The sequence below is a fragment of the Nerophis lumbriciformis genome, linkage group LG07, assembly GCF_033978685.3.
Source record: "Nerophis lumbriciformis linkage group LG07, RoL_Nlum_v2.1, whole genome shotgun sequence".
NCBI lineage: Eukaryota > Metazoa > Chordata > Actinopteri > Syngnathiformes > Syngnathidae > Nerophis > Nerophis lumbriciformis.
Genome location: NC_084554.2, coordinates 44,869,937 through 44,942,025, shown reverse-complemented (window position 1 = coordinate 44,942,025; position 72,089 = coordinate 44,869,937). Strand labels below are relative to the sequence as shown.

At 38.0% G+C, this 72,089-nt stretch overlaps 5 protein-coding genes across 5 annotated transcripts in view; 4 read left to right on the top strand and 1 right to left on the bottom strand.

The window, feature by feature from the left end:
• flt3 (fms related receptor tyrosine kinase 3) overlaps nt 1–12,265 on the top strand; it is a 24,705-nt gene extending 12,440 nt beyond the window's left edge. Inside the window, 15 exon segments of the mRNA XM_072913524.1 lie at nt 1,488–1,588; nt 1,659–1,773; nt 1,841–2,046; nt 2,117–2,229; nt 2,296–2,428; nt 2,502–2,606; nt 2,688–2,798; nt 2,955–3,111; nt 5,722–5,834; nt 5,913–6,022; nt 7,797–7,967; nt 7,970–8,093; nt 8,166–8,265; nt 8,328–8,433; nt 8,539–12,265. Coding sequence (XP_072769625.1) covers nt 1,488–1,588; nt 1,659–1,773; nt 1,841–2,046; nt 2,117–2,229; nt 2,296–2,428; nt 2,502–2,606; nt 2,688–2,798; nt 2,955–3,111; nt 5,722–5,834; nt 5,913–6,022; nt 7,797–7,967; nt 7,970–8,093; nt 8,166–8,265; nt 8,328–8,433; nt 8,539–8,715 — 1,942 coding nt within the window. The 3' untranslated portion in view covers nt 8,716–12,265.
• A 3,575-nt stretch (nt 12,266–15,840) lies between these two features.
• mos (v-mos Moloney murine sarcoma viral oncogene homolog) lies at nt 15,841–19,321 on the top strand. Its single transcript, XM_061964718.2, has 2 exons — nt 15,841–16,379; nt 18,461–19,321. Exons 1-2 carry the CDS (start codon nt 15,928–15,930, stop codon nt 19,029–19,031), a joined length of 1,023 nt encoding a protein of 340 aa, XP_061820702.1. The 5' UTR covers nt 15,841–15,927; the 3' UTR covers nt 19,032–19,321.
• A 5,353-nt stretch (nt 19,322–24,674) lies between these two features.
• On the bottom strand, nt 24,675–44,707 carry steap2 (STEAP family member 2, metalloreductase). Its single transcript, XM_061965087.1, has 6 exons — nt 44,562–44,707; nt 41,627–42,015; nt 34,147–34,313; nt 31,271–31,798; nt 28,630–28,794; nt 24,675–25,730 (listed from the first exon to the last, which is right to left on the bottom strand). Exons 2-6 carry the CDS (start codon nt 41,967–41,969, stop codon nt 25,437–25,439), a joined length of 1,497 nt encoding a protein of 498 aa, XP_061821071.1. The 5' UTR covers nt 41,970–42,015; nt 44,562–44,707; the 3' UTR covers nt 24,675–25,436.
• A 10,115-nt stretch (nt 44,708–54,822) lies between these two features.
• Nucleotides 54,823–60,720, top strand: alg14 (ALG14 UDP-N-acetylglucosaminyltransferase subunit). Its single transcript, XM_061964719.1, has 4 exons — nt 54,823–55,017; nt 55,462–55,613; nt 57,230–57,352; nt 60,459–60,720. Exons 1-4 carry the CDS (start codon nt 54,873–54,875, stop codon nt 60,687–60,689), a joined length of 651 nt encoding a protein of 216 aa, XP_061820703.1. The 5' UTR covers nt 54,823–54,872; the 3' UTR covers nt 60,690–60,720.
• A 5,664-nt stretch (nt 60,721–66,384) lies between these two features.
• f3a (coagulation factor III, tissue factor a) overlaps nt 66,385–72,089 on the top strand; it is a 15,393-nt gene continuing 9,688 nt past the window's right edge. Inside the window, exons 1-2 of the mRNA XM_061965089.1 lie at nt 66,385–66,549; nt 68,358–68,466. Of these exons, the coding sequence (XP_061821073.1) occupies nt 66,477–66,549; nt 68,358–68,466 (182 nt within the window). The 5' untranslated portion in view covers nt 66,385–66,476. The remainder of the gene's footprint in view (nt 66,550–68,357; nt 68,467–72,089) is intronic.

Genomic DNA, 72,089 nt, shown 5'->3' with positions numbered 1-72,089 from the left:
GCAATGTTCATAGTATAGTGCAGTTTTACTAAATTTCGGGAATGTGGAAAAAAACTATACATTGTTCACTCGATTATTTATGTACCAGACCCTCGGGTAGCTTAATTTTTGCCAAGTATGGACACTAATTTAAGCTACGTCCTTTCGTGTGTGTGGAAAAATTTCCGGTGCATCACTCGTCAATAGTGCGCAAATAATAGACTATATGTCTATACCAGTGGTTCTCAACCTTTTTTCAGTGATGTACCCCCTTTGAACATTTTTTTAATTCAAGTACCCCCTAATTAGAGCAAAGCATTTTTGGTTGAAAAAAAGAGATAAAGAAGTAAAATACAGCACTATGTCATCAGTTTCTGATTTATTAAATTGTATAACAGTGCAAAATATTGCTAATTTGTAGTGGTCTTTCTTGAACTATTTGGAAAAAAAGATATCAAAATAACTAAAAACTTGTTGAAAAATAAACAAGTGATTGAATTATAAATAAAGATTTCTACACATAGAAGTAATCATCAACTTAAAGTGGCCTCTTTGGGGATTGTAATAGAGATACATCTGGATTCAGGAACTTAATTCTAAACATTTCTTCACAAAAAACGAAATCTTTAACATCAATATTTATGGAATATGTCCACAAAAAATCTAGCTGTCAACACTGAATATTGCATTGTAATGAATGGAATAGCCTACTTGATTTGATGTTCAGTTTATGAACTTAAATTCATATTTTGTTGAAGTATTATTCAATAAATATATTTATAAAGGATTTTTGAATAGTTGCTATTTTTAGAATATTTAAAAAAAATCTCACGTACCCCTTGGCATACGTTCAAGTACCCCCAGGGGTACGCGTACCCCCATTTGAGAACCACTGGTCTATACTATATACTTTGATTCCAAACAAATAGCGATTGTTGAAGGACCGGAATTGATGTGTACGCTGTCCCGTATTTGCTTATAGGTTGCGCAAATTGCCTACGTTTTTTTACGTAAGTGGGTCAAAAATAAAGCTAACGTAGATCCACGCTGATGTCTGTGACGCCTCTACTTAAAAGCCATAAAAAGATTAGAACACTCCAAAATATATTACACTAGATTTATATTTATTTATACATTATATAACTTTAATTTATTTTCACTTAAAAAACACACATTTTTAAAGGTGTGGCAACTTTTATATTATTTTGTAGTAGCAGTAGCGACTTCCTTGTTTATTTACAGGATCCGGTCAAATTTCTTTGTTGTCACTTTATCAAACTGCGGATGCAAGGGAAGTCAAAGCCACATTGGGGCCTGTGTGCGTTGATACTGTAGTCTGATAAAGATCTCATTTTACTTGCAGTCAGCTGGGGAAAAAAAATCAGATTTGGTCACTTTGGCCTGTAGAGTAAACATAGTCTTAGTAAGTGACCCGCCAAGTGGTGAGGGAACACTGTATATGCTCCTTGGTGGAGGTAATCAGTTATGAGTATTAAAGTTTTTTTCAGGACGGTGAAGCTGTGCGGTGAACTAAAATCAGGAGAGTACAAGCTACACCTGAAGGCAGGCGGACAAAACCAGAGCAAGTCTGTGTCTGTGTGTGTTGTCGGTAAGACACCGGACTCATTTCAGCGTCATAATTCCGGACATCAAGCTTCACCGTATTCTCTTTATCGCAGATGACCCCAAGTTCAGATTCAGCCTTGACAGGGACAACAACATCTTCCGGATTGAAACGGCGAGCACGGTGCCGGCAAATTACACGTGGATGTCGTGTTTCCCTGCCAACGAAAGGTGGGACTGCAACTGTACAGGTGGACACATGCCTTGATTTCCTCCATGACACCTCAACTCTCTGCAGCTGTGACAGTCACTCTGTGTGGAAACATGTTCCCAACGCCTCGCAGAGCGACTCGGACGCGCGGTGTGAGAAGACGATAGAGAGCTCCATCAGTACGGACCTTTTTGACAGAGGCGATTTGAAATTCTGCCTGGCTAACTCTGTGGGATCCTGGTGTAACGTGAGACCCATTGTCAACAACCCGCCGTCCCTGCTGGCCACCGGAGGTTTGTTCCACCATAAAAACTGGACTTTCAGCAACTGTGCACACTTTCACACACACACTGCGTGTTTCAGGAGCTTCAGATGCGGAGAAGGGTGTCTTCATGGTGCTGAAAGTGGGTAGCGTGATCCTGATTGTGGCTTTGGTCGTAGTCAGCGTGGGTCTCGTGTACTTTGTCAAAAAGAAGGTTAGACGTGGGCATGTTCTCGCACCAAAGCACAAGAGGCAATGACTGACCTGAATTGTCCAACAGAAACCTCAGTACCAGCCCCAGCTCCAGATGATCCAGATGGTCGGGCCCAATGATAATGACTACGTCTACATGAACTTCAAGGACTTTGAGTATGAGCGCAAATGGGAATTTCCCAGAGAAAACCTGGAATTAGGTTTGAGTAAATCCATCAGTTCTTGGAGTTATTGTGACGGTTCTCACGACTACAGCACCTGTGTCCTTCCCAGGCAAGGAACTGGGCTCCGGCGCTTTCGGCATGGTGGTCCATGCCACAGCGTACGGCATCAACAAGGCCGGAGTGTCACAGCAGGTGGCCGTCAAGATGCTGAAAGGTTAGCGTGCGCTTGGCTCGGTGAGAGACTAATTGCAAAGACGCAGTAAGATCAGCCTTGCCCGCTCGTTCTGCCATGCAGAGAAACACCATGAGGTGGAGAAAGAGGCTCTGATGTCTGAACTAAAGATGCTGACTCACATTGGTAACCATGCCAACATTGTCAACCTGCTCGGAGCGTGCACGGACACGGGTACGTCCACACAACCACTGGTAATTCAGTGTCGGCCTCGCAGTCAGAATATACTAGTTTGAATTTCTGTTGGAACATCTTGACACGCCGGTTTTCGGACGGAATTCAGCCAAAAGGCATGGTTCTGCAAACAAGCATTATGTCCCTCCCATGCAGGACCCATATACCTGATATTCCAGTTCTGCTGCCATGGAGATCTGCTCAACTTCCTTAAGAACAGCAGCCAGCGTTACCACAAGTTTGCGGCACAGGCGTTTACAGAGGAGCGCTTCAGCAGCCTTTACAACAACCCGACACCCACCAAAAGTTCTCGGTAGGCACCACAATGGATTTAGTGGAGAGGTTACGATCCAACAGCGCAAAAACGCAGAATGATGGACGCACCCATTACAAGTCCTAAAAATGCCCATTATCTAAACCTCTGTCACAATTATTAAACACAGTTTACACATGAAGAAACAATTACAAGCATACATATGCAATATTGAACTTAGGAAACTTGCAGTGATACAACATTACGTCTTGTTAAAGCATCTTCCTGATGGAAAATGTTGAGTGAATTGACGTGTGGGACAGTGCCCTCTGTTGGATTTATAGCTGCAGTGTTCTTTTTCCCCTGCAGAGAGCACCATCAAACCACTTTCTATTTAGGTTACTCCAAAAAACACATTTCCAATTCAAGCTGAGATAAGAATGTGCTGAAAGCAGATAGGCGAGGATCTAGTGAACATGGAGTTTGCTGAAAAAAATTCTCGATTTTTATTACCAATCTGAATGGTTTCAAATTTATCAAGAATTTTAAACAATGTTTTTGTTAAGTTATCTCTGCGCTTTACTGGTTGTGTGTATACAGTACAGGCCAAAAGTTTAGACACACCTTCTCATTTAATGCGTTTTCTTTATCTTCATGACTATTTACATTGTAGATTGTCACTGAAGGCATCAAAACTGAATGAAAACATAGGTGAAATAACTGAAAACATGTTTTATACTCTAGTTTTTTCAAAATAGCCACCCTTTGCTCTGATTACTGCTTTGCACACTCTTGTCATTCTCTTGATGAGCTTCAAGATGTACAAACCCCGTTTCCATATGAGTTGGGAAATTGTGTTAGATGTAAATATAAACAGAATACAATGATTTGCAAATCCTTTTCAACCCATATTCAATTGAATGCACTACAAAGACAATATATTTGATGTTCAAACTCATAAACTTTTTTTTTTTTGCAAATAATAATTAACTTAGAATTTCATGGCTGCAACACGTGCCAAAGTAGTTGGGAAAGGGCATGTTCCCCACTGTGTTACATGGCCTTTCCTTTTAACAACACTCAGTTGGGAACTGAGGAGACACATTTTTTAAGCTTCTCAGGTGGAATTCTTTCCCATTCTTGCTTGATGTACAGCTTAAGTTGTTCAACAGTTTGGGGGTCTCCGTTGAGGTATTTTAGGCTTCATAATGCGCCACACATTTTCAATGGGAGACAGGCAGGCCAGTATAGTACCCGCACTCTTTTACTATGAAGCCACGTTGATGTAACACGTGGCTTGGCATTGTCTTGCTGAAATAAGCAGGGGCGTCCATGCTTGGATGGCAGCATATGTTGCTCCAAAACCTGTATATACCTTTCAGCATTAATGGCGCCTTCACAGATGTGTAAGTTACCCATGCCTTGGACACTAATACACCCCCATACCATCACAGATGCTGGCTTTTCAACTTTGCGCCTATAACAATCCGGATGGTTTTTTTCCTCTTTGGTCCGTAGGACATGACGTTCACAGTTTCCAAAGACAATTTGAAATGTGGACTCGTCAGACCACAGAACACTTTTCCACTTTGTATCAGTCCATCTTAGATGAGCTCAGGCCCAGCGAAGCCGACAGCGTTTCTGGGTGTTGTTGATAAATGGTTTTCGCCTTGCATAGGACAGTTTTAACTTGCACTTACAGATGTAGCGACCAACTGTAGTTACTGACAGCGGGTTTCTGAAGTGTTCCTGAGCCCATGTGGTGATATCCTTTACACACTGATGTCGCTTGTTGATGCAGTACAGCCTGAGGGATCGATGGTCACAGGCTTAGCTGCTTACGTGCAGTGATTTCTCCAGATTCTCTGAACCCTTTGATGATATTACGGACCGTAGATGGTGAAATCCCTAAATTCCTTGCAATAGCTGGTTGAGAAAGGTTTTTCTTAAACTGTTCAACAATTTGCTCACGCATTTGTTGACATAATGGTGACCCTCGCCCCATCCTTGTTTGTGAATGACTGAGCATTTCATGGAATCTACTTTTATACCCAATCATGGCACCCTGTTCCCAATTTGCCTGTTCACCTGTGGGATGTTCCAAATAAGTGTTTGATGAGCATTCCTCAACTTTATCAGTATTTATTGCCACCTTTCCCAACTTCTTTGTCACGTGTTGCTGGCATCAAATTCTAAAGTTAATGATTATTTGCAAAAAAAAAAAATGTTTATCAGTTTGAACATCAAATATGTTGTCTTTGTAGCATATTCAACTGAATATGGGTTGAAAATGATTTGCAAATCATTGTATTCCGTTTATATTTACATCTAACACAATTTCCCAACTCATATGGAAACGCGGTTTGTAGTCACCTGAAAGGGTTTTCACTTCACAGGTGTCATAGTTTTGATGCCTTCAGTGACAATCTACAATGAAAATAAAGAAAACGCATTGAAATGAGAAGGTGTGTCCAAACTTTTGGCCTGTACTGTAGGTCATGCGTCAGCAGTCAAGAAATGTTTTTGCAACCTTTAACCTGTTTGGAAAAGGTATTTATTTTTCCAAAATATATTGAGAGAATCGGTCTGAAACGCATTGTTACTGGAATTGCAAAGGAATTGAATCGTGAGTTGTTCTAAGATTGATTGTAGCGTATTGTGTGATGTCAGTGTGCAGGAGGGCAGCGTGGACAGATACATGCTAATGCAACCCGCTTCCTTGGGGGGACAGGAAGACAAGGCTCTCCTCCATCACAGCTTGGAGGACATGGACTGGAATGAAGGTGAGAGGACAGCTTCTGATACAACGCAACCAGTTTAACAATACAATAGGAGCTCACTGTTGATCGTGACTGATCCAGAAAGCGACAACAACAACGACACGGAAGACCTGCAGGCCCTAACTTTCGATGACCTCCTGAGCTTTGCTTTCCAAGTGGCTAAAGGAATGGCGTTCCTCGCCTCCAAAAACGTAAGCACCTGAGTAAAACACTGAGTAATTGGGGCCGTCCAGAGAAGGCCCTGTCCACAAGATTGAAGTTGAGTCTTAACCACACACAAAAAAATTCAACCCCCCTAAAAAATTTCTGCAACCACCAAAATTTTGAAATTTTAAATCTATCTCTGGTTTAAAATCCATTGTTTGGGTTACAACTTCTTGTTTTCAAATCAAACTTCTTGTTTACAAATCAAATAGATTTTTTGCAAATCCAATTTTTTTTTCCAAATCCAATTTTCTTGGTTAGAAAATCTTTTTCTTGTTTTCAAATCCATTTTCTTAGTTAGAAAATCATGTTTTTGGTTGCAAATCAATTTTTGGTTTGTAAAGAAATTTTTTTGCAAATGCATTTCTTATTTACAAATCCTGTTTCTTCTTTGCAAATCCATTTTTTGGGGTTGTAAGTCTTGTTTGGGTTGTAAATCTATTGTTTTGGGTTGCAAATCAAATGTATTGTTTGCTGATCCATTTTGTTTGCAATGTTTTTGTGTTGCAACATTTTTATTTTTTTTTTGCAAATAGTTTTCTTTTTGGGTTGCAAATAACATTTTTATTTACATCCAGTTGATATACAGTTTCTTGTTTACAAATATTTTTTCAGAGTTAGAAGTCTTTTTGGTTGCAAATATATTTTTTGCGTTGGAAATCAAATTTGTTGTTCGCAGAGCCATTGTTTCGGGTTGCAAATAGTTGGTTTTTTTCAAATCCATTTTTTGATTACAAATCCTTTCTTTGGGATACAAATACATTTTTGGTTTGAAAATTATTTTCTTTTTGTTTGTGCATCTATTTTTTTGGGTTACAATTACATTTTGGGGGGTTTGCAAATTAATTTTTTGTTTGCAAATCATTTTTTTGGTGTTACAAATCAATTGTTTTGTGTAACAAATATTTTTTTGGTTGCAAATAAAATTTGAGGGGTTATAAATCATATTTCTGGGGTTACAAATAATATTTTTTTGCAAGTCAATTTCTTTGGTTGCTTGCATAAAAAGACACAAACTTCTCTCCAGTGGGAAATACATTTTTTTCTGCATAGAAAATAAACCAGTTATTGTTGCGACATACTCCCAGTTTAAAGCAACATAAAGTGCCAGATGAGTTAGTCAAAAAAACAATGAATAACATGCACGTAAATGTGCTGATACTGGAGGATTTTGCTGGCTTTTTTTGGTGATTGTTGCAACCTAAATAAGCCTAATTTCACAGCACGTTTTTTTTCCACAAAGTTGCGGCAAAAGTCACGTTTTGTGGTTTATTTCATCGGCCTGTGATTTTACAAACTTGTCATTCACGTGTTCTCTGTAAGTGTGACACACATTTTATGTATGTGTATGTATAGTATAAACCATTATATTTGACTTCATGAACATTTATGTCAGGCTGCACATCCTGTAGGTCAGTTATTCTCAAACTGTGGTACGTGTACCACTAGTGGTACGCGTACTCCATCAAATGGTACGCCAAAAATTACTTAATTAAATATTCAAACACAGTGTTACTGTTCAAAGTGTGTGTAATGTTACAGAGGCCAAACCTATGCCTTGTTTTTAATTTAATTTACTATGCTACTGTATTTTAATGTGGGTCATTACGGTGGTACTTGGAGAGACAGGTTTTTTCTGAGGTGGTACTCAGTGAAAAAAGCTTGAGAACCAGTGAAGTAGGGTCTAATTTGGCTGCTTACGCATATACGTGTGTGTGTGTGTGTGTGTGTGTGTGTGTGTGTGTGTGTGTGTGTTTGTAGTGTATCCATCGTGACCTGGCAGCTCGAAACGTGTTGGTGACAAAAGGCCGACTGGTAAAAATCGGGGACTTTGGATTGGCTCGGGACATCGACAACGACTCCAACTACGTCGTGAGAGGAAACGTAAGCAATCATTTTTTAACCCCTCCCCCGCACACATCTCAGGTGACTTTACCGCCTCACAGGTGCGTCTGCCCGTCAAGTGGATGGCGCCGGAGAGCATCTTCGAGGGGATGTACACCATGAAGAGCGACGTGTGGGCGTACGGCATCCTCCTGTGGGAGATCTTCTCTCTCGGTATCGCCTCACACACAAGCACCTGTTGACACAGAGCAGGACACACGTTACTGATATCAATGTCGGCCTCAGGCGTCACTCCGTACCCGGGCATGAAGGTGGACAACACGTTCTACTCGATGATCGAGAGAGGATTTAAGATGGAATGTCCTTACTACGCTGATGAGTCTGTGTAGGTGTTCTTAGTCTTTAGTGTGCCTCCAATCAGATTGTTTCATCGTGAGTCCTTTGCAGGTACGGCATCATGCGCAAGTGCTGGGCCTTGATGCCCGGCGACCGGCCCTCGTTCTCCAAACTGATGTCTTGTATGTCCGACCAACTAACCATCAGAGAGGAGAAGGTAAATGTGCAGATTTGAGAACAATATAGTATTGACTTACCTTTTTAGGAAGAGAACACCTATTTGACTCATACGTCTAGCTGAGAGACCTCCTTCCTCTTTCAGCTTTATCATAACATGATCGACCAGATACCGTGCGACTACCAGAATGCAGCAGTGATGCGGGACAGTTCTGCTTTTGCAAAACCAGAGGAGGATGTTGAAGAGCGGTCGAACGAGGACACCTGTGTGGAAATGTGTGAGGACAAACTTCTGAAGCGGTCCGGTACTGAGTGTGTATAAAAACATAGGGATGCACCATAATGGAAATGTTAACCGATACCGATGACCAATAATTCCCAGACCTTCACAACCGATAACAATGATCAATATTCAAATATATTTTCACACAAGAAATGTAAAAAAAATGTTGTTCACCCATTTGCCCAAAATGTATACACTCTAAACAACAAATATACAAATCTACTGTAGGGATAGGGGTAATATAAACTGATATTTTACTTAACTATAATTTACACTTCCTTCTATAATTCTGACCCAGGCAAACAATTATAATCATTGGATAGAGCAAACATTTTTAGAATTTACACCTCTTACTGATTGACAAAAATAAAATATTTTTCTCTGACAGTAATGAAATGTGCCGGCCCCTTAGAAAGGCAACAATTAATTGTAGAACATAAAGAAATCAGGGTTCAAATGCATTTTTCCACTAAGAAATCATAAAAGTTAACCAACTGCCTCCAGATGAACTATGAATTTAAACATAAACAACTACTCATTTTATTGTCAAGTTCTTCCGCCTTAAGGTATTTTCTTTCAAACTGTTGCCTCTTAAACCCTTTCTCATTAGTCCTGTGGCTTTATGCTTGATGCGGTCGCTGCTATTAACATCAGGTGTCGGCTCAGCAGCGCAGGCAGCTTCGTACTGCTTCTATCAATCATCGCGTTAGTGAATTTTAAGGTGACTTACTGTATCAGATTTTATTGTGTTGAACTTTGTCTTTAACTCTCCCTGTTAAATTTCTGCAGAACAGGTTTTGAAAAACTACGAGTGAAATGTCTTCTGACATGCTAAAGAAAGCTGCGCTATGAGGCTTTTCTCTACATAACAGGCCAGGCACGCAGTGTCATGAGATCACAAATATATGCGACCATACCTTAGGGGAGGAGTTGAGGAGCAAATGGCAGCACAAGCCACAACAGAGAGAAACCAATGATAAACAAAGCGATGATAAGCCTTTATTATTTATTTTTATTATTTTACTCTGTTGTATATTTATCGGCTGCCGATAATATCGTACATCCCTAATAAAAACTTGGGTTGGGTATTGGCAATAACCTCACGATACAATACGTATCCCAATATGGTACGATACAGTATTGTGATATTGCGATATTCTACATAGTTCATGGATTAATTTAACATGCAGATCAAAATAAAAGTTGTCAAAAATAGCTTTAAAAAAGTAGGATAAAGTACTCGATGACAGTAATAATAAATTGGACAAACTCGGTGAAAAAAACAATGCAATACAAATTATGCATTTACATTTATTGCAATTGTACTGTACTTCTTAACTGTCAACTTCTTGTACTGCCTTGCTCAACAATAACCCTGCATAGCAAAGTACTGTAGCAGCACAGTGACACAGCTGCAAAAAATACATTTTGAGTTACAAAAAGCACATAACATGACTCTTAAAAAAAAGTACTCAATATTAGGACATTGCAAATGTATATTATATAGTTGGCATTATATTGTCCAGTCCCTCCAGGATTTTGCAGGCTTTTGTTGTGATTGTTGCGGCCTAAAATGCCAGAATTCGTGGCAGCTTTTCCAGAACGTTTTAAAGCTCTTTTAAAAAAAAAAAAATCAAGTTGTGATTTTATGGACTTGTTAACAATGTTTTACATGTTTCTTGTAACCTTAACCTGAAAAAACACAGGATTTCTACAAAGATTGTAAAAACAAACACTGCATTGGTGTTTTACTCGTTTATAGCACGGCCCTAAAAGTAGACAGTTGATGGCAGTAAAAGTACATATACAAAGCTTATTGTCAAATGATTGTACTGTTTTAATTAATTGTACTTTACAATAGTAATAATTATAATTATAGAAAGAAACACCACCTAAGGTTTCCTTATTGTCCGCTGACGGCTTTGTCGTCCACAAGTGGCAGACATTCTCTGTGTATGTTTTACACTTGAAAAGTGTTTGTCCATCTTAAACATTCATTTATGTTCCAACACATTTACCCCCGCACGTTAAGAGCATTTATGAAAGATTTATAGTGCTAATGCTTGTATGTAAATGAGTCGATGAAAGATTTATAGTGCTAATGCTTGTATGTAAAGAGAGATTATGATCACACTTCAACATCTCTAACATGTAATTGCTGCCTCTTTGCTAGGTGAGCATTCAAAATTAAATATGTTCTTAATTGTCTTACCCTGCATAAATAAATGTTAAAGACATATATAAATACATGTGAACTCAGAGGTGATGGTGTATATACTGTATTACCCAGAAAGCTTAGTGACGTAGACAGGAACTGGAAGTAGTCTGAGCTGAGTGGTAGGATGTTGATCAATAAAGAGTTTATATATTGTAACGAGTTCGCCTACACAAGAAACAAAGATAAGTTTTGGTCAAACAGTTAACGTAAAGACAAATTGAATTAGCAAGAATGACGCTGATTTCAAAGAAGTTGCGGACATTATATATAGTATATATAATAGTATATATCTGTATCATGAATCAATTTAAGTGGCACATTTAAGTGACTTAAACAAGTTGAAAAACTTATTCGGGTGTTACCATTTAGTGGTCAATTGTACGGAATATGTACTTCACTGTGCAACCTACTAATAAAAGTCTCAATCAATCAATCAATCAATCAAACATTGGACATTAATGCGTAGCGAGGCCGCTAAAATGTTGCGTAATTGGTTGAATTTGCATTAATTGCAAAAACAGACATTTCTGGAAAGACTGATTGCCATGTCGATATTTTTCCCAGGCCCTGATAAAAACAAGTGAGCATTTCACATGTTTCAGGCGTGTTCAAACTTTTACTACCTCTCCACATACATTTTTTTCCCCATTTTCTTTACTTAAATTGTGTGTTAACAACACATCAATGTAGATCAAAATTTGCTATGTAATTTATTATATCTTAAAGAAAAAAACAGCCAGCATCCCATGTGCTGTTTTCGTAATTGTTCTGATTACAAAATGAGCTGAAGGCCAACGTATTCGAGCATGCCTGAAATAATATAAACCTCTACAATGCACAGGCCAAAATGATTTGTGGGGTTTCTAACAATATGTGTAGTAGACAGTTGTCCCTCGCCACATCGCACTTCAAAGTTTGCTGCTTGACTCTATCACAGAATTATTATATGTATTCTAAATTAAGCATTTTCAAGCAAACTTATGGCTAAATGAACTAAAAAGATCAATATTACAGTAATATCATTCCATGTCTAGAGGGCTCTCAAACTGTTGAAAACTGTATTTAGAAGGTTGTAAACAGTTTTTCAATGCTATTACTTTAAAAATATTTGATTTATAATTGCGGAAATTCATTTACCAGTCAGGCCTGGAACCAATTAACAGTGATAAACGAGGGACGACTGTATATTTATGTATTTTTTGTTGACAGATACACACATATAGTGTTATTAATTTTGTGTACGTAATACATAGTGGCACGGCTTTTATGCTGCAATTGTTCCTACTGGTTTATTGTTTCTATGTCATGTTTCTTTAAATTGAATGTATTATTCAAGCAAAAACATTAAAAAACCTGCAATAAAAGACACAACAGCGTCTGGGTGTATGACGTCATCACCACTTCAGCTACACTGGTTTCCGCGTGACGTCATTTTTTTTTTTTCGATAGTCAGATATTTTATTTATTTAATTATGGGTGCACAGATAGTTAGCCAGATAACAATAATACTATTCAATTCCACGTAAGAACACCGAAACATTTATTCGGCTTTAAGGTAAAACGACACTCGTTGAAATTCAAGTAATTGGTAGTTTTTTTTAGGTTATGAACATACCTTCAACTTGCCCTTTGTTACCTTTCGTTACTTTCTTTTTCATAACTACCCCCTACACAAGCACACTGAGGTAAGAAACAAAAAAAACGAATTGTTTTTACCTGCTCAGGTGTCGAACATAAACACAAACAAGCTCTTGTGACGCGTCAAACACAATGGTCCCTTGAGACGAAGCATCACTTCCGGGTTATGGCCAAACATCTCCCGCCAACATGCAATGCGGAAGTGGGTTTTGGGAGGAGATCAGCGATTGGCTGAGAAACATGTCCCCATTCTCTATAGAAGAGATCAAATTTGGTATTTTTTATAAACGACTGTAACATAGAAATGTTTGTCAACATTATTATGCTCCAGGCAAAAAAATGTCTCCATAAATGTCGATTTATGTAAGTAAGGCCTACATTTCCTAATTGGCTTAATGGTTTACAATTATCAATTAAATCTTGGAGAATAATTAAGAGTACAAAAGCCCTTAAATTGATATTGTTGTTTTAACAACGATATTTAATACTCTATCTGTATTTGCTTGTGTTTTTTTCCCTTGTTGTTGAAAGTGTGAATTATAAATGTATGTTTGTTCAATTTAAAAAAAAATAAAAATGCAATGCGGAAGTGATGGAACCAATCAAGATGCATTGTTTTTTTAGTCATGAGCAACGTTTCCTCCACTGCTCAAGCGTCCTCGGCGCACAGCAAATATATGCCGCGCACCAAATCCAATCTTATCTGAATTCTAAACAAAATAAACACATTTATTCTGTATAATTTTGCAATGCAACTCTGAGTGACAGTGACAACAAGAGGCCCTAACGGTGTTCGTCAACACCGTTCAATTATTGTAAGGAATTATATATCGATCACTTTATTGAGCAAAACTGTTTATATTCGGCCATAACCACACCAAAACACGAGTAAAAAACTTCTATCTCAAAAAACTAGTCATTTTCTGCCGTACAAACCAGGCCAAAACCAACTTGTCATCTGTCACCAACACGCATAGAAACTAAGCCACTGGTGCGTTTAAGGCCACACAAAAAGTCGGACAACTCCAACACCACACAAAGTTTCACTATGACTCCTCAGTCATACGTGTGTTTATTCTACTGTCATTTATTATTAATGTTAATTTATTGATATTAATCATGAAATGCTGTTACTAGAGAAAGTTACAGGAATGCACACTTCATCCTATGCTTACATTTTATTGTGCAACATGAGGATGTTTAAGGGGAACTAAATGTGATCTCTGAAAAAGGTACAAATGATTTCCAAAGCAGGACCCCCACCCAGACATATTGTACAATACTAATCCATAGCTTATGAAAAACAAGATTTATTTTATTTTCATTACAAGTGGGCCAAATCACTAATATTAGAAAATAAATCATGAAAATGACTCCTGTCATTTGAGTGTTATTATAAAAGATTGGTTTGAGACAGGTGTGCTGCTGGTATTGCCACGTGTGATGTTGCTCACATGTGCTCCACTGAATGCTCAGGGAGTTTTTGTGTTTGCTCACACACATGAACAATTAAAGGGAACATTGGTCATGAGCGATACTGAATATAAAAACCCAAACTGATACCGATACTTCATACTTTACGTGATTTTTTCCCCTGTAATTTGCTAAACATGATTATAATAAGAATACAGAAAAAAGATTATTAGCATCAAACCTGTTCGTCAACAGTTTAACAAAACTGTTAGCAAATACAATCAACCAATCAATCTTTATTTATAAAGCGCTTTTCATACATAAAAGAAATGCAACGCAAAGTGCTTTACAAAGTTAAAAACAATACACCGGTGACCCATATCCCCCATTATCACATACGTACGCACGGACACAGATACCAAACACAAACACACATATATGCAACTATATGGACCAATGATTGCATGGCTGAGTACAGAGGAGACATGTGAGTAAACACTATCACAGGAGCCATCTGCACCAGGAGGTCATCAGACCATGGCCACCAGGACGCTGACACAAAAGCGCCCCCATAAGCACGGCCGATAACCCCTGAGGCAGATGACTCATCTGAGGAACGTTGGAAAATAAAAATAATAAAACTTGTAAAATAGTAAGAACCATGTGTATGTAACCGGTAGTCTTTTTCTCAGATGCACTTTACTGATAATACAAAGAATACAATTGTTGTCAATTTTGTTCTGCCATCATCAAGCCCCTCTCCCGTTATCGTGGACAAAAGGGAAGTAGGAAGGCGTGTCCAACGCATATAAAAAGACAGGTGTCACAACAATAATTGCAGTAGGAGGGACAACGAGACAATGGTTCCACATTAACAAAAAAATCAAACAACCTTCGGGTATTTACATGTAACTTACACATTTTGTGTAATAATAACAATAATACTACAATATAAGATACATTATTTACATTATATAATTGACCCTGTTACATGTAAAGATAAAGAATAAAATACAAGTAAGACATATGAGGATTAATAGAAAAAAAAATTAAATAAATAAAGTGTGTATATATACATATATATATACATATATATATATATATATATATATATATATATATATATATATATATATATATATATATATATATATATATATATACACACATACATACAGTGAATAAATAAATACATATAACTAAATAAAATCTTGCATAACTAATAGGATAAGAAGTAAAATACAAATGACTTCAATAAAATAATTAATATCAGGTAAAAGCCAAATCAAAATCAATGTAAAAAAAATAATACAATGATTAGAGCAAAATAAAGAAAATAAAAATACAAATTATTATTATTATATATATATATATATATATATATATATATATATATATATATATATATATATATATATATATGTATACATACAGTGGATAAATAAATAAATATAACTAAATAAAAATCTTGCATAACTAATAGGATAAGAAGTAAAATACAAATGTCTTCAATAAAATAATTAATATCAGGTAAAAGCCAAATCAAAATCAATGTAACAAAATAATACATTGATTAGAGCAAAATAAAGAAAAGAAAAACAAAAACTTACTATTATTATATATATATATATATATATATATATATATATATATATATATATACACACATATATATATATATATATATTTATTAAACTTACTTATATATATATATATATATATATATATATATATATATATATATATAAATACATATATATACATATATATACATATATATATATATATATATATATATATATATATATATATATATATATATATATATATATATATATATATATATATAATTTTGATGTATCTAACAGGAACAAACACATTTGTGTCAACTTTGGTATCGGTACTTCCGGACAGTTGTATCGATCCGCTCACCCAGCTTCCTGTTTAAATGGCCGTCTTGAGAGCGGCGCACGAGACTCACGATGCCTTCGCCGATCCCCGCCAGCCGCCTGCTGGCTAAAGAAGACATGTGTCCCACGGTGGACATCAGGACCTGCAGCAGTCCGCTGTCCAAACAAGTGTTCGGCTCCACCTTGCAGGTGCCCTTGCAGCGACTCCACGGTCGAGTTGCGAGTCGGCTGTGGTCGTCCGTCATCCACTGGAAGGAGCTCCGCTGCGGGCAGCCCGTCGGATCCGGTGGCTTCGGTTCTGTGTACAAGGCGACTTATCTCGGAGGGACTGTGGCGCTGAAGAAAGTCAAGAAGTGCACGAAAAACAAACTGGCGTCTCGTCAGAGCTTCTGGGCCGAGTTGAACGCGGCACATCTTCGACATCCGAATATCGTGCGCGTCATTGCGGCCACCACCTGTGTGCCGGCGGACCTGAAGGAAGACAGCAGCATCGGAACCGTTCTGATGGAGTTCGTCAGCAACAGGTATTTGTTTGTATCTTTTATGTAACAAAACAAAAAATGACTTCGAATTTTTTTTAAAAAAGAAAAGTTTTCGTTACAATTATTTTGTTAAATCTCAACTTTTAATGTTATGGGCGGAGCCTCCCCAACAAATATGTGAGAAGCCTTTTTATTGGTCGGTGTCGGATGTCGGTGGACATATGGGCGTGGCCGCTGACTACGTCCACTCTCAGCATATTTAGAGGGAAAATACCAAGACCAATGAAATGGCTTCTAACATATTATTCAGGGGAAGCCCCGCCCACAAGATTGAAGTTCAGCCATAATTTAAAAAAAAATGCAGCTGAGATAGTCTCCAGCACCCCCCGCGACCCCGTAAGGGAAAAGCGGTAGGAAAATGGATGGATGATTTGAAACCAAATACAAAATAAACTATTTGCGAAAAAAATCTATTTGTAAATAAAAAATAATGCATATGTAACCCGATAAAAGCAAAGGATTTGTAAACAACATTCATGAAATTGTAAAATAAAAGTTGTGTAACTCCATATATATTTGCAGACAAAACTTTCTAAATAAAAAACAACAAAACATTTGCAAACAGAAATAATGACATTTGTAAAGTGAAAGTAAAGTTATATTAAAACGATTTGCAAACAACAAATTATTTGCTAAAAAAAAATGTTCATATGCACATAAAAGGATTTGTAAACAAAAATAACGAATTTGTAAAAAAAAAATAAAAAAATTGGAACCCCCCAAAAATGATTTGTATCCAAATGATTTTTTTAAAAAAACTATTTGTTAGTAACAAACAAAAACTAGTTGTAATTAAAAGCCAATTGCAAAAAAAAGATGACAAAACAACTATTTGCCAACAACATACATGGCATTGTAATAAAAAACAATTGTAAACATAACATTTGCTAAATGTAACATTTAAAAAAAAATATATATACTGTATATGTATTTGTAAGCAAAAGAAAATTACAAACAAAAATAATGAATTTGTAAAAATAAACGTCTAACTCCCAAACAACGATTTGTGTCCAAATGATTTGTAAAAAACGATTTGCAACTAAAATGAAAGATTTGTTCACAACCACGTTTGTAACAAAAAATGTGCAAACAAAAATAATGGCTTTCCAACAAATTTTTAACAAAACAATTTGCAAACAAAAAAAATGTGAAATGGAAAAATTCTATTTAAAACGAGGTGGCGACTTGTCCAGGGTGTACACCGCCTTTCGCCCGATTGTAGCTGAGATAGGCTCCAGCGCCCCCCGCGACCCCAAAGGGAATAAGCGGTAGAAAATGGATGGATGGATATTTAAAACAAAAACGATTTTTTCATTAAAAGAACGATTTGCAAACAAAAACGATTTTTAATTAATATAAAATGCAAACAAAATATTTTTTATAATAAATATTTGCAAACAAATAATGGCTTTGTAATGTTTTGTCAACAAAACAATTTATAACAAAAAAAAAGATTTGCAAACAAAAAACTATTTGTAATTAAGATAAAAGCAAACAAAATATATTTAATAAAATAACAAATATTTGCAAACAAATAATGGCTTTGTAATCAAAGTTTTGCAAACAAAACTACTTATAACAAAAAAGGATTTGCAAACAAAAAACTATTTGTAATTAAAATAAAATGCAAACATTTGTTAATAAAATAAATATTTGCAAACAATGGCTTTGTAACCAAAGTTTTGTAAACAAAACAATTTATAATAAAAAAGGATTTGCAAACATAAAAAAGTGGATTTGCATACAAAAAACTATTAGTGTTTTCCAAAAATAGTTTGCAAACAAAACAATTTATAACAAAAAAGGATTTGCAAACATAAAAAAAGTTGACAAACGATTTGCATACAAAAAACTATTTGTTTTCAAAAAAAGTAACCAAAATTTAGTTTGCATAGAAAACTGATTTGTGACCAAAGAAATTGCAAATGTATTTATTTTGAAATCCATTGTTTTTGTTTGCAATTTTTTTTTGCAATTGTACATTTTCTTGTTTGCATGTTTTCGTCTACAAATCCATGATTTGGGTTTGCTCGCATAAAAGCCACATTTGTGTTCACGAGCAGGAACCTGCAGCAGACCATCGACTGCAGCGCGGGGCCCCTGGGGGCCGACAGGTGGCTCAGGTACTCTCTGGACATCGTGCAGGGTTTGCACTTCCTGCACTCCAACAAGATTGTCCACCTGGACATCAAACCCGCCAACGTCCTGCTGTCCACGCAGGACACCTGCAAGATCGCCGACTTCGGCTGCTCCGTCCAGCTGGGCAGCGACGTGTGCGGCGCCACGTCCTACCCGAGTCACGCGGGCGGCACGTACACGCACCGAGCGCCCGAGCTGCTGAAGGGGGAGGGCGTGTCCACAAAGTGTGACATCTTCTCCTTTGGGATCACCATGTGGCAGATGATCACCTCGCGCCAACCTTACCTGGGCGACAGGCAGCACGTCATCTACGCCGTGGTGGCCAACGACCTCCGACCTTCCCTGGAAGACCAAGCGGCCTTCGGATCGCAGCGAGGCGAACTCGTCAAGGAGCTTCTTGGGAGATGCTGGACTGGTCAGGTGGAAAGCAGACTGGGCGCACAGGAAGTGATGACGCACCTGGACCACCTCAGATCATCTTCTCTTGTCTTGTAGTACTTTTGACTTTCCTATTACTTTCATCTCTTGTACAACTTGAAATACTTCATCTTTAATATTTATTTCAAAACCTTTTCTACCTTTTTAAGGCATATTTTCCTGCTAACAACGAACTCGTCCTGGACATTATTATTGATGTGCGCTCATATTTGCAGCATTGTTGTTTTTCTTTTGCACACCTGACCTATAAAACCATTTTAAGCTTTTGTCTTAATGTTTTGTAAAGTATTAAGTTGTCATTAAAATAACATTCATATTTTGCTGACATTATCATGGATTATGTATCATTTTCTACTCCTTTCCGGGTTTTTTAATACAAACATTTTAATAATTACATGAATATTTTATGTTTTATCATCATGTACTTGCCATGATAATAACCAGTTGGCAGCTACAGCCCTATTAGCACGCTGGCAACTAGAGTACTATTGCTGTAGCTAACTGGCAACTACAGCGCTGTTAGCTAGCTGGCAACTAGCGTGCTTTTAAATAGCTAGCAACTAAAGCACTATTAACTAGAGAGCTATTAGCTAGCTGGCAACTAGCGCATGACTAGCTAGCTTGCAACTAGAGTACTATTACTGTAGCTAGCTGGCAACTAGCGCGCTATTAGCTAACTTGCAACTAGAGTACTATTACTGTAGCTAGCTGGCAACTCGCGCGCTATTAGCTAGCTGGCAACTAAAGCATTATTAACTAGAGAGCTATTAGCTAACTGGCAACTAAAGCGCTATTAGCTAGCTTGCAACTAGAATACTATTACTGTAGCTAGCTGGAAACTAGCGCGCTATCAGCTAGCTGGCCACTAAAGTGCTATTAGCTAGCTTGCAACTAGAGCACTATTAACTAGATGGCAACTGTCTGGCAACGAGAGCTCTATTAGCTAGCTGGCAACTACAGCGCTATTAACTGGATGGCAACTAGCTGGCAATTATAGCGCTATTAACTAGATGGCAACTAGCTGGCAACTAGAGCGCTATTAGCTAGCTTGCAAGTATCACACTATTAACTAGATGGCAACCAGCTGGCAAATAGAGCTCTATTAACTAGATGGCAACTAGCTGGCCACTAGAGCGCTATTAACTAGATGGCAACTTGCTGGCAACTAGAGCGCTATTAGCTAGTTTGCAACTAGAGCACCATTAACTAGATGGCAACTAGAGCACTATGAACTAGATGCAACTAGAGCGCTATTAGCTAGCTTGCAACTAGAGAACTATTAACTAGATGGCAACTAGAGCACTATTAACTAGATGCAACTAGCTGGCAACTAGTGCGCTATTAACTAGATGGCAACTAGATGGCAACTAGTGCACTATTAACTAGATGGCAACTAGCTGGCAACTAGAGCGCTATTAACTAGATGGCAACTAGAGCGCTATTAACTACATGGCAACTAGAGCGCTATTGACTAGATGGCAACTAGCTGGCAACTAGAGCGCTATTAGCTAGCTTGCAACTAGAGCACTATTAACTAGATGGCAACCAGCTGGCAACTAAAGCCCTATTAACTAGATGGCAACTAGCTGGCAACTAGAGCGTTATTAACTAGATGGCAACTTGAGCACTATTAACTAGATGGCAACTAGATGGCAACTAGAGCGCTATTAACTAGATGGCAACTAGAGCGCTATTAACTAGATGGCAACTAGATGGCAACTAGAGCGCTATTAACTAGATGGCAACTAGAGCGCTATTAACTAGATGGCAACTAGATGGCAACTAGAGCATTATTAACTAGATGGCAACTAGAGCGCCATTAGCTAGCTTGCAACTAGAGAACTATTAACTAGATGGCAACTAGAGTACTATTAACTAGATGACAACTAGCTGGCAACTAGAGCGCTATTAACTAGATGGCAACTAGAGCACTATTGACTAGATGGCAACTAGATGGCAACTAAAGCGCTATTGACTAGATGGCAACTAGAGCGCTATTAACTACATGGCAACTAGAGCGCTATTGACTAGATGGCAACTAGAGCGCTATTGACTAGATGGCAACTAGAGTGCTATTAACTAGATGGCAACTAGAGCGCTATTAACTAAATGGCAACTAGAGCGCTATTGACTAGATGGCAACTAGAGCGCTATTGACTAGATGGCAACTAGATGGCAACTAGAGCGCTATTGACTAGATAGCAACTAGATGGCAACTAGAGCGCTATTGACTAGATGGCAACTAGAGCGCTATTGACTAGATGGCAACTAGATGGCAACTAGAGCACTATTAACTAGATGGCAACTAGAGTGCTATTGACTAGATGGCAACTAGAGCGCTATTAACTAAATGGCAACTAGAGCGCTATTGACTAGATGGCAACTAGATGGCAACTAGAGCGCTATTAACTAGATGGCAACTAGAGTGCTATTGACTAGATGGCAACTAGAGCGCTATTAACTAGATGGCAACTAGAGTGCTATTAACTAGATGGCAACTAGAGCGCTATTGACTAGATGGCAACTAGAGCGCTATTAACTAGATGGCAACTAGAGTGCTATTGACTAGATGGCAACTGAAGCGTTATTAGCTAGCTAATAGCTATTAGCTGGCTGTGGACAAATGGACTGTGCGTGTTCAGTTTCTGTCTTGAACAAACCCCACAACGTTTCTGTAGACTTTTGAAATAGTTTTTAACACATTGTTGGACTTTTACATGACAGTGTCACACACAAGCAGTGCAAGTACACAGTTGAAAAATGATGTGCAAATACAAGAAGAAATAAAAAAACAACTTCAGTTTGATTACTTGCTGTGGATCAGTAAATATTTGTCCAATCACATTTCTTCTTGTAGAACTTCCACAGATGATGGATTCACCAGCACTACACAATACTAGTCATGGACAGGAAGGGTTTACTCGCTAAACAAATATTTCAGTCTTTGGCTCGCAGGAGTTATGGCCAGCAATAGTGCCAAGGAGAATCCATAGCTCGAAAAACATAGGTGGTTCATTCAAGTCAGCTGTTTGGGAACCCTTTTGCTTCCCAGTGAAATATGTCAACAAAGACAAGTAAATAAATACAAAGTGAAACTACGTCAACCAATTATTTACTTTACAATAATCACTCTTTAAACTCTTACTCTTGTACTTGTCAATTAGATGATATAAACATAGCAACTATTTCAACTATTAGATGACAAAAACATAGCAGCGGTTTTCAACGTTTTCCAGGCCAAGGAACACCGAGTTAATGAAGAGATGCTGCATGGGCTCTAAACACTGGCAACTAGCACGCTATTAGCTAGCTGGCAACTAGCGCGCTATTAGCTAGCTGGCAACAAGAGCGCTATTAGCTAGCTGGCAACAAGAGCGCTATTAGCTAGCTGGCAACTAAAGCGCTATTAGCTAGCTGGCAACTAGCGTGCTATTAGCTAGCTGGCAACTGGAGCGCTATTAGCTAGCTGGCAACTAGAGCGCTATTAGCTATCTGGCAACTAGCACGCTATTAGCTAGCTTGCAACTAGGGCGCTAGTTGCTATCTGGCAACTAGCGCGCTGGGAACTAGAGCGCTATTTGCTAGCTGGCAACTAGCACGCTATTAGCTAGCTGGTAATTAGATCGCTAGTCGCTAGCTGGCAACTAGCACGCTGGGAACTAGGGCGCTATTAGCTAGCTGGCAACTAGCAACTCGGGCGCTATTAGCTAGCTGACAACTAGCACTCTAGTTGCTAGCTGGCAACTACTACGCTATTAGCTAGCTAGTAACTACCACGCTATTAACTCGCTGGCAACTACAGCGCTGGCAACTAAAGTGTTATTAGCTAGCTGGCAATTAGCACGTGTTATGTTAGCTGGCAACTAGGGCGCCATTAGCTAGCTGGCAACTAGAGCGATAGTCGCTATCTGGCAACTAGCGCGCTGGGAACTAGGGCGCTATTAGCGAGCTGGCAACTAGGGCGCTATTAGCTAGCTGGTAACTAGCACTGTAGTTGCTAGCTGGCAACTAGTATGCTACTAGCTAGCTAGTAACTAGCGCGCTATTAGCTCGCTGGCAACTACAGCGCTGGCAACTAAAGTGTTATTAGCTTGCTGACAATTACCACGTGTTAAGTTAGCTAGCAACTAGGGTGCTATTAGCTAGCTGGCAACTTGAGCACAAGTCGGTATCTGGCAACTAGCGCGCTGGGAACTAGGGCGCTATTAGCTAGCTGACAACTAGCACTCTAGTTGCTAGCTGGCAACTACTACGCTATTAGCTAGCTAGTAACTACCACGCTATTAACTCGCTGGCAATTACAGCGCTGGCAACTAAAGTGTTATTAGCTAGCTGGCAATTAGCACGTGTTATGTTAGCTGGCAACTAGGGCGCCATTAGCTAGCTGGCAACTAGAGCGATAGTCGCTATCTGGCAACTAGCGCGCTGGGAACTAGGGCGCTATTAGCGAGCTGGCAACTAGGGCGCTATTAGCTAGCTGGTAACTAGCACTGTAGTTGCTAGCTGGCAACTAGTATGCTACTAGCTAGCTAGTAACTAGCGCGCTATTAGCTCGCTGGCAACTACAACGCTGGCAACTAAAGTGTTATTAGCTAGCTGGCAATTAGCATGTGTTAAGTTAGCTGGCAACTACAGCGCTATTAGCTAGCTGGCAACTAGAGTGCAAGTCACTATCTGGCAACTAGCGCGCTGGGAACTAGGGCGCTATTAGCTAGCTGGCAACTGGGGCGCTATTAGCTAGCTGGCAACTAGGGCGCTATTAGCTAGCTGGCAACTAGGGCGCCATTAGCTAGCTGGCAACTAGAGCGATAGTCGCTATCTGGCAACTAGCGCGCTGGCAACTAGGGCGCTATTAGCTAGCTGGCAACTGGGGCGCTATTAGCTAGCTGGCAACTAGGGCGCCATTAGCTAGCTGGCAACTAGAGCGATAGTCGCTATTTGGCAACTAGCGCGCTGGGAACTTGGGCGCTATTAGCTAGCTGGCAACTGGGGCGCTATTAGCTAGCTGGCAACTAGGGCGCTATTAGCTAGCTGGCAACTAGGGCGCCATTAGCTAGCTGGCAACTAGAGCGATAGTCGCTATATGGCAACTAGCGCGCTGGCAACTAGGGCGCTATTAGCTAGCTGGTAACTAGCACTGTAGTTGCTAGCTGGCAACTAGTATGCTACTAGCTAGCTAGTAACTAGCGCGCTATTAGCTCGCTGGCAACTAAAGTGTTATTAGCTAGCTGGCAATTACCACATGTTAAGTTAGCTAGCAACTAGGGCGCTATTAGCTAGCTGGCAACTTGAGCACAAGTCGGTATCTGGCAACTAGCGCGCTGGGAACTAGGGCGCTATTAGCTAGCTGGCAACTAGCACGCTATTAGCTAGCTGGCAACTAGAGCCCTATTAGCTAGCTGGCAACTAGAGCGCTATTAGCTAGCCGGCAACTACAGCGCTATTAGCTAGCTGGCAACTAGCACGCTATTAGCTAGCTGGCAACTAGCGCGCTAGTCGCTATCTGGCAACTAGCGCGCTGGGAACTAGAACGCTATTAGCTAGCTGGCAACTAGCACTCTAGTTGCTAGCTGGAAACTAGTATGCTATTAGCTAGCTGGCAACTAGCACGCTATTAGCTAGCTGGCAACTAGAGCCCTATTAGCTAGCTGGCAACTAGAGCGCTATTAGCTAGCCGGCAACTACAGCGCTATTAGCTAGCTGGCAACTAGCACGCTATTAGCTAGCTGGCAACTAGCGCGCTAGTCGCTATCTGGCAACTAGCGCGCTGGGAACTAGAACGCTATTAGCTAGCTGGCAACTAGCACTCTAGTTGCTAGCTGGAAACTAGTATGCTATTAGCTAGCTAGTAACTAGCACGCTATTAGCTCGCTGGCAACAACAGCGCTGGCAACTAAAGTGTTATTAGCTATCTGGCAATTAGCACGTGTTAAGTTAGCTAGCAACTAGAGCGCTATTAGGTAGCCGGCAACTAGAGCGTTAATTGCTCGCTGGCAACTAGCCCGTTAGTCACAAGCTGGCAGCTAGCGCCGCTAATCGTTAGTCGACAACTTGAGCGCTAATCGCTAGCTATCGTATAGGCTAACATGAAAATAATATAAGTATCGATCCATGTTTTTGTTTGACAGCTGCCAGGTACATGTCACTGCCATTTATAAAGAACGCAAGATAAAAATAATAATGATTTATAAACTATACCACATAACATTTAAAAAACAACAGGTGTTGGATCAATGTGGACATTAAAGACTTATTTTGTGGAAAAATTGTGGGGAACATAAAAAAATATATTAGACTATATATTATTGCGGACCCCCTGTTTAAGACCCCTGATATATACCTCATATTTATACGATTTTTAAGCAGTTTTATGTTGAAAAAAACAAAACATAATAATGACCAAACACGCGTACGTATTGAAGCGTGATGACTGACGATGGCGTGGCGTCACTGCGCCGCAGGTTACATAATGGTGACTCGCTCCGGTGAAATGTTGACAGCTGAGCCGCCGGGCTGGAGGTTTTTGCTCTGATGCTGACTGGGATCAAGACCGCGGCGGATGCGGTGGAGCTTGTGGGCCACACACGGAAGCAGCATGACAAGCTTGCCCCCGATGACACACGACGGCAGTGCCAGCGCCACCACGAAGCTCGGGGGCATGTAGAAGCGGTACGCGTCCTCTTCGAAGGCTCGCTTCCAGCCGAAGAGGAAGCCGTGGAATGTGGCGATCAGCAGAGCGATGTAACCCAGAGTGGACTAGAACAAAGAACAACATGAAGACTTCGAGGATTCCAGCACAGGAACGACCTCCACTTTGCGCATTTTTATGCCGCTTTAGGGCAGAGGTGTCCAATATTTTATTTAAAGCTAAAAAAAAGGCTTATATACATATATATATATATATATATATATATATATATATATATATAAATATATATATATATACAGTGGTGTCCAAACTACGGCCCGCGGGCGTCTTCAATCTGGCCCGCGAGACGTCACAAGTTTCATAAGGAGTCTGGCCCTCGGGGTGCCTTCAGCTAACAGCTGCAAATTTGCTGCCATTTTGAAGCCATTGTGAGGAAATCAAGCCAACGACCATGGATTATACTTTGAAGTAGAGATGTCCGATAATGTCTTTTTTGCCGATATCCGATATTCCGATATTGTCCAACTCTTAATTACCGATTCCGATACCAACCGATACCGATATATACAGACGTGGAATTAACACATTATTATGCCTAATTTTGTTGTAATATCTCGCTGGATGCATTAAACAATGAAACAAGGTTTTCCAAAATAAATCAACTCAAGTTATGGAAGAAAAATGCCAACATGGCACTGCCATATTTATTATTGAAGTCACAAAGTGCCTTTTTTTTTTAACATGCCTCAAAACAGCAGCTTGGAATTTGGGACATGCTCTCTCTGAGAGAGCATGAAGAGGTTGAGGTGGGCGGGGTTGGGGCGGTAGAGGGTAGCGGGGTGTATATATTGTAGCATCTCGAAAGAATTAGTGCTGCAAGGGCTTCTGGGTATTTGTTCTGTTGTGTTTATGTTGTGTTACGGTGCAGATGTTCTCCCGAAATGTGTTTGTCATTCTTGTTTGGAGTGGGTTCACAGTGTGGCGCATATTTGTAACAGTGTTACAGTTGTTTATACGGCCACCCTCAGTGTGACCTGTATGGCTGTTGACCAAGTATGCTTGGCATTCACTTGTGTGTGTGTGAAAAGCCGTAGATATTATGTGATTGGGCCGGCACGCAAAGGCACCACTCCGTACAGCGGCTTTTTAATCATAAATGTTACTTTTTTAAACCGATACCGATAATTTCCGATATTACATTTTAAAGCATTTATCGGCCGATAATATCGGCAGTCCGATTTTATCGGACATCTCTACTTTGAAGTGTAAACAGGACAGCTTTTACTTAAAGTAAAAGAACCGATCCAAGCAACCTTTCCCACTCAAGGCGCAAAACAACTAACACAGAAAGTCAACCCTTATGGTCACACATAACACAACCCGCTCACTGAACTTTGTGGATATCATAAAACATGTCCATACACAACACATAAATAAAACATGTCATCCATTTAAATCAACTGCAATGCATGATGGGAAAAATGCAATGCATACAGTCGGATTTCGGCCCCAGGCCAATTGTTTTTAGCCCAATGTGGCCCCAAGTCGAAACGTTTGGACACCCGTGGCCGAGCACAAGGGTTCTTAACCTTTTCGACATTGGGGCCTAACTTTTACACTACAGAGGGGTCCGGGGCCCGCTCAAATATTAACACTGATTTAGTCATCTTACTCTTGATTTTAATCATGTTCAATAGTCATATATCACCTACTTACAGTTTACAACCTTCAAAAGATATGAAAGATGTGTAAATCAGAAACATGTTTATTAATATTGTAACATGTTATTGATATTTATTATTAGAGATGTCCGATAATGGCTTTTTTGCCGATATCCGATATCTCCCTGAGAGAGCATGAGGAGGTTGAAGTGGGCGGGGTTGGGGGGAACGGGGTTGAGGTGGGGGGGTAGGGGGTACCAGGGGTGTATATTGCAGCGTCCCGGAAGAGTTAGTACTGCAAGGGGTTCTGGGTATTTGTTCTGTTGTGTTTATGTTGTGTTACAGTGCGGATGTTCTCCCGAAATGTGTTTGTCATTCTTGTTTGGTGTGGGTTCACAGTGTGGTGCATATTTGTAACAGTGTTAAAGTTGTTTATACGGCCACTCTCAGTGTGACCTGTATGGCTGTTGACCAAGTATGAATTGCATTCACTTGTGTGTGTGAAAAGCCGTAGATATTATGAGACTGGGTCAGCACGCAAAGGCAGTGCCTTTAAGGTTTATTGTCGCTCTCAGCGGCGTTTTAAAAAGTCATACATTTTACTTTTTCAAACCGATACCGATAATTTCCGATATTACATTTTTAAGCATTTATCGGTCGATAATATCAGCAGCCCGATATTATCGGACATCTCTATTTATTATATATTATTGATAACGTAACATAAACTTCGGACTTTAGAAAAATAAGAAGTGACTCATAAATAACTGATGAAAAACAAATTGACATACACTTATATTGTGCTAAAATAAATAACACTGATAATGAATATGTTTCTGAACTAAACTGTCAATACAATTTAAGCGCAAATGAAAATACAGCTTCAACACTTTAGTCATAATTTTTGCGCTTAAGAATCTTTTCCATGACTTTAGCTTCAGACTTCTGTCTGTTATTGTCATTACTGCCGCAAGTGGTGAAAAATTGCATTACAACTGAGTCCGAACCGCAACTGAGAAACATGTATGTTTTGGCGGCCCTCTAGGGGGCGCTCGCGGAACAACCTATGTTTAAGAAACACTGGTCGAGCATGTACCTTTTGTAAATAACTTAAGTAAAATAGAACAAAAAAGTGTGTTTATTGGAGGACACTTAGATGTTAACTTGCTATTCATCATCTGATACGTGTGCTAATATCGGACATATCAATATCGGATTGTGACACACCGACTTGCAACACCGAGTTAGTTGTATGACAAGAGTTTTTCAATGAATCAGATATGGATGTGTGCCATGAAAAGGGTGGGCTACTGGACATGAGGTACTGATCAGATCAAGTCCATACCTGAATGAAGCCAAACTCCCTCCAGTTGAGTGTTTGCTGCACAGAAGGAATGGAAGTGACGGCCAGCAGGGACATGAGTCCCAGACTCATGACCCCAAAGGAGACGTACATCTCCACTCTCCACACCTCCTCCTCATTCCAGGAATCCACCACATTGGAATGGACCTGCCGTTGGAAAACGTCATCACAAACTTAAAAAAAAGCACATTGTCCCCAAAATGAATGCGAAAATAAATACTGTACACACCATTGCTTTCTAGTGAAAGTATTTTCTTTGGATGTATTACTCCCTGTGTTGTATTTGTCATGTCTTTTGATCATGTTTTTGTTTGGCTATGTTCTATTTGGTTTTTGAACTCTTTTTATTTCCTGTTTTTACTTCCTTGCCTTGTCACCATGACGACCATTAGTTTCACCTGTTTCACGTTTGGACTCACGCACCTGTCATTAATCATGTCCTTATTATTTAAGCTTGTAGTTGCCAGGCAGTCGGCCTGGCGACATTACCTCTGTTACCCATGCTACCCATGATACTCTTGTATATCATAGTTCATGCTGATGTTAATTTCATGCTCCGCTCATGCCACAGTAAGTGTTTTTGTTTCATGTCCATAGTTTCTGCCCAAGTGCTAGTTTGTGTTTTCTTAGTCAAGTTTGTGTCTCCGCCTTGTGCGCGCTTTTTGTTTGTTCCTTTTTATAGTAAAATTAAATTATGTCTTTACCTTCACGCCATGTCCGATCCAATTCCTTTGCATTCCGGGAAAACAAACCACCCCATAGTCCACGTCATGACAGTATTCTTTAAAAGTGCTGCTTATGTGAACAATTGTTCATGTTTTTTATATTTAGAAGTACTCTCAATCAGAGGGCATTCAACTGTTTTTAGGAACTAAATCTTTAAACGGAGTGTAACCTTGTAGCATAATACACTGTAAACAAAAACTTGTGGATTTTAAAGTAAAAAAAAAAAAAACTGCCAGAATTTTACAGTAAATTGACGGTGTTTTTTACAATGCAAACTGAAAACCTGTACTACTGTTACTTTGTAGGTAAAATTCTGGTGACTGTAAATTCTAATTGTAGTCTTTACAGTGTCTCTACTGTAAAAACTATTAGTGTTATTTTAACGGCAACATTTAAGGAACTGACCAGTCAGGTTTTTTTAACCATAAAATCAATGTTTTTACAGTGTATTACTGTTATTTTTACAGTAACATTTTATTTTTATTTTTTTACCGTAAAATCTATGGTTGACGTTTTTACAGTGCGTTACTGTAAATGGAAAACCAATAACTGTTATTTTTACGGTAACATTTTGGCAACTGAGTTGCCACTTATTGTACTATAAAATCCATAGCTTTTACAGTGCATAACTGTAAATGGTAAAACGATTATTATTTTAACGGTAAAATGCTCGCGACTGATCAGCCATTTTAACCCTGGTAAATCTACGGTTGTAGTTTTTACAGTCTGTTACTGTAAATGGAAAAACAAACAATTACTGTTATCTTTATGGTAACAATCAAGAAACTGAACTGCCGTTTTTTTTTTTTTACCGTAAAATCTATGGTTGTAGTTTTTACAGTGTGTTACTGTAAATAAAAAACGATAACTGTTATTTTATAGTAAAATTTTGGCAACTTAACTGCCATTTTTTTACGGTAAAAGCTATGCTCGTTGTTTTTACAGTGTATTACTGTTACTTTACAGTAAAATTCTGGCGACTGAACTGTCAGGTTTTTTTTTAACTATAAAACCTTTGGTTGTAGTTTTTACAGTGAATAGTAAATAGAAAAACGATTAGTGTTATTTTTACAGTAAAATTTGGGTAACTTGGCTGCCATTTTTTTTTTAACGTTAAAAGCTACGCTTGTTGTTTTTACAGTGTATTACTGTTACTTTACAGTAAAATTCTTGCGACCAAGCTGACAGTTTTTTTAAACCATAAAATCTATGGTTGTAGTTTTTACAGTGTATTACTGTGAATAAAAAACAGTAACAATGTTATTTTTAAGGTAAAATTCTGGCGACTGAGCTGCCAGTTGTTTACTGTAAAACCCATAGTTGTTTTTACAGTGTATTACTTACTGTAAGTGGAAAAACGATTAGTGTTAATTTAATGGTAAAATTATGCCAACTGAACTGCCAATTTTTTACCATAAAAAATCTATAGTTGTAGTTTTTACAGTGTATTACTGTAAATAGAAAAACGATAACTGTTATTTTTTAACGGTAAACATTTGGCAACTTAGCTGCTATTTTTTTTCACGGTAAAAGCTGCGCTTGTTGTTTTTACTGTGTATTACTGTTTAAATTAATTTACAGTAAAATTCTGGCTACCGAGCTGACAGTTTTTCTTAAACATAAAATCCATGGTTGTAGTTTTTACAGTGTGTTACTGTAAATAGAGAAACAATACCACTGTTATTTTAACGGTAAAATTCAGGCCACTGCCCTGCCATTTTTTTTTACCGTACAATCTACAGTTGTTTCTACAGCGTAGCCTACAGTAAGTCAAAGGCGTTTGACCCTGAACACATTCTGAATACGTTCTTATTTCCACTTGTATCATTATATTAAATATTATTAAGAGGTTTATGGCTAAATAAAGATACAAGAGGGTGAAGAAAGGGTTTCTGACCTGTTGGACAGCCGTGTTGAGCAGCAGGTACCTCTCAGACCTTCTCATGGGCAAACAGAGACTGTAGAGAACGTGGACCGAGGCGAAGAAAAAGCTGAGCAGGCCTAACTGTTTGCGACACTGCAGCCAGCCCTGCAGCCAGCCAGGCAGATGCCGGTACTTGGTTCCGTAGTAGAGCTGGTGGGCCGCCGCCACCTGGCCCGCCAGGTAGACCAGCGCCAGGAGAGTTATGGCCACGGTGGGTAGCGTCCTGTTGACCGTCTCGATGGGGATCTTGTAGAAGTGGCTCTGCTTGTGCTTGAGGTACGGGTGGACGACGTCTCGGACGAAGGAGTAGGCGAAGAAGAAGATGGAGAGGGTGACGGCGGCGAGGACGGGGCCCTTCCAGCCCGGGAACAAGCGCAGCGGCATGTTCTCGATGGCCTGGGAGGAAGACAGAAGTCCCATGTCTACCGGCTGGAAGGTCAGCCGGCGAGCTAACTCCATGATCTGATGACGAGCCTCCACCGAGTCGCTGCACACAAACACCTGCAGAGAAACGCACTTCCTGTAAATACCGTATTTTTCGGAGTATAAGTCGCACCGGCCGAAAATGCATAATAAAGAAGGAAAAAAACATATATAAGTCGCACTGGAGTATAAGTCGCATTTTTGGGGGAAATGTATTTGATAAAACCCAACACCAAGAATAGACATTTGAAAGGCAATTTAAAATAAATAAAGAATAGTGAACAACAGGCTGAATAAGTGTACGTTATATGAGGCATAAATAACCAACTGAGAACGTGCCTGGTATGTTAACGTAACATATTATGGTAAGAGTCATTCAAATAACTATAACATATAGAACATGCTATACGTTTACCAAACAATCTGTCACTCCTAATCGCTAAATCCCATGAAATCTTATACGTCTAGTCTGTTACGTGAATGAGCTAAATAATATTAGTTGATATTTTACGGTAATGTGTTAATAATTTCACACATAAGTTGCTCCTGAGTATAAGTCGCACCCCCGGCCAAACTATGAAAAAAACTGCGACTTATAGTCCGAAAAATACGGTACTGCGTACCAACATTATACACAGTATGACATCATGTATAGCAGGTCTACTCAACTGGCGGCCCACATGCCACATTTGGCCCGTCAAAGCTTTTTAATTGGCCCGCCGAACATCAGCCAAATAGGCTTGATGCCACTAGAGTGTCCGCCCTGAGATCGGTAGGTCATACTTGCCAACCTTGAGACCTCCGATTTCGGGAGGTGGGGGGTGAGGGGTGGGGGGCGTGGTCGGGGTGGGGCGGGGGGCGTGGTTGGGGGCGTGGTTAAGATATATATATATAAGAAATACTTGACTTTCAGTGAATTCTAGCTATATATATATATATATATATATATATATATATTTTATTACATATATATATATATATATATATATATATATATATACAGTATATATAAATAAATAAAAGAAATACTTGAATTTCAGTGTTCATTTATTTACACGTATACACACACATAACACTCATCTACTCATTGTTGAGTTAAGGGTTGAATAGTCCATCCTTGTTCTATTCTCTGTCACTTTTTCAGAACACACACATTATACAAATATACATTATAAAATCAATAAGAAAACGGGAGCTCTAATTTGGGAGTCTGAATTAGGATCAGAAGTTCCTATATAAACATTGCGCACTCACGTCGCCTTTTTGTATTGATTACTGCAGCTGTGCACTGGATTCATCCACAAATACAAACTACAACTCACAAACACTTTAGAGTTAGGCTCCACCATCAGAATGTGTACTTAAACTTATAAAGATCACATGGATATTATTCAGTGAGTTGATTCACCAAAACTAACCTGTTATACAGGAGGAAAGAGCACACAGGACGTTTCAATTGTTCACAGACTGGTCGCTCTCATCAGAATGACAAGACACTTCCGGTCTGCAGGTGATAGCATTCAATTGGGAAGAAACGCCCTACTGCCCCCTACTGACCAATGTGATTACTGATAAATGTGTAATGACAGCTCAAAAAACGAATTCAAACCACAAAATAAAATAAATAAATCAACACAAAAATGTGACACATTATGGGTGGGTCACATATGCATGTACAATAGATGGCAGTATTGTCCTGTTTAAAAGTGTCACAACATTGCTGTTTACGGCACACAAACTGCTTTACAGTAGACGAAAACTTGACTGCTGTTGTTGTGTGTTGTTGCCAAGCTGGGAGGACGTTAATGAAACTGCCTAACAATAAGCCCACATAAGAAACCAAGAACTCGCCCTCCATCATTAGCTGTTTATATTGTGGGAAAGCGGACGTGTGAACAGGCTGTCAACACGTCACTCAGGTCCGTATGGAGGTGGAGGGGGCGTGGCCACCAGCTCCACCTGAATTTCGGGAGATTTTCGGGAGAAAATTTGTCCCGGGAGGTTTTCGGGAGAGCCGCTGAATTTCGGGAGTCTCCCGGAAAATCCGGGAGGGTTGGCAAGTATGCGGTAGGTTGTGAGTTCAAACCCCGGCCGAGTCATACCAAAGACTAAAAAAATGGGACCCATTACCTCTCTACTTGGCACTCAGCATCAAGGGTTGGAATTGGGGGTTAAATCACCAAAAATGATTCCCGGGCGCGGCCACCGCTGCTGCTCACTGCTCCTCTCACCTCCCAGGGTGAGGGGAGAGTCGATGACTAATCGACTATCAAAATAGTTGTAGCCTTAGTTCTCAATTACTATTTCAGTTCAGGAGGGGGCGTGAATAAATCATTTGGAAGCAATGCATTATTACTAAGTGAACTTTCAAGAAGAGACTAGACTAAAGTCAAGTAAAGTAAAAAGGTGTATGTAGAGGAATCTACCTGTGTGCTGGCGTCCTTGGGTGTGGTCTGCAACATGGCCCAGGATGAGATGACGTTGAAGGCTTTCACCACGATGGAGTGTGGCAGCAACGAGGACAGGTACTCGGCATTGGACTCTGGGTACTGGTTCACCCGCCGGTTGTTACTCACGTCCACCAATATCTTTCCTGCAAGGAGACGTGACCAACAGTATCAAATTCATTCTGTAATATGGGGGGGGGGGGCATAACAGCACATTTAGCATCAGTAAAGAACTATCTTGACACATACAGATTTTTCCTACGCTTTTGACCCTGTGGCTTAAAAAAATTGTGCGGCTAATTTATGGATTTTTATTTGCTGACAGCAATAAAGCAAATCGTTTAACAAAAAACAAGCCGAAACTGAATAGGTGTGTTATTGTTTGTGCTCTGGCGCCATCTTTTGCTTTTGGATGAGTTCTCTCACTGCAGGTGCTGCACTGCCCTTCTGTTTAGACCATGGGTGTCAAACTCTGGCCCGCGGGCCAAAATTGGCCCGCCGTGTAATTTCACTTGGCCCTTGAGGCGATATCAAATTAACACTAGAGCTGGCCCGCCAATTATATACAGCAGCGGTGCCGCGGTAACACCGCATTCACCGCTAATTCCCATACTTGCCAACACTCCCGGGAGACTCCCAAATTTCAGTGCCCCTCCCAAAAAATCATCACGTCCGCTTTTCTAGAAGGTGTGTGTGTGGGGGTGGGGGTGGTAGCGGGGGGTGTATTTTGTAACGTCCTGAAAGAGTTAGTGCTGCAAAGGGTTCTGGGTATTTGTTCTGTTGTGTTTATGTTGTGTTACGGTGCGGATGTTCTCCCGAAATGTGTTTGTCATTCTTGTTTGGTGTGGATTCACAGTGTGGCGTATATTTCTAACAGTGTTAAAGTTTTTTATACGGCCATCCTCAGTGTAACCTGTATCGCTGTTGATCAAGTATGCGTTGCATTCACGTGTGTGTGCGTACAGAAGCCGCACATATCTTGTGACTGGGCCGGCACGTTGTTAGAATGGATAAAAAGCGGACGTGACGACAGCTCGTAGAGGACGTTAAAGGCAGTGCCTTTAAGGCACACCCCCCAAGACTGTGGTCCGGGTGGACTACGAGATATAATGACTGATGAACACCTTCGTTCGATAATGAAGGTTGCCTCAGCTCAAAGGCTGAGCCCCGACATTAATGAACTAGCATCCAAGAAAAGATGGCAGGTATCTGGCTTGGGAACATCAGATTAGATCAGTGTGTTGCAAACTGAGCAGTTTAAAGTCCTGAATGGTTTTTTATTTATTGTTATTTTATTTTCGAATTTATTAGCCTGTGGAAAAAGTTAATGTTGATATTTACCTCAGAGGGCTGCAAATAGAAAATGTTTTATTTAAATTGTATTTGATATGCCATTGATATTTTTTAATTATTATTATTATTATTTGAAACTCAATTTTGCATGTCACTATAAAGTTATATAAGCCTTGCTTGTTCAATATTCAATGCAAAACTTGTTTGGGTCCCTATTAAAAGGTTAATTTGTTCAACCTTGGCCCGCGGCTTTGTTCAGTTTTAAATGTTGGCCCACTCTGTATTTGAGTTTGACACCCCTGGTTTAGACGGTGCTTTCAACCGGAAGTAGAAGTGCGGTTCCGTCTTCTAAACGTCCACAGGGTTTCTACTTGTGTGGCTTCTTCATTCATTACTCCAAGCAACGTTTGTAAGCTTTACAGTATAACTAAAACAATTCATACTTACTAAACCGACCCATGTGTGATGTCTGTAGGAGTGTTTTCATGCATATTTGTATGTGATATCGTAATGTAATGATGCTAGCGTCGTTAGCAATAGCAAATATGCTAACACATTTAGGAGTGTCAGTGTTAGTATTATTACCTTACGATGACATTCTTTATTTTATTGTTTCAGTTTCACAAATTCACCAAGACATCACCGGGGAGTTACTGATTCTGTTTAGCTGAATGGAGAGCTAGCTTTCGCAGTTTGATGTTTGATCAGCCAATCTACAGACACTCTTTGGAAACAATTAAGGTATGTAAATAAAAATTTACAAAATATTTCTGTGTAAATAACTAATTTAGCCTCTTTGGGTGATATTCGGTGGGCCAATGAAAAGCTTTGGCGGGCTGGAATGAGGCCCGTGGGCCGCCAGTTGGATGGGCCTGGGTTACATGTTAGAAAAGGTTGCATGGAGATGGTCTAAAAACATATTTTTAAAAATGTATTCTTAGAAAAAAATTAAATAAAAATGAATTACATTTTTTTTTTTATTAATTTTTTAAAATTATGATTTGATCTGGAATCGGGATGAATAAGAATCACGATTCGAGTGTGAATATTTGGGCACCTAACTATTCGATACGATTCAGGAGCAGACGATTCGATTCAAAATCGATTCTCTATTCAACACGATTCTTGATTCATACCGATTCATGCAATGTATTATTTGGTATAATAATTCTAATGAAACTTTTAAAAAACATGTTAAAGGTTAGAAAAGCTCCTTTTGGTTGTATGAAGATGGTCTAAAAATTACTTTCCAAAAAATTATTCTTGTAAAAAAATGTTATTGTTTTTTTTGTGTACTTCTATTAGAGGTGTGAATCTTTGGGCACCTAACGATTCAATCCGATTCAAATTATGGGGATGATGATTTCATTCAAAATCGATTTTCAATTCAACACGATTCTCGATTCAAACCGATTCTGATTCGATACAATTCAGGGGGTGACGATTCGATTCTCGATTCAAAACGATTCCTGATTCATGCAATGTATAGTTTGGTATAACAATTCTAATGAAACTTTTAAAAAACATGTTAAAGGTTAGAAAACCTCCTTTTGGTTGCATGGAGATGGTCTAAAAATGACTTTCAAAAAAATTATTCTTGTAAAAAAATGTTTTTTATTTTTTTTGTGTACCGGTACTCCTATTAGAGGTGTGAATCTTTGGGCACCAACGATTCAATCCGATTCAGCTTCTGGGGATGATGATTTGATTCAAAATCGATTTTCAATTCAACACGATTCTCGATTCAAACCGATTCTGATTCGATACGATTCAGGGGGTGACGATTCGATTCACAATCGATTCTCGATTCAACACGATTCTTGATTCATACCGATTCATGCAATGTATTATTTGGTACAACAATTCTAATGAAACTTTCAAAAAACATGTTAAAGGTTAGAAAACCTCTTTTTGGTTGCATGGAGATGCTCTAAAAATGACTTTCAAAAAAATTATTATTGTAAAAAAATGTTGTTGTTTTTTTGTGTACTCCTATTAGAGGTGTGAATCTTTGGGCACCTAACGATTCAATCCGATTCAGATTCTGGAGATGACGATTTGATTCAAAATCGATTTTCAATTCAACACTATTCTCGATTCAAACCGATTCTGATTCGATACGATTCAGGGGGTGTCGATTCGATTCACAATCGATTCTCGATTCAACACGATTCTTGATTCATACCGATTCATGCAATGTATTTTTTGGTATAATAATTATAATACAATTAAAACATGTTACAGGTTAGAAAAGCTCCTTCTGGTTGCGTGGAGATGGGACTTTAAAAAATGCATCATTCTAAAAAAAAAATGTCATTACATTTTTATTTTTTATTTTTTGTGCACTCCTATTAGGAGTGTGAATCTTTGGGTATCTATCGATCCGATACGATTTGACTCGGAATCGATTTTCAATTCAACACGATTCTTGATTCAAACTGATTCTCGCAATGTATTATTTGGTGTAATGATTAGAATGAAACTTTTTGAGAACAGATGACGGAGTAGAAAAGCTCCTTTAGGTTGCATTGGAGATGGCCTAAAACTTACTTTTAAAAAATGTATTCTTATGTAAAAAAAAAATTCAATTTCTCTTTGAATTTTGTGTGTGTTTGCACTCCTATTAGGGGTGTGAATCTTTGGGCACTTAACAATTTGATCCGATTCAAATTCTGGGGATGACGATTGGGATTCAGAATTGGTTTTCAATTCAACTCGATTCCCGAATCAACATGATTCTTGCAATGTATTATTTGGTATAATAATTCCAATATTTCTTTTTTTTTTAAACATGTTACAGTTTAGAAAAGCTTCTTCTGGTTGCACGTAGAAGGCCTACAATTGACTTTTAAAAAATTATTATTTTAATTACATTTTTTATTTCTATTTTTTGTGCACTCCTGTTAGGGGTGGGAATCTTTGGGCACCTATCGATTCGGTCCGATTCAGATTTTGGGGATGACGATTTTTGACTCAGAATCGATTTTCAATTCAACACGATTCTCGATTCAAACCGATTCTCGCAATGTATTATTTGATGTACCGGTAATGATTATAATGAAACTGTTTGAGAACAGGTGACGGGGTAGAAAAGCTTATTCTGGTTGCACGGAGATGGGACTTTAAAAAATCGATCCATCCATCCATCCATCTTCTTCCGCTTATCCGAGGTCGGGTCGCGGGGGCAGCAGCTTAAGCAGGGAAGCCCAGACTTCCCTCTCCCCAGCCACTTCGTCCAGCTCCTCCCGGGGGATCCCGAGGCGTTCCCAGGCCAGCCGGGAGAGATAGTCTTCCCAGCGTGTCCTGGGTCTTCCCCGTGGCCTCCTACCGGTCGGACGTGCCCGAAACACCTTCCTAGGGAGGCGTTCGGGTGGCATCCTGACCAGATGCCCGAACCACCTCATCTGGCTCCTCTCGATGTGGAGGAGCAGCGGCTTTACTTTGAGCTCCCCCCGAATGACAGAGCTTCTCACCCTATCTCTAAGGGAGAGCCCCGCCACTCGGCGGAGGAAACTCATTTTGGCCGCTTGTACCCGTGATCTTGTCCTTTCGGTCATGACCCAAAGCTCATGACCATAGGTGAGGATAGGAACGTAGATCGACCGGTAAATCGAGAGCTTTGCCTTCCGGCTCAGCTCCTTCTTCACCACAACGGATCGATACAGCGTCCGCATTACTGAAGACGCCGCACCGATCCGCCTGTCGATCTCACGATCCACTCTTCCCCCACTCGTGAACAAGACTCCGAGGTACTTGAACTCCTCCACTTGGGGCAAGATCTCCTCCCCAACCCGGACGGAGATGGCACTCCACCCTTTTCCGGGAGAGAACCATGGACTCGGACTTGGAGGTGCTGATTCCCATCCCAGTCGCTTCACACTCGGCTGCGAACCGATCCAGTGAGAGCTTAAGATCTTGGCCGGAGGAAGCCATCAGGACCACATCATCTGCAAATAGCAGTGACCTAATCCTGCAGCCACCAAACCAGATACCCTCAACGCCCTGACTGCGCCTAGAAATTCTGTCCATAAAGGTTATGAACATAATCGGTGACAAAGGGCAGCCTTGGCGGAGTCCAACCCTCACTGGAAACGTGTCCGACTTACTGCCGGCAATGCGGACCAAGATCTTTAAAAAATGTATTATTATAAAAAAAAAAGAATTAATTTTATTTTTTTTATTTTTTGTTCACTCCTATTAGGGGTGTGAATCTTTGGGCATCTATCGATTCGATCCGATTCAGATTCTGAGGATGACGATTTGACTCGGAATCGATTTTCAATTTAACACGATTCTCGATTCAAACCGATTCTCGCAATGTATTATTTGGTGTAATGATTATAATGAAACTTTTGGAGAACAGATAACGCGGTAGAAAAGCTCCTTTAGGTTGCATAGAGATGGACTAAAACTTACTTTTAAAAAATTGATTCTTATGTAAAAAAAATTTTAATTTATTTTTGAATTTTTTGTGTGTTTGCACTCTTATTAGGGGTGTGAATCTTTGGGCACCTAACAATTCGATCCATTTCAAATTCTGGGGATGACGATTGGGATTCAGAATTGGTTTTCCATTCAACACGATTCTCGATTCAAACCGATTCTGATTCGATACGATTCAGGGGGTGACGATTCGATTCACAGTCGATTCTCGATTCAACGCGATTCTTGATTCCTACCAATTCATGCAATGTATTATTTGGTATAATAACTACAATCTTTCTTTCTTTTTTTAAACATGTTACAGTTTAGAAAATATTCTTCTGAATGCACGTAGAAGGCCTAAAATTTACTTAAAATTTTTTTTTAATTACAATTAAAAATTGAATTTCTATTTTTTGTGCACTCCTATTAGGTGTGTGAATCTTTGGGCACCTATCGATTCAATCCGATTCAGATTTTGGGGATGACGATTTGACACAGAATCGATTTTCAATTCAACACGATTCTCGATTGAAACCGATTCTCGCAATGTATTATTTGGTGTAATGATTATAATGAAAGTTTTTGAGAACAGATGACGGGGTAGAAAAGCTCCTTTAGGTTGCATGGAGATGGGACTTTAAAAAATGTATTATTATTAAAAAAAAAAGAATTAATTTTTTATTTTTACTTTTTGTTCACTCCTATTAGGGGTGTGAATCTTTGGGCATCTATCGATTCGATCCGATTCAGATTCTGAGGATGACGATTTGACTCGGTATCGATTTTCAATTCAACACGATTCTCGATTCAAACCGATTCTCGCAATGTATTATTTGGTGTATTGATTATAATGAAACTTTTTGAGAACAGATGACGCGGTAGAAAAGCTCCTTTAGGTTGCATGGAGATGGACTAAAACTTACTTTTAAAAAATTGATTCTTATGTAAAAAATTTTTTAATTTATTTTAGAATTTTTTGTGTGTTTGCACTCTTATTAGGGGTGTGAATCTTTGGTCAACTAACAATTTGATCCGATTCAAATTCTGGGGATGACGATTGGGATTCAGAATTGTTTTTCAATTCAACACGATTCTCGATTAAAACCGATTCTGATTCGATACGATTTAGGGGGTGACGATTCGATTCACAGTCGATTCTCGATTCAACGCGATTCTTGATTCATACCGATTCATGCAATGTATTATTTGGTATAATAATTACGATCTTTCTTTCTTTTTTTAAACATGTTACAGTTTAGAAAATATTCTTCTGGTTGCACGTAGAAGGCCTAAAATTGACTTTAAAAAAGCTATTTTTTTAATTAAATTTTTTATTTAAATTTTTTTTGCACTCCTATTAGGGGTGGGAATCTTTGGGCACCTACCGATTCGATCCGATTCAGATTTTGGGGATGACGATTTGGCTCAGAATCGATTTTCAATTCAACACGATTCTCGATTTGTATTATTCGGTGTAATGATTATAATGACACTTTTTCAGAACAGATGACGTGGTAGAAAAGCTCCTAAAAATAAAAAAGTATTCTGAATTGATTCAAAAACAACAACAAAAAATGTTCCTATCAATTTTTTACAATTATGATTCAATTTAGAATGGGGATGAGTAAGAATCATGATTCAGGTGTGAATCCATTTTTGTGTGCACCCTTAGTATTTCATAGTATTTTGACATGTGCAACAAATACAAAGTACTCGCAGTACAACATGCATGCAGTAGTACCTTCCAGTAAATGCTTGAGGTCCAACAAAACGGCGTAGTGTTCTCGCCGGATGGCCAAGAAGACCACGCTGGCCTTGCCGACCGCGTCCTCGTGGTGCGTCACGTCCACCACGTGAGGGAAGACGCGGGCCGCTTGGTGGGGATGCCGACTGCCGACCACCACGTGGAAGCCGCAGCGCAGCAGGCGGAGAGTCAAACCCTTGGAGAAATCCCCCGACCCCAAAATGGCGACGGTGGGCTGGACGGACACGCCGCCGCATTTGTACTCGTGCACGTGGGGCAGCAAGTAGGCCTGCCCGTCGTACGTGGACGTCAACAACAGAGCGCTTCGATTGCCGCTCATCGTTGACTCTCTTCTTCTGTGCTTTTCTGCTTCCACGACCCGAGTGCTGCGAGAAAAGAAAGATTGTGTTCATTAAAAACCAACAATGACTACTTTTAAATACGTACAGCCGGGGAGCCAAACTTTTTCCACTGAGGGCCGCAAACCGAAAAATGAAAGTGTGTGGGGGACATTTTTATGTATTCCATTTTTAAAACCAATAGAGTATATTTTTTTAACCCTCATGTTTGGACCTGGGGACCCGGAATGGTCTCAATCATAACATTAAAAAATAAATAAATCATATAATATAAATATATATATATTATTTTTCAATGATAAAATCTCTGGATCAACTTCAGGTCGATCTGTCGATAGAAGTTTGTTTTATGCCCTTTTTGTCAAAGAAAAACATGTTTTTTTTTAATGGCCAAAACTTATTATATGCAATATTTACCCCCCAAAAAATTTCAAAATGGAACATTTGATGTGGAGTAATATCATTTTTTGAGTAATGACAGTTTAAAAAAAAAAAAATCCCAGAAGAATCTTAAGAATCCAAAAGGGTCCCACTCATAAAAGTGTTAAAAATATTTTTTGATATATCAATCAATCAATGTTTATTTATATAGCCCTAAATCACAAAAGTCTCAAAGAGCTGTACAAGCCACAACGACATCCTCCATAGATATCTAATGTATTCATACATAGTTTATGTAGGATATACGCATGTATATATAACCTAATCATATTGTTTCTTCAATTTAAAAATAGCTGACCGTTTTTTCCCCCCTTCTCTGGGATTACATTCCCAGTTTTGATCTCGGACGTCTGGTCACTTATAGCATATAAGAATATTCTATTACTGTTAAGCAAACTATGAATAATAAAACACGCCAAACATGTGTCCTTTATCATAGCTACACGTATGACAAAAAAAAAAAGCGTGAAAATCAGTGGTATTCAGTGAGGTAAAATGAATTAAATCTAGACTCCAAACATCCCAGAACAAGATAGTCAGATTACTTCTAGACCTCCACCCCAGATCACACCTCACTCCTACCCACTTCTCCAAAGTGGGCTGGCTCAGGGTGGAGGACAGAGTAAAACAACTTGCATTAAACCTAGTCTATAAAATCCGCTACCCCTCCCTGATACCGAAGTACATGTCAAACTACTTTCTTAACGTAAATGACCGCCATAACCACAACACCAGAGGTAGCTCCACTAACCACGTTAAACCCAGATTCCGAACTAACAAAGGTCTTAACTCATTCTCTTTCTATGCCACATCAATATGGAATGCACTCCCAACAGGTGTAAAAGAAAGGGCATCTCTATCCTCCTTCAAAACCGCACTAAAAGAACACCTCCAGGCAACTTCAACCCTAAACTAACACGCTCCCTTCCTCATCATACCTTTTCGGATTGTAAATAATCAAATGTAAATAATCAAATGTAGACACTTTTTCTTATACTTTCTGAACTCTCTCTCTGTGTCCACTACTTGCTGTACATATCCTACCAAGTCAGTCCTACACGGTTTCAAAGTCCATTTCTCTGATGATGCAATTGTTGATGACTGAAGTGTTGATACCAACCAAACCTAACCCCCCCCCCCCCCTCCCCCCTCCATATCCCACACCCCGGATTGTAAATAATGTAAATAATTCAATGTATATACTCTGATGATAATCTTATGTGATGACTGTATTATGATGATAGTATATATATGATAGTATATATCCCGACTCAAACAAGTTGAAAAACTTATTCGGGTGTTACCATTTAGTGGTCAATTGTACGGAATATGTACTTCACTGTGCAATCGACTAATAAAAGTTGAAATCAATCAATCAATGCTCCTGCCAAATGAACTGCACTGAGTGGAGCGGATCACCACTCCAAGATGGCGGCCCCGCGTCTCGTCAGTAGCGCTCGATGCTGCGTACCCTTGTAAGATGTCTATGTGTCACGTAACAGAATATTTGACACTAAGACGCAAGCACGCTTGTCACGAATGAGTCGAACATTCTGAAAGTGGAAGAGTAGGAAATGTGGAGGAGCAGATGGATGAAAAAAACAATTAAAATAATTAGATGTGTGAATGTTTGTTAGCAATCACGGCAACTTGAGCGCGAATAGGTTAGCAGCGCTAGCTGCCAGCCAGCAATTAGCATGGTAGCTTCCAGCTAGCAATTAGCATGGTAGCTGCCAAGTAGCAATTAGCATGATACCTGCCAGCTAGCAATTAGCATGGTCGTTGCCAGCTATCAATTAGCATGGTAGTTGCTAACAAGCTAATAGCATGGTAATAGCAGCGCTATACTGTAATATGTGAATATTTTATTATTGCACAATAACAAGGTACATTTAGGACCGTTTTTTTTTTTAAATTTAAAATACAATTTTCCAAGTATGTCAGTGAAGATTATCAAAATGTTTTGGCAGCTTTATAAAGGATTCTCCTCGTACATGAAGAAGACACGCCGCGTCTGACCTACGCGCCCGTGACGTCATCAAGGACGTTAGCACCTGTAGCATCGCTAGCACGTTGACCGTAACGACGACACGTTCACGTAAAAGACGCACGTTTAGCTCCACGAGACGTACCTGAAGCTCAGCCGCCAGCCAGCGAGCTCTTGTGGGAGGAAAAGAAGCTTCTTCCTTCCGAGTCTGAACACCTTTTTTTATTTTTTTTATTTATTTATTTAACCGCGTCTACCTTTTACTGCACGGTGGTGCGTTTATGGCATGCGTGGAATCGGAAATCCCAACGTCCTGGTCAGTGGCAAGAAAAAAGCAAGAGCTGGTGTCATTGAATCACATCGTCATATTTGTGTGGGTTCACTCCAGGTAGCGTCCGTGGGAGCCCTTCTGCATCAGCAGGATGCTGTGGACGTGCGAGGGGGTGGGCTGAGCAGACCCGAGTTACACATTTTATAACAATGCATACGTTTCAAATACACGTTACAACACGTAAACACGCCATTTAAAAATGAAAACACAAATATGCCACGTTATTGTGCCACCTTTATTTCCTTTTAATTAAATGTAGCATCTAAAATGTCGGCTGGATGTTCTTTATTTACACTCATTTCACTAACTTTACAATGATTTAAAAAAAGATAAATGATAAAATGAAGACGCAAATAATAAATAAAAAACCTGCAACAGCAAGCAGCCGCCGGTGGGAGGCAGCAAAGCACAATACAGTCATGTCGGAAACACAACCAATAGAAGAAGAGAACAGGCCGAAGAAGAAATGGACAATTATTTGTATTCAATTAAAAGCAAACAAGGCACTTCTATTATACGATATACATGTGTAGTGTACTGTTTTGTATTAAAAAATATGTTCTATATGATCGAAACGCTTTTCCACTTCGTTAATCGACGTGTTTTGTTATAGTAATGTAGGCTTATGTATAAAACAAATGCCTTTTCAATACGCAAATAATAAAAAAAATAAAACAAACCTGCAATAGCAAGCAGCCGCCGGTGGAAGGCAGCAAAGCACAATAGAGTCATGTCGGAAACACAACCAACAGAAGAAGAGAACAAGCCAAAGAAGAATTTTTTTTTTTAATTCAATTAAAAGCAAATAAAACACTTATATTATAAGAAATACATGTGTAGTGTATTGTTTTGTATTATAAGATATTTTTATATATGATCAAAACGTTTTTCCACTTTGTTACTCGATGTGTTTTGTTATAGTAATTTTAGGCTTATGTATAAAACAAATAACTTTTCAATTCGCAAATAATAATTAAAAAAAGACCTGCAATAGCAAGCAGCCGCCGGTGGGAGGCAGCAACGCACAATACAGTCATGTCGGAAACACAACCAATAGAAGAGAACAAGACGAAAAAGAAAATGACAATTATTTTTATTCAATAAAAGCAAATTAAGCAATTCTATTATAAGATAGACATGTGTAGTGTATTTTTTTGTATTATAAGATCTTTTATGTATGATCAAAACGCTTTTCCCACAAAACTTCCACTTTTGTTATAGTAATTTTAGGCTTATGTATAAAACAAATAACTTTTCAATACGCAAATAATAATCATAATAAAAAAAAAACTGCAATAGCAAGCAGCCGCCGGTAGATAGCAGCAAAGCGCAATTCAGTCATGTTGGAAACACAACCAACAGAAGAAGAGAACAAGCCGAAGAAGAAAATTACAATTATTTGTATTCAATTAAAAGCAAACAAGGCACTTCTATTATACGACATACATGTGTAGTGTACTGTTTTGTATTAAAAAATATTTCATATATGATCGGAACGCTTTTCCAAAAAACTTCAACTTTTGTTATAGTAATTTTAGGTTTATGTATAAAACAAATGCAATTTCAATACGCAAATAATAATAAAAAAAAACCTGCATTAGCAAGCAGCCGCCGGTGGGAGGCAGCAAAGCACAATACAGTCATGTCGGAAACACAACCAACAGAAGAAGAGAACAAGCCGAAGAAGAAAATGACAGTTATTATATTCAATTAAAAGCAAACATGGCACTTCTATTATACGATATACATGTGTAGTGTACTGTTTTGTATTAAAAAATATTTTATATATGATCGGAACGCTTTTTCAAAAAACTTCCACTTTTGTTATAGTAATTTTAGGCTTATGTATAAACAAATGCCTTTTCAATACGCAAATAATAATAATTTAAAAAAACCCTGCATTAGCAAGCAGCCGCCGGTGGGAGGCAGCAAAGCACAATACAGTCATGTCGGAAACACAACCAACAGAAGAGAACAAGACGAAAAAGAAAATGACAATTATTTTTATTCAATAAAAGCAAATGAAGCACTTCTATTATAAGACATACATGTGTAGTGTATTTTTTTGTATTATAAGATATTGTATGTATGATCAAAACGCTTTTCCCACAAAACTTCCACTTTTGTTGTAGTAATTTTAGGCTTATGTATAAAACAAATGCCTTTTTAATACGCAAATAATAATTAAAAAAAACCTGCATTAGCAAGCAGCCGCCGGTGGGAGGCAGCAAAGCACAATACAGTCATGTCGGAAACACAACCAATAGAAGAAGAGAAATGACAACTATTTTTTTATTAAATTAAAAGCAAATAAAGCACTTCTATTATACGATGTACATGTGGAGCATATTGTTTTGTATTATAAGATGTTTTATATATGATCAAAATGCTTTTCCAAAAAACTTCCACTTTTGTTATATTAATTTTAGGCTTATGTATAAAACAAATAACTTTTCAATACGCAAATAATAATAATTTAAAAAAAACCTGCAATAGCAAGCAGCCGCCGGTAGGAGGCAGCAAAGCACAATACAGTCATGTCGGAAACACAACCAACAGAAGAGAACAAGACGAAAAAGAAAATGACAATTATTTTTATTCAATAAAAGCAAATGAAGCACTTCTATTATAAGACATACATGTGTAGTGTATTTTTTTGTATTATAAGATATTGTATGTATGATCAAAACGCTTTTCCCACAAAACTTCCACTTTTGTTGTAGTAATTTTAGGCTTATGTATAAACAAATGCCTTTTCAATACGCAAATAATAATAATTTAAAAAAAACCTGCATTAGCAAGCAGCCGCCGGTGGGAGGCAGCAAAGCACAATACAGTCATGTCGGAAACACAACCAACAGAAGAGAACAAGACGAAAAAGAAAATGACAATTATTTTTATTCAATAAAAGCAAATGAAGCACTTCTATTATAAGACATACATGTGTAGTGTATTTTTTTGTATTATAAGATATTGTATGTATGATCAAAACGCTTTTCCCACAAAACTTCCACTTTTGTTGTAGTAATTTTAGGCTTATGTATAAAACAAATGCCTTTTTAATACGCAAATAATAATTTAAAAAAACCTGCATTAGCAAGCAGCCGCCGGTGGGAGGCAGCAAAGCACAATACAGTCATGTCGGAAACACAACCAATAGAAGAAGAGAAATGACAACTATTTTTTTATTCAATTAAAAGCAAATAAAGCACTTCTATTATACGATGTACATGTGGAGCATATTGTTTTGTATTATAAGAGGTTTTATATATGATCAAAATGCTTTTCCAAAAAACTTCCACTTTTGTTATATTAATTTTAGGCTTATGTATAAAACAAATAACTTTTCAATACGCAAATAATAATAATTAAAAAAACCCTGCAATAGCAAGCAGCCGCCGGTAGGAGGCAGCAAAGCACAATACAGTCATGTCGGAAACACAACCAACAGAAGAGAACAAGACGAAAAAGAAAATGACAATTATTTTTATTCAATAAAAGCAAATGAAGCACTTCTATTATAAGACATACATGTGTAGTGTATTTTTTTGTATTATAAGATATTGTATGTATGATCAAAACGCTTTTCCCACAAAACTTCCACTTTTGTTGTAGTAATTTTAGGCTTATGTATAAACAAATGCCTTTTCAATACGCAAATAATAATAATAAAAAAAAAACCTGCATTAGCAAGCAGCCGCCGGTGGGAGGCAGCAAAGCACAATACAGTCATGTCGGAAACACAACCAACAGAAGAGAACAAGACGAAAAAGAAAATGACAATTATTTTTATTCAATAAAAGCAAATGAAGCACTTCTATTATATAAGACATACATGTGTAGTGTATTTTTTTGTATTATAAGATAATGTATGTATGATCAAAACGCTTTTCCCACAAAACTTCCACTTTTGTTGTAGTAATTTTAGGCTTATGTATAAAACAAATGCCTTTTTAATACGCAAATAATAATAAAAAAAAAAAACTGCAATAGCAAGCAGCCGCCGGTAGATAGCAGCAAAGCGCAATACAGTCATGTCGGAAACACAACCAACAGAAGAAGAAAACAAGCCGAAGAAGAAAATTACAATCATTTGTATTCCATTAAAAGCAAACAAGGCACTTCTATTATACGACATACATGTGTAGTGTACTGTTTTGTATTAAAAAATATTTTATATATGATCGGAACGCTTATCCAAAAAACTTCCACTTTTGTTATATTAATTTAGGCTTATGTATAAAACAAATGCCTTTTCAATACGCAAATAATAATAATTTAAAAAAAAACCTGCATTAGCAAGCAGCCGCCGGTGGGAGGCAGCAAAGCACAATACAGTCATGTCGGAAACACAACCAATAGAAGAAGAGAAATGACAACTATTTTTTTATTCAATTAAAGGCAAATAAAGCACTTCTATTATCTGATGTACATGTGGAGCATGTTGTTTTGTATTATAAGATGTTTTATATATGATCAAAACGCTTTTCCAAAAAACTTCCACTTTTGTTATATTAATTTTAGGCTTATGTATAAAACAAATAACTTTTCAATACGCAAATAATAATAATAATAAAAACCCTGCAATAGCAAGCAGCCGCCGGTGGGAGGCAGCAAAGCACAATACAGTCATGTCGGAAACACAACCAACAGAAGAGAACAAGACGAAAAAGAAAATGACAATTATTTTTATTCAATAAAAGCAAATGAAGCACTTCTATTATAAGATATACATGTGTAGTGTATTTTTTTGTGTAATAAGATATTTTATGTATGATCAAAACGCTTTTCCCACAAAACTTCCACTTTTGTTATAGTAATTTTAGGCTTATGTATAAAACAAATAACTTTTCAATACGCAAATAATAATAATAATAATTAAAAAAAAAACCTGCAATAGCAAGCAGCCGCCGGTAGACAGCAGTAAAGCGCAATACAGTCCTGTCGGAAACACAACCAACAGAAGAAGAGAACAAGCCGAAGAAGAAAATTACAAGTATTTGTATTCAATTAAAAGCAAACCAGGCACTTCTATTATACGACATACATGTGTAGTGTACTGTTTTGTATTAAAAATATTTCATGTATGATCGGAACGCTTTTCCAAAAAACTTCCACTTTTGTTATTGTAATTTTAGGCTTATGTATAAAACAAATGCCTTTTCAATACGCAAATAATAATAAAAAAAAACCTGCATTAGCAAGCAGCCGCCGGTGGGAGGCAGCAAAGCACAATACAGTCATGTCGGAAACACAACCAACAGAAGAGAACAAGACGAAAAAGAAAATGACAATTATTTTTATTCAATAAAAGCAAATGAAGCACTTCTATTGTAAGACATACATGTGTAGTGTATTTTTTTGTATTATAAGATATTTTATGTATGATCAAAACGCTTTTCCCACAAAACTTCCACTTTTGTTACAGTCATTTTAGGCTTATGTATAAAACAAACAACTTTTCAATACGCAAATAATAATAATAAAAACAACCCTGCAATAGCAAGCAGCCGCCGGTAGATAGCAGCAAAGCGCAATTCAGTCATGTTGGAAACACAACCAACAGAAGAAGAGAACAAGCCATCCATCCATCCATCTTCTTCCGCTTATCCGAGGTCGGGTCGCGGGGGCAGCAGCCTAAGCAGGGAAGCCCAGACTTCCCTCTCCCCAGCCACTTCGTCCAGCTCCTCCCGGGGGATCCCGAGGCGTTCCCAGGCCAGCCGGGAGACATAGTCTTCCCAACGTGTCCTGGGTCTTCCTCGTGGCCTCCTACCGGTCGGACATGCCCTAAACACCTCCTTAGGGAGGCGCTCGGGTGGCATCCTGACCAGATGCCCGAACCACCTCATCTGGCTCCTCTCGATGCGGAGGAGCAGCGGCTTTACTTTGAGCTCCCCCCGGATGACAGAGCTTCTCACCCTATCTCTAAGGGAGAGCCCCGCCACCCGGCGGAGGAAACTCATTTCGGCCGCTTGTACCCGTGATCTTGTCCTTTCGGTCATAACCCAAAGCTCATGACCATAGGTGAGGATGGGAACGTAGATCGACCGGTAAATTGAGAGCTTTGCCTTCCGGCTCAGCTCCTTCTTCACCACAACGGATCGATACAGCGTCCGCATTACTGAAGACGCCGCACCGATCCGCCTGTCGATCTCACGATCCACTCTTCCCTCACTCGTGAACAAGACTCCGAGGTACTTGAACTCCTCCACTTGGGGCAAGATCTCCTCCCCAACCCGGAGATGGCACTCCACCCTTTTCCGGGCGAGAACCATGGACTCGGACTTGGAGGTGCTGATTCTCATCCCAGTCGCTTCACACTCAGCTGCGAACCGATCCAGTGAGAGCTGAAGATCCTGGCCAGATGAAGCCATCAGGACCAAATCATCTGCAAAAAGCAGAGACCTAATCCTGCAGCCACCAAACCGGATCCCCTCAACGCCTTGACTGCGCCTAGAAATTCTGTCCATAAAAGTTATGAACAGAATCGGTGACAAAGGGCAGCCTTGGCGGAGTCCAACCCTCACCGGAAACGTGTCCGACTTACTGCCGGCAATGCGAACCAAGCTCTGACACTGATCATACAGGGAGCGGACCGCCACAATCAGACAGTCCGAAACCCCATACTCTCTGAGCACTCCCCACAGGACTTCCCGAGGGACACGGTCGAATGCCTTCTCCAAGTCCACAAAGCACATGTAGACTGGTTGGGCAAACTCCCATGCACCCTCAAGGACCCTGCCGAGAGTATAGAGCTGGTCCACAGTTCCACGACCAGGACGAAAACCACTGTTCCTCCTGAATCCGAGGTTCGACTATCCGGCGTAGCCTCCTCTCCAGTACACCTGAATAGACCTTACCGGGAAGGCTGAGGAGTGTGATCCCACGATAGTTAGAACACACCCTCCGGTTCCCCTTTTTAAAGAGAGGAACCACCACCCCGGTCTGCCAATCCAGAGGTACTGCCCCCGATGTCCACGCGATGCTGCAGAGTCTTGTCAACCAAGACAGCCCTACAGCATCCAGAGCCTTAAGGAACTCCGGGCGGATCTCATCCACCCCCGGGGCCTTGCCACCGAGGAGCTTTTTAACTACCTCAGCAACCTCAGCCCCAGAAATAGGAGAGCCCACCACAGATTCCTCAGGCACTGCTTCCTCATAGGAAGACGTGTTGGTGGGATTGAGGAGGTCTTCGAAGTATTCCCTCCACCGATCCACAACTTCCGCAGTCGAGGTCAGCAGAACACCATCCGCACCATACACGGTGTTGGTAGTGCACTGCTTCCCCTTCCTGAGGCGGTGGATGGTGGTCCAGAATCGCTTCGAAGCCGTCCGGAAGTCGTTTTCCATGGCTTCCCCGAACTCCTCCCATGTCCGAGTTTTTGCCTCCGCGACCGCTGAAGCCGCACACCGCTTGGCCTGTCGGTACCTGTCCGCTGCCTCAGGAGTCCCATGAGCCAAAAGAACCCGATAGGACTCCTTCTTCAGCTTGACGGCATCCCTCACCGCCGGTGTCCACCAACGGGTTCTAGGATTACCGCCACGACAGGCACCAACTACCTTGCGGCCACAGCTCCAATCAGCCGCCTCGACAATAGAGGTGCGGAACATGGTCCACTCGGACTCAATGTCCAGCACCTCCCTCGTGACATGTTCAAAGTTCTTCCGGAGGTGGGAATTGAAACTCTCTCTGACAGGAGACTCTGCCAGACGTTCCCAGCAAACCCTCACAATGCGTTTGGGCCTGCCAGGTCTGTCCGGCATCCTCCCCCACCATCGCAGCCAACTCACCACCAGGTGGTGATCGGTAGAAAGCTCCGCCCCTCTCTTCACCCGAGTGTCCAAAACATGAGGCCGCAAATCCGATGACACAACTACAAAGTCGATCATAGAACTGCGGCCTAGGGTGTCCTGGTGCCAAGTGCACATATGGACACCCTTATGCTTGAACATGGTGTTCGTTATGGACAATCCGTGACGGGCACAAAAGTCCAATAACAAAACACCACTTGGGTTCAGATCCGGGCGGCCATTCTTCCCAATCACGCCTCTCCAGGTTTCACTGTCGTTGCCAATATGAGCGTTGAAGTCCCCCAGTAGAACGAGGGAATCACCCGGGGGAGCACTCTCAAGTACTCCCTCGAGTGAATCCAAAAAGGGTGGGTACTCTGAGCTGCCGTTTGGCGCGTAAGCGCAAACAACAGTCAGGACCCGTCCCCCCACCCGAAGGTGGAGGGAAGCTACCCTCTCGTCCACCGGGTTGAACTCCAACATGCAGGCTCTGAGCCGGGGGGCAACAAGAATTGCCACCCCAGCCCGTCGCCTCTCACTGCTGGCAACGCCAGAGTGGAAGAGAGTCCAGCCCCTCTCGAGAGAACTGGTTCCAGAGCCCTTGCTGTGCGTCGAGGTGAGTCCGACTATATCCAACCGGAACTTCTCTACCTCGCGCACTAGCTCAGGCTCCTTCCCCCCCAGCGAGGTGACGTTCCACGTCCCAAGAGCTAGCTTCTGTAGCCGAGGATCGGACCGCCAAGTGCCCTGCCTTCGGCTACCGCCCAGCTCACATTGCACCCGACCTCTATGGCCCCTGCTATGGGTGGTGAGCCCATTGGAGGGGGGACCCACGTTGCCTCTTCGGGCTGTGCCCGGCCGGGCCCCATGGGGACAGGCCCGGCCACCAGGCGCTCGCCATCGTGCCCCAACTCCGGGCCTGGCTCCGGAGGGGGGCCCCGGTGACCCGCGTCCGGGCGAGGGAAATCTGAGTCTCGGTTCTTGCATTTCCATAGAAGTCTTCGAGCTGCTCTTTGTCTGATCCCTCACCTAGGACCTGTTTGTCTTGGGAGACCCTACCAGGGGGCATGGAAGCCCCCGGACAACATAGCTCCTAGGATCATTGGGACACACAAACTCCTCTACCACGTTAAGGTGGCAGCTCAGAGAGGAGAAGAAGAGAATGTTTTTTTTTTATTCAATTGAAAAAAAATAAAGCATTTCTATTATACGACATACATGTGTAGTGTATTGTTTTGTATTATAAGATATTTTTATATATGATCAAAGTGCTTTTACACTTTGTTACTCGATGTGTTTTGTTATAGTAATTTTAGACTTATGTATAAAACAAATAACTTTTCAATACGCAAATAATAATAAAAAAAAAAAAACCTGCAATAGCAAGCAGCCGCCGGTGAGAGGCAGCAAAGCACAATACAGTCACGTCGGAAACACAACCAATAGAAGAGAACAAGACGAAAAAGAAAATGACAATTATTTTTATTCAATAAAAGCAAATTAAGCACTTCTATTATAAGATATACATGTGTAGTGTACTGTTTTGTATTAAAAATATTTTATATATGATCGGAACGCTTTTCCAAAAAACTTCCACTTTTGTTATAGTAATTTTAGGCTTATGTATAAAACAAATGCCTTTTTAATATGCAAATAATTAAAAAAAAAAAAACTGTATTAGCAAGCAGCCGCCGGTGGGAGGCAGCAAAGCACAATACTCTTTTTGATTGATTGATTGATTGAAACTTTTATTAGTAGATTGCACAGTATAATACATATTCCGTACAATTAACCACTAAATGGTAACACCCGAATACGTTTTTCAACTTGTTTAAGTCGGGGTCCAAGTAAATCAATTCATGGTAAAACAGTCATGTCGGAAACACAACCAACAGAAGAGAACAAGACGGAAAAAAAAAAGACAATTATTTTTTTATTCAATAAAAGCAAATGAAGCACTTCTATCATAAGATATACATGTGTAGTGTATTTTTTTTTGTATTATAAGATATTTTATGTATGATCAAAACGCTTTTCCCACAAAACTTCCACTTTTGTTATAGTCATTTCAGGCTTATGTATAAAACAAAAACCTTTTGAATATTATATTGAAAAGGAAAACACGTATTTTATTTTACTGGGATGTTGAGAATCAAATTACTATATATTTGTGAGAAATATTGTTTATTAGAAGTAGTAGCATTAAAAGTAATCATTAGGCCGGAAACCCATGCAGTAACCATCTTTGACCTCTGAGTGGCAGCAAAACAGTTTTGAAAGTTGGCTATCTCCGCCCAGGAAGAACCGAGGAAGAAGAAGGAGTTTGTATCCGTAATGGCGATACTCTTCGCTACTTCTTGTCTTATATTAATTCTATGCATTCTTTTTGTTGTACGCTTATATTTAGTCATCGGGAATGTATCAAAATATGAACCTGACAGCAAAGGTCGCGTTACTGTGCTTGTTGTGGCGGGATCGGGTAAAATGCATACAATGTTATTGTTTACATATACAAGTTATTGTTTACATACACAATATTATTGTTTACATATACAAGTTATTGTTTACATATACAATGTTATTGTTTACATATACTGTACAAGTTATTGTTTACATATACAATGTTATTGTTTACATATGCTGGCTAACCAATACTGTTCTTGTAGTAAATATTCACATTCGTTTCCTTAGTATGACTACTATGTAGTATGAGTACATTAGTAGTATTGTATGACTACTATGTAGTAATATGAGTACAGTAGTAGTATTGTATGACTACTATGTAGTAATATGGGTACAGTAGTAGTATTGTATGACTACTATGTAGTAATATGGGCACAGTAGTAGTATTGTATGACTACTATGTAGTAATATGGGTACAGTAGCAGTATTGTGTACATGGAAAAAGTGTGTTTGTGTCCAGGTGGTCACACTACAGAGATGCTGAGACTGATGGAACATCTTTGTTGTGTCTTCTCACCTCGTTTCTACGTCATCGCTGACTCTGACAGGATGAGTGAGGACAAAGTTTCTACTTTTGAAAAATGCAAAGATTGCAACACCTCTGACAGCAAGGTACGAATATTGTACATATGTTTATGCATACATGTATGGCCTACTCAGTGGCCTCGTGCAGTGTTTTTCAACATTTTTTGAGCCAAGGCACATTTTTTTGCGTTGAAAAATCCAGAGGCACACCACCAGCAGAAATAATTAAAAAACGAAACTCAGTTGACAGTAAAAAGTCGTTGTCGCAATTGTTGGATATGACTTTAAACCATAACCAAGCATGCATCACTATAGCTCTTGTCTCAAAGTAGGTGTACTGTCACCACCCGTCACATCACGCCGTGACTTATTTTGACTTGTTTGCGGTTTTCCTGTGTGTAGTGTTTTAGTTCTTGTCTTGCGCTCCTATTTTGGTGGCTTTTTCTCTTTTTTTTGGTATTTTCCTGTGGCAGTTTCATGTCTTCCTTTGAGCGATATTTCCGCATCTACTTTGTTATGGCAATCAAGAATATTTCAGTTGTTTTTATCCTTCTTTGTGGGGACGTCGTTGATTGTCATGTCATATTCGGATGTACTTTGTGGACGCTGTCTTTGCTCCACAGTAAGTCTTTGCTGTCGTCCAGCATTCTGTTTTTGTTTACTTTGTAGCCAGTTCAGTTTTAGTTTCGTTTAGGGCTGCAACTAATAATTGATTTGATAATCGATTAATCTGTCGAATATTACTTCGATTAATCGATTAATAATCGGATAAAAGAGACAAACTACATTTCTATCCTTTCCAGTATTTTATTGGGGGAAAAAACAGCATACTGGCACCATACTTATTTTGATTATTGTTTCTCAGCTGTTTGTACATGTTGCAGTTTATAAATAAAGGTTTATTTAAAAAAAAATTGCCTATGCTCATAGCATAGGCAAATTAATCGCCAACTATTTTTATAATCTATTTTAACTGATTAGTTGTTGCAGTCCTAGTTTCGTTCTGCATAGCCTTCCCTAAGCTTCAATGCCTTTTCTTAGGGGCACTCACCTTTTGTTTATTTTTGGTTTAAGCATTAGTCACCTTTTTACCTGCACACTGCCTCCCGCTGTTTCCGACATCTACAAAGCAATTAGCTACCTGCCGCCACCTACTGATGTGGAAGAGTATTACACGGTTACGCTGCCGAGCTCTAGACAGCACCGACACTCAACAACAACACATCATTTGCAGACTATAATTACTGGTTTGCAAAAAATATTTTTAACCCAAATAGGTGAAATTAGATAATCTCCCACGGCACACCAGACTGTATCTCACGGCACACTAGTGTGCCGCGGCACAGTGGTTGAAAAACATTGGCCGAGTGGTTAGAGTGTCCGCCCTGAGATCGGTAGGTTGTGATCAGGGTTCATTTCACTCTTGTGCGGGTCTACAATCTTAACGCGTTTTATGCCAGTCTTGTGCAGGTCTACACTCTTGTCTCTGAGGTCTTATAAAAGCTTTTTGGTGGTGTAGACCTATTTAGGAGACAAGTGACAATGTTAAGAAAAGAAAAGGGACAACTTTTTTTGTTGTTTTTTTTACAATGTCTTTCTGTGGCAATGAAGCTGGCATAAATGTTCTGTTCATACATTTTGTTACTTTCAAAACGAGTGCAGCATCAAAAACGAATGTTCTGTCTGGTGAATATGTTTTCTAGTTCAGCATTTATCGGATCCCGCGCAGCCGAGAGGTGCATCAGTCCTGGAGTTCTTCAGTGGTGAGCACCCTGGGCGCCCTGTGGTATTCTGTCCCGATGGTCTTTAGACTCAGACCCGACATGGTGAGCACACGCATATTTTTATACAGGCAATATTCAAGTACAAACCCCGTTTCCATATGAGTTGGGAAATTGTGATAGATGTAAATATAAACGGAATACAATGATTTGCAAATCATTTTCAACCCATATTCAGTTGAATGCACTACAAAGACAAGATATTTGATGTTCAAACTCATAAACTTTTTTTTTTTTAATTGCAAATAATAATTAACTTAGAATTTCATGGCTGCAACACGTGCCAAAGTAGTTGGGAAAGGGCATGTTCACCACTGTGTTACATGGCCTTTCCTTTTAACAACACTCAGTAAACGTTTGGGAACTGAGGAGACACATTTTTTAAGCTTCTCAGGTGGAATTCTTTCCCATTCTTGCTTGATTTACAGCTTAAGTTGTTCAACAGTCCGGGGGTCTCCGTTGTGGTATTTTAGGTTTCATAATGCGCCACACATTTTCAATGGGAGACAGGTCTGGACTACAGGCAGGCCAGTCTAGTACCCGCACTCTTTTACTATGAAGCCACGTTGATGTAACACGTGGCTTGGCATTGTCTTGCTGAAATAAGCAGGGGCGTCCATGGTAACGTTGCTTGGATGGCAACATATGTTGCTCCAAAACCTGTATGTACCTTTCAGCATTAATGGCGCCTTCACAGATGTGTAAGTTACCCATGTCTTGGGCACTAATACACCCCCATATCATCACAGATGCTGCCTTTTCAACTTTGCGCCTATAACAATCCGGATGGTTCTTTTCCTCTTTGGTCCTGAGGACACAACGTCCACAGTTTCGAAAAACAATTTGAAATGTGGACTCGTCAGACCACAGAACACTTTTCCACTTTGTATCAGTCCATCTTAGATGAGCTCAGGCCCAGCGAAGCCGATGGCTTTTCTGGGTGTTGTTGATAAACGGTTTTCGCCTTGCATAGGAGAGTTTTAACTTGCACTTACAGATGTAGCGACCAACTGTAGTTACTGACAGTGGGTTTCTGAAGTGTTCCTGAGCCCATGTAGTGATATCCTTTACACACTGATGTCGCTTGTTGATGCAGTACAGCCTGAGGGATCGAAGGTCACGGGCTTAGCTGCTTACGTGCAGTGATTTCTCCAGATTCTCTGAACCCTTTGATGATATTACGGATCCCTAAATTCCTTGCAATAGCTGGTTGAGAAAGGTTTTTCTTAAACTGTTCAACAATTGCTCACGCATTTGTTGACAAAGTGGTGACCCTCGCCCCATCCTTGTTTGTGAATGACTGAGCATTTCATGGAATCTACTTTTATACCCAATCATGGCACCCACCTGTTCCCAATTTGCCTGTTCACCTGTGGGATGTTCCAAATAAGTGTTTGATGAGCATTCCTCAACTTTATCAGTATTTATTGCCACCTTTCCCAACTTCTTTGTCACGTGTTGCTGGCATCAAACTCTAAAGGTAATGATTTGCAAAAAAAATGTTTATCAGTTTGAACATCAAATATGTTGTCTTTGTAGCATATTCAACTGAATATGAGTTGAAAATGATTTGCAAATCATTGTATTCCGTTTATATTTATACCTAACACAATTTCCCAACTCATATGGAAACAGGGTTTGTAGTTTATTAGCATTAATATGTATAATGAAGTAAAACAGTACAGTAATTTGACAATGCGTTCTGAGAATGTGCTTTTACTGCCATCTAGTGGCTACTTTTAAGTATGTCTGGTATGAAACGAGTAAAACATGAATGCAATATTTGTTTTACCATTTTTGTTGGAATCATGTGCTTTTTGAGGTTAAGATTACAAGGAACACTTCAAACATTGATAACAAATTCATCAAATCACACGTTGGTTCGATGTTATCGAAGCAAAAATAAACATCGAAACATCGCAACTATCCGAAAAAGCTGCCGCAAATTCCGGTATTTTAGGCGGCGACAATCCCAAACAATTATTGCATGATCCTAGAGGGGCTGATTAGTACTTAAAGGGCAACTGCTCTTTTTATGGGATTTTCCTCATTTTATGTGAGACAAGAACACGTTTGTCTTTTTTTTATGCATTCTAACTCATAAATAGATGCTAGCAAAAGTCAACTAACAATGGAGCCAATGGCGAGCTCCTACATTGCGCCCATAAAACTCTCTAAAAAAATCCCAAAACTGCCAACAATACTCCATTTACATCACGTGACCTGAATATTTATCAATCAGGAACAATATTGTTGATTATGTGTAGACAGAAAAGGATGATTGGTATTTTAACCCTTTGTGGGGATTATGAATAATTCTTCACTTAAACGGGAAGATATAAACATCCCATCAGTCTTTATCCCAGTGAGAGCAGATCTTGTACAGTAAGTGATTTTGTTTTTTATGTTGATAGTTTGTATTTCTTGTTTAGCACTTAGCAATATTGTTACATGATGCTTTGTGTTTCACTAAAGCTGCATCTGTTTAGCACACAGCTTCTAAAACTTGTAGATCATCCTCCTTGTACTCAGGCTCAAAAATATATGTTTCTGCATCATAATTTGCCCCAAAGTAGTCTTAGTTGTCTCTCATGAAGTCTGACATGATTAGTAGTGTTGTTGAAGGGAAACGTGAACATTGTGTTGTGTCTGTGAAAATAATACACCGCCATATGCTTAAAATGAGCAAAATATGTAAATATTACGTGTTATTATGAATGTTATTAAATGACTTATATACTTACAGCATGTATATAAAAAAGTAGTTTTATATAGGTTTTTGAATGTAATTTAGAGTGTTTTATAGGCAGAATAGAGCGACCCATTGTTAGTTGACTTTTGCTAGCATTTATTTATGATTTAGAAAACATGTGTTCTTATCTTCCATGGTTATTGTGAATGATAGGCAAAGTTCCAAATAAGTTCCTCTTTAAGGATGCGTGATAATTATAAGACTGTGCTAAAAATAGCATGACGCTAAAGGATACGCAGAACGAAGTGAGAAAATAAACTAACGTGCTAGCAAAAACTTCCACTGTCCTGGCAGGATGCTGCTTTGTTTGCTTCGTGGCTCCACATAAACGTTCAGATGAGTTTTTGTGTGTTGAATTAATTGCAAAGGAGTTATTAATTAAATGTTGTGTTGTTTCAGGTGCTGTGTAACGGCCCCGGCACGTGTGTTCCTCTTTGCCTAGCAGCCCTCCTGCTGGGAGTTTTGGGACTGAAGAAAGTATTGATCGTGTACATCGAAAGTATTTGTCGAGTGGAGTCCATGTCGCTCACTGGCACCATCCTCTACCACCTGGCAGACTTTTTTTTTGTGCAGTGGCCGTGTCTCAGGGACCGCTATCCCAAATCCATCTTCCTTGGAAGAATCGTGTGAAATTCCATCCCTCAATAAATACTATTTACCACTTCTGTGTATTTCCTACTTTTATAGAGTAGTAAAGTATTAGTTCACTCCTGTGTAATAACCACGCTTCATTCATGCGATCGCTCTTCTCGCAAGTAAGTCATGATAGCTGCCACCTTTTGTCATAGAAATCATCAGAGCGACTCAAAATAAGACTGGAAATAATCCACAATTAAATACGGTAAACATGAGAGTAGAAGATACAGGAAATATGTAATATGTACTGTAGTAATACAAAGGAGTTGTGTGAATGCAAGCCAAGTCATCACATTGTTGTTGTTGTTATATTTTGTATTTGTTTAGATCGACAGCAGACAGTCGATCATTAAAAGTAGTGAAAAGTAAAAGATCAGTAAAAGTAGTAAAAAGTAAAATATCAGTAAAAGCAGTAAAAGATCAGTTATAGTGCAGAGTAAAATATCAGTAAAAGTAGTAAAAAAGTAAAATATTAGTAAAAGTAGTGAAGAGTAAAATATCAGTAAAAGTAATAAAAAGTTAGATATCAGTAAAAGTAGTAAAAAGTAAAATCTCAGTAAAAGTGAAATTTAAAAGATCAGTAAAAGTAGTGAAGAGTTAAATATCAATAAAAGTAGTAAAAAGTTAAATATCAGTAAAAGTAATGAAAAGTTAAATATCAGTAAAAGTAATAAAAAGTTAAATATCAGTAAATGCAAAAATATCAGTAAAAGTAGTAAAAAGTAAAATATCAGTAAAAGTGAAGAGTAAAAGATCAGTTAAAGTAGTAAAAATTAAAAGGTCAGTAAAAGTAGTAAAACAAGTTAAATATCAGTAAAAGTAGTAAAAATTTAAATATCAGTAAAAGTAATGAAAAGTTAAATATCAGTAAATGTAAAAATATCAGTAAAAGTTGTGAAGAGTAAAATATCAGTAAAAGTAGTAAAAAGTAAAATATCAGTAAAAGTGAAGAGTAAAAGATCAGTTAAAGTAGTAAAAATTAAAAGGTCAGTAAAAGTAGTAAAACAAGTTAAATATCAGTAAAAGTAGTAAAAAGTTAAATATCAGTAAAAGTAATGAAAAGTTAAATATCAGTAAATGTAAAAATATCAGTAAAAGTTGTGAAGAGTAAAATATCAGTAAAAGTAGTAAAAAGTAAAATATCAGTAAAAGTGAAGAGTAAAAGATCAGTTAAAGTAGTAAAAATTAAAAGGTCAGTAAAAGTAGTAAAACAAGTTAAATATCAGTAAAAGTAGTGAAAAGTAAAATATCAGTATAAGTAACGAAAAGTAAAATCAGTAAAAGTAGTGAAAAGTAAAATATCAGTAAAAGTAGTAAAAAGTAAAATAGCAGTAAAAATAATGAAAAGTAAAATATCAGTAAAAGTAATGAAAAGTAAAACATCAGTAAAAGAAGTGAAGAGTAAATATCAGTAAAAGAAGTAAAATATCAGTAAAAATAATGAAAAGTAAAACATCAGTAAAAGTAGTGAAAAGTAAAACATCAGTAAAAGTAGTGAAAAGTAAATATCAGTAAAAATAATGAAAAGTAAAACATCAGTAAAAGTAGTGAAAAGTAAAACATCAGTAAAAGTAATGAAAAGTAAAACATCAGTAAAAACAATGAAAAGTAAAATATCAGTAAAAGTAATGAAAAGTAACATCAGTAAAACTAGCGAAGAGTAAATATCAGTAAAAGTAGTGCAGAGTAAAAGTAGTGACAAGTAAAAGATGAACGAGCGGAATGGAGGGTTCATGTTCAGGTAGACTACACACCTGACAGGAAGTCACGCACCAATATCAAAATAAAAAGTACACATTCTTGGGCAAGTTGAGGCAACTCAGAGTGTGGAAATATACCACAGTATCAGTACGTGAACTTCTACAGTACAAACTCTCCACATTTTGTAATCTTTCCCTCACTAACCTGCTCAACCACTACTGCAATACACTATATAGACCACACATATACTGTATATATATATATATATATATATATATATATTTATATATATATATATATATATATATATATATATATATATATATACACACACACACATACATGTTTTTTTATGGACTGCAGATGAAAATATGATCCTTTGATTACAATCTGGTACATTTACATGTTTGTGTTTATTCATGTTCTTTGTCCATTTTAATAAATAACCATCATCTCCAAATACACTACCATAACTAACTACACTACACTACCACGATAAACTAGTAGAACTGCAATACACTACTATAATATATACTACAATATATACAATATAATATACAATATACACTACAAGTACTACAATACACATCTACAAAACATTACTGCAAGTACTAGCACTACAATACACCACTACAATAATCAACCTTAAACTACTCTAACTGCAAGTACTCCAGTACACTAGTACAATTACAATGCACAACAACTACAATACGCCACGAAGACTACAGTAATCTACATTAAACTACTCCAACTACAAGAACTAAACTGCACGACAACAACTACAATAATCTATGTTATTAGTTATATATGCATATATACACATGTATATATACGTATACATGTTTATCAGTGATATTTGCACTATTTAAATATACACTAATAAATACACAACACAGAAGCATCCAGTCTGTGTTTTTGAAAAGGATCAATCAATATTTGACTATATATATATACATATATATATATATATATATATATATATATATATATATATATATATATATATATATATATATATATGTAGTAATATATGCAGTATGTCGATGATAAATGTTTGTTTTCAAGGCATGTCCTATCACAGGAATGTTATCAGTCTGATAAACTTCCTGTGCCCATTCCCTGTTCCTGTTCCTGCAGCCTCCACACGCCTTCTGCATACAATCGTCACTCACCAATCATAACTATTTGTCATTCACATCAAAAGTTTCATCAACAAGCAAATCATGGTGGATACTCTGTAGAATACTACAAACTGATGTAGCCTACTGTAATATTTGAATTTTTGTAACCTAACATGTTATTTAATATTACAGCAATATCATGTTATTTAATAAAGTAATGTAATACAGTGGTATTATCTAATGCAGTACATTAATAATGACATATGTTATTTAAAAGAGTACTGTGATATTGTAATTTAATGCAGTTCATTAGTAATGTAATGGTATTTAATGTAGTACAAAAGTAATGCAATATATTATTTTACGCAGTAATGTAATGTTTTATGCAGTAATGCAATTGTATTTGAGTAATGTAATATGTAATTGTATGCATTAATGTAGTTATTTTTTTAGTAATGTAATACTGTAATTTTATGCCTTGATGCAATATGTAATTTCATGGAGTAATACTATATGTAATATGTCATCTGCGATTAGGTGGCGACTTGTCCAGGGTGTACCCCGCCTTCTGCCCGAAATGCAGCTGAGATAGGCTCCAGCACCCCCCGCGACCCCGAAAGGGACAAGCGGTAGAAAATGGATGGATGGATGTAATATGTAATTTTAATGTAGTAATACAATATGTAATTTTGTGTAGTAATGTAATATGTAATTTTATGTAGTAATACAATATGTAATTTTATGTAGTCATGTAATATGTAATTTTAATGTAGTAATACAATATGTAATTTTGTGTAGTAATGTAATGTCATTTTATGTAGTAATACAATATGTAATTTTATATAGTAATGTAATATGTCATTTTATGTAGTAATATAATATATAATTCTATGTAGTAATGTAGTATGTTATTGTTTTAGTAATGTAATATGTAATTTTATGCCTTGATGCAATATGTAATTTTATGTAGTAATACACTATGTAATTTTGTGTAGTAATGTAATATGTCATTTTATGCGGTAATACACTATGTAATTTTATGTAGTAATGTAATATGTCATTTTAATGTAGTAAGACAATATGTAATTTTGTGTAGTAATGTAATATGTCATTTTATGTAGTAATACAATATGTAATTGTATGTAGTAATGTGATATGTAATTTTATGTAGTAATACAATATGTAATTTTATGTAGTAATGTGATATGTCATTTAATGTAGTAATACAATGTCATTTTATGTAGTAATGTAATATGTCATTTTATGTAGTAATGTAATATGTCATTGTATGTTGTAATACAATATGTAATTGTATGTAGTTATTTAGTATGTTATTGTTTTAGTAATGTAATATGTAATTTTATGCCTTGATGCAATATGTAATGTTATGTATTAATACAATATGTAATTTTGTGTAGTAATGTACTATGTCATTTTATGTAGTAATACACTATGTAATTGTATGTATTAATGCAATATGTAATTTTAATGTAGTCATACAATATGTAATTTTGTGTAGTAATGTAATATGTCATTTTATGTAGTAATACAATATGTAATTGTATGTAGTAATACAATATGTAATTGTATGTAGTAATACAATATGTAATTTTATGTAGTAATGTAATATGTAATTTTAATGTAGTAAGACAATATGTAATTTTGTGTAGTAATGTAATATGTCATTTTATGTAGTAATACAATATGTCATTTTATGTAGTAATGTGATATGTCATTTAATGTAGTAATACAATATGTCATTTTATGTAGTAATGTAATATGTCATTTTATGTAGTAATGTAATATGTCATTGTATGTTGTAATACAATATGTCATTTTATGTAGTTATGTAGTATGTTATTGTTTTAGTAATGTAATATGTAATTTTATGCCTTGATGCAATATGTAATGTTATGTATTAATACAATATGTAATTTTGTGTAGTAATGTACTATGTCATTTTATGTAGTAATACACTATGTAATTGTATGTATTAATGCAATATGTAATTTTAATGTAGTCATACAATATGTAATTTTGTGTAGTAATGTAATGTCATTTTATGTAGTAATACAATATGTCATTTTATGTAGTAATGTAGTATGTTATTGTTTTAGTAATGTAATATGTAATTGTATGCCTTGATGCAATATGTAATTGATTTTATGCATTAAAGTAATATGTAGTTTGATGTAGTAATGCAATATGTAATTGTATATAGTAATGTACTATGTAATTTGATGTAGTAATGCAATATGTAATTGTATGCATTATTTTATTTTTTGCAGCAATGTAATATGTAATTTTATGTAGTAATGTAATGTTATTTTCTGTAGTAATGTAATAAGTTAATACAGTACATTAGTACTGTGATGTTGTAATTTAATGCAGTACAGCAGTGATGTGATTTTATGCATGAATGTAACATTAATTAATAGAGAATATTAGTACTGTGATATCGTGACTTAATATAGTACATCAGTAATGTTATTCGATATGTTAATACAGTACAGTGATGTAGTAAATTAATGCAGTAAAACTTTATCCAATGAGCACTGTAACCTTGTCATTGAATTTGCATATTCTCTGGAGATCGAGGTTTCACTTGAATAATTACAATATTATTATTTTTAAAGTTTGAATGACATCCTCCACAACATTAAAATGTGTGAGTCTATTAACATTGTCCATATTTTTACGTCAGCCTTCATCAATTTCACACATTTTACACATAAAGGAAAGTAAGGTGACCTCAACCGCGTCTTCCGGTAACCAGTGACGTCAGAGTCGGACGTTCCTTGTAAGGGCAAACCTCGGTGGCTGCTGGGTTGTGTGGGAGGTCTTTGTGACGTCACTGCAAGGCTTAGTAGAGTATTGTGGTACTGATGTACAAGTACTGCGAGTACCTGTGAAGACAAAGTACACGTTTTTCCCCAGATAAACTTTGTGGATTTTTAAAATGTTGAAGATAAAAGGAACATTGTCTTCTTCCCTGCTGCTTTTTATCGTCCTTCTGGGGACCACCGTCTCAGGTGACTTTTTTTTAATATTTAACAAAACGCGATCATAAACTTCTTTTACTTCATTGAAACTAACCCGCCGTAGCTAATTATTGTTTGTTTTTATGGCCTCATGTCTCTTCAAATGATTGTTTATGCTTCTTGCATGAGAAAGCATTTGGAATTCATTTAGCAAAAAAAAACCAAAAAAACGTTCGTTTGATAGTAACGAAAAAACATAAATACTTGAAGTTAAAAATGATATTAATTTCCATAACATGCTTTAACAATTGTGTAGTTTTATTCAAATGATGCTAAATGATACAAAAGGACAAGTTAGGAAAATCACAGTAGTGTTGATTTTTTTTTATCGATTTAAATTGTTAAAAATAACAACACTACTGTGATTTTTTTAAGTACTTCACCAATTAATCGCTTCTGCGTGTTTATAGTGACGAATAGTAACAAATACTTATTTGTATTGTCTACTAAATTATATTTCTTGTGAAGTTCATCTAAACTACATCAACTTTTGTATTTGTTTCACTTAAACTACATTTGTTTTATTATTATAACTTAAACCTAATATTTCACCCAAACTTCATATACATTATATATGTATACTTTCCATTTAAACTAGATTTTGTTTTTTGATTCAAACGATTTTTGCCATTACCCAAACCATCCTTTAATTATTGTTTTCACTTAAACTATATTTGTTCATTATAATTTTCACTTAAACTACATTATTTTTGTGTTATGTTAAATTGAAATATTAAAAAAAAAAAAAAAATTCACCCAAATTATGTTTTTAAACTATGATTTTCACTTAAACTGTATTTATTAATCATAATTTTCATATCATAATTTTCATTATAACTACATTTTTTGTATGATTTTAAATTGAACTATATATACAGTATATATGTATATTTTCCATTTAAACTAGATTTTGTTTTTTTAATTTAAACGATTTTTGCCATTACCCAAACCATTTTTTAAATTATTGTTTTCACTTAAACTGTATTTATTCATCATAATTTTCACTTTAACTACATTATTTTTGTGTTTTGTTAAATTGAACTATGTAAACACCCAAATTATATGTTTTTAAATTATTTTCACTTAAACTGTATTTATAATCATAATTTTTATATCATAATTTTCATTTTAACTACATTATTTTTGTATGATTTTAAATAGAACTATGTATTTTTAAACATATTTTTACCCAAATTATGTTTTTAAATTATTATTGTCACTTAAACTTTATTTATTAATCATAATTTCTACTTCAACTACATCATTTTTGTATTATTTTAAATTGAAGTATCTATTTTTGAAAATTATTTTCGCCCAAATTATGTTTTTAAATTATTTTCATTTAAATGTTAGTCTTTTTCAAATTAACCTACAATACATCAATTATAATGAGTATTTAACTTAAATTTATTTTGTATTATTTCAACTTTGTTTATCGTCGTCACTTAAAATACATTTATTTTGTATTACTTTCACTTTAACAATATTTTTCCTCATTTTCACCCAAACGTTGTTTGTCACCATTTTCATTTAAACTACATTTGTTTTTCAATATTCCCAGTTAAAACGATATTTTTCCATTATTTTCATTGAAGTTATGAGCGTTGTCATGGTGATGTATTTATTCACAGGCCTTGAAGTGACTCATAAGCGCGACATGTACATACGAACAATATATTTGCAAGTAATTATGTCATTACGTGTGTTATTTAAGATGTTTTTGCTCCTTAAATTATCAATGTTCATCAGTTAATATTGCTCAAAGTATTCCAAACATTTGCTGTCTGATTATTCCACAGGCCTCTATCCCACAGCACAGAACGTCACCTGGAAATCCACAAACTTTAAAAGCATTCTGACCTGGCAGCCGTTCCCAAGCGATTACTCCTACACCGTGGAGTTCTTCGTGTAAGTCCTTTCAGTCCATCTGGGAGAATCATCTGAGACACATGATATCAAATCAATCCTCATCACCTCGTTTACTGCAAAATGTGCTGCAATAGTGTGTCGTTAACGTTTGCCCCTGCAACACATTTCTTTAGAAACAATGAGGAGGAACACAATTGACTGGAAAAAACCAAACATGGATTAGATTTAAAAAGCACTTTTAAGTGTTTTTACACTGAGAAGGTGTGAGCGCCACTGGCAGCGAGGGTCTGGCCCAAGGACACAGCGGCAGTGACTAGGATGGCGCAATCTGGATCCGGACCAGGAACCCTCCAGATCCTGCACGGCCGCTCTACCATCTGAGCCACGCCGCCCGCTGTAGGACAAAAAGGAGAAAAATAAACAACTTGAAAGGCAGCTGGGACAAAAGGGTGACAAGAAAAGACTTGTGCAACGGAATGCATGGAAGTGCTCGCAGGAGGAGAAACAGGAATGCAAGTAGGAAAAAAATGAATGGAAGTAGGAATAGAAACAGGAATGGAAGTGGGAATAGAAACGAATGGAAGTAGGACAAAAATAAATGGAAGTAGGAATAAAAAGGAATGGAAGTAGGAATAAAAACAGGAATGGAAGTAGGAATAGAAACGAATGGAAGTAGGACAAAAATAAATGGAAGTAGGAATAAAAAGGAATGGAAGTAGGAATAGAAACAGAAATGGAAATAGGAAAAAAATGAATGGAAGTAGGAATAGAAACAGGAATGGAAGTAGGAATAAAAAGGAATGGAAGTAGGGAAAAAATTAATGGAAGTAGGAATAGAAACAGGAATGGGAGCAGGGGAAACAAGTAATGGAAGTAGGAATAGAAACAGGAATGGAAGCCGGAAGAAAAAAAATGAATGGAAGTAGGAATAAAAAGGAATGGAAGTAGGAAAAAAATGAATGGAAGTAGGAATAAAAAAGAATGGAAGTAGGAAGAAAAACAAATGAATGGAAGTAGGAATAAAAAGGAATGGAAGTAGGAATAGAAACAGGAATGAAAGTAGGAATAAAAAGGAATGGACATAGGAAAAAAATGAATGAAAGTAGGAATAGAAACAGGAATGGAAGTAGGAATGAAAAGGAATGGAAGTAGGAAAAAATGAATGGAAGTAGGAATAGAAACAGGAATGGAAGCAGGGGAAAAATAATGGAAGTAGGAATAGAAACAGGAATGGAAGTAGGAAGAAAAAATGAATGGAAGTAGGAAGAAAAAAGAATGGAAGTAGGAAGAAAAGAAATTAATGGAAGTAGGAAGAAAAAAGAATGGAAGTAGGAAGAAATAAAAATGAATGGAAGTAGGAATAGAAACAGGAATGGAAGTACGAGTAAAAAGGAATGGAAGTAGGAATAGAAACAGGAATGGAAGTACGAATAAAAAGGAATGGACATAGGAAAAAATGAATGAAAGTAGGAATAGAGACAGGAATGGAAGTAGGAATGAAAAGGAATGGAAGTAGGAAAAAAATGAATGGAAGTAGGAATAGAAACAGGAATGGAAGCAGGGGAAAAAAATAATGGAAGTAGGAATAGAAACAGGCATGGAAGTAGGAAGAAAAAGGAATGTAAGTAGGAAGAAAAAATGAATCGAAGTAGGAATAGAAACAGGAATGGAAGTAAGAATAAAATGGTAATGGAAGTAGTAATAAAACAATGAATGGAAGTTGAAATAGACAAAGGAATGGAAGTAGGAATACAAACAGGAATGGGGAAGTAGGAATAAAAACAGGAATGGAAGCAGGGGAAACGTAATGGAAGTAGGAATAGAAACAGGAATGGAAGTAGGAAGAAAAAGGATTGGAAGTAGGAAGAAAAAATGAATCGAAGTAGGAATAGAAACAGGAATGGAAGTAGCAATAAAAAGGAATGGAAGTAGGAATAAAAAGGAATGGGAGTAGGAAGAAACAAATGAATAGAAGTAGGAATAGAAACAGGAATGGAAGTAGCAATAAAAAGGAATGGAAGTAGGAATAAACAGGAATGGGAGTAGGAAGAAACAAATGAATAGAAGCGGGAATAGAAACAGGAATGGAAGTAAGAATAAAAAGGAATAGAAGTAGGAATAGAAGGGAATGGAAGTAGGAATAAAAAGGAATGGAAGTGGGAATAAAAAGGAATGGGAGTAGGAATAAAACAATGAATGGAAGTTGAAATAGAAAAAACAATGGAAGTAGGAATAGAAACAGGAATGGGGAAGTAGGAATAAAAAAACTGAATGGAAGTTGAAATAAAAAAAGGAATGGAAGTAGGAATAAAAAAGGACAGGGAGTAGGAGTATAAAAGAATGGATGTTGAAATAAAAAGAGGAATGGAAGTAGGAATAAAAAAAGGAATACGTGTAGGAATAAAAACAGGAATGGAAGTAAAAAAAAACAAACGAGTAGTAGTCGTAGTAATAATAATGCATCTGTCTAAACTTACAGATAAGGAGAAGAAAGTTCCTCACTGTGCTTTCAAACACCACTAAATGACAGCAGGTGTGTCCTGTCACTAATTAATGATTGACAGCAGGTGTGTCCTGTCACTATTTGATAAATGACAGCAGCTGTGTCCTGTCACTAATTGATGATTGACAGCAGGTGTGTCCTGTCACTAATTGATGATTGACAGCAGGTGTGTCCTGTCACTAATTGATGATTGGCATCAGTTGGGTCCTATCACTAATTGATGATTGACAGCAGGTGTGTCCTGTCACTAATTGTTGATTGACAGCAGGTGTGTCCTGTCACTAATTGATGATTGACAGCAGGTGTGTCCTGTCACTAATTGATGATTGACAGCAGGTGTGTCCTGTCACTAATTGAAAAATGACAGCAGGTGTGTCCTGTCACTAATTGATAAATGACAGCAGGTGTGTCCTGTCACTAATTGATAAATGACAGCAGGTGTGTCCTGTCACTAATTGATAAATGACAGCAGGTGTGTCCTGTCACTAATTGAAAAATGACAGCAGGTGTGTCCTGTCACTAATTGATAAATGACAGCAGGTGTGTCCTGTCACTAATTGATAAATGACAGCAGGTGTGTCCTGTCACTAATTGATGATTGACAGCAGGTGTGTCCTGTCACTAATTGATGATTGACAGCAGGTGTGTCCTGTCAATAATTGATGGTTGACAGCAGGTGTGTCCTGTCAATAATTGATGATTGACAGCAGGTGTCTCCTGTCACTAAATGATGATTGACAGCAGGTGTGTCCTGTCACTAGAGTAGAAATACGGCAGGTCCACCGGTCTAAACAAAGCCTATTTAAAAGCCAGAGTATAGAAAGGAGATTTAGGGCGGGACTTAAATGCTTCTCCTGAGGTAACATCTAACTGTTACTGGAAGGACATTCCAGAGTCCTGGAGCCCCAATAGAAAACACTCCAGAGCTTGCTGACTTTTTTTGGGCTGTAGGAATCACTAATAAGTTGCCATTCTTGGAACATACGTACGTACATACGTACGTACGTACATACATACGTACATACATGTGTATAACGTTGCCTAGCGACAGCATATACAGTAGATGCAGGGCCAAGAACTGATCCTTGTAAGACTCCACATGTGACCATAAGGTGCTCAGTTGATACACAGTGAGATCGCTGCTAAACTAAGAAAACTT

Bases quoted from the DNA above. Each gene is read 5' to 3' on its own strand.
- alg14 (XM_061964719.1), top strand. From the start codon at position 54,873: ATGGCGATACTCTTCGCTACTTCTTGTCTTATATTAATTCTATGCATT. The intron at 55,614-57,229 runs GTACGAATATTG...TATGTTTTCTAG, and splicing joins GCAACACCTCTGACAGCAAG to TTCAGCATTTATCGGATCCC. The intron at 57,353-60,458 runs GTGAGCACACGC...GTGTTGTTTCAG, and splicing joins TTAGACTCAGACCCGACATG to GTGCTGTGTAACGGCCCCGG.
- mos (XM_061964718.2), top strand. From the start codon at position 15,928: ATGCCTTCGCCGATCCCCGCCAGCCGCCTGCTGGCTAAAGAAGACATG. The intron at 16,380-18,460 runs GTATTTGTTTGT...GTTCACGAGCAG, and splicing joins ATGGAGTTCGTCAGCAACAG to GAACCTGCAGCAGACCATCG.
- steap2 (XM_061965087.1), bottom strand. From the start codon at position 41,969: ATGAGCGGCAATCGAAGCGCTCTGTTGTTGACGTCCACGTACGACGGG. The intron at 34,314-41,626 runs GTACTACTGCAT...GTCTCCTTGCAG, and splicing joins CCTCAAGCATTTACTGGAAG to GAAAGATATTGGTGGACGTG. The intron at 31,799-34,146 runs GTAGATTCCTCT...GTTTCTCTGCAG, and splicing joins CCAAGGACGCCAGCACACAG to GTGTTTGTGTGCAGCGACTC.